At 40.3% G+C, this 56,999-nt stretch overlaps 2 protein-coding genes across 6 annotated transcripts; both read right to left on the bottom strand.

The window, feature by feature from the left end:
• Positions 1–1,750: 1,750 nt before the first annotated feature.
• On the bottom strand, positions 1,751–12,987 carry fan1 (FANCD2 and FANCI associated nuclease 1). 2 transcript variants are annotated; one of them, XM_036561734.1, is made up of 15 exons: positions 12,563–12,987; positions 9,373–9,466; positions 7,821–9,059; positions 7,596–7,736; positions 6,911–7,118; positions 6,546–6,779; positions 6,304–6,435; positions 6,110–6,218; positions 5,685–5,804; positions 4,653–4,817; positions 3,946–4,114; positions 3,690–3,793; positions 3,402–3,596; positions 3,083–3,211; positions 1,751–2,308 (listed from the first exon to the last, which is right to left on the bottom strand). In XM_036561734.1, exons 3-15 carry the CDS (start codon positions 8,962–8,964, stop codon positions 2,171–2,173), a joined length of 2,988 nt encoding a protein of 995 aa, XP_036417627.1. In that variant the 5' UTR covers positions 8,965–9,059; positions 9,373–9,466; positions 12,563–12,987; the 3' UTR covers positions 1,751–2,170. The 2 variants fall into 2 exon arrangements, with proteins under 2 accessions (XP_036417627.1, XP_036417628.1); XM_036561735.1 differs by having other exon boundaries at positions 12,543–12,987.
• Positions 12,988–16,880: 3,893 nt separating this feature from the next.
• cbfb (core-binding factor subunit beta) lies at positions 16,881–55,860 on the bottom strand. Of its 4 annotated transcripts, none has more exons than XM_036561718.1 (7): positions 55,377–55,860; positions 54,705–54,791; positions 52,270–52,386; positions 23,986–24,102; positions 23,413–23,508; positions 22,014–22,061; positions 16,881–17,071 (listed from the first exon to the last, which is right to left on the bottom strand). In XM_036561718.1, exons 1-6 carry the CDS (start codon positions 55,452–55,454, stop codon positions 22,032–22,034), a joined length of 525 nt encoding a protein of 174 aa, XP_036417611.1. In that variant the 5' UTR covers positions 55,455–55,860; the 3' UTR covers positions 16,881–17,071; positions 22,014–22,031. The 4 variants fall into 4 exon arrangements, with proteins under 4 accessions (XP_036417611.1, XP_036417610.1, XP_036417609.1 ...); XM_036561717.1 differs by having other exon boundaries at positions 16,881–17,076; XM_036561716.1 differs by lacking the exon at positions 22,014–22,061.
• Between the last annotated feature and the right edge of the window lie 1,139 nt (positions 55,861–56,999).

Here is a 56,999-nt window from a genome sequence, read left to right on the forward strand (position 1 = left end):
CACTGACGTCATGAACATACATGAGGACCCATTTAAAACTTCTATAACTTGAGTTCAAAAGCTCCTAAAAGTTAAAATACGTTTTATGCCGTTCTGTGTTCAGGAAATGAATATATTCTTTCACATTAAAAATGTTTGAGTATTTATAAACTATGATTTTGCTCAAATGCTCCATTTTAACCCATTCATTTTGGACTTGTTCAGGAGCACCTTTTAGCACTTCAGAAACCCAGAAGACATTACAGAATAATAATTCTCCTCACTACAAATTCTCTACCCTATTAATGTTCTTTTTGATTTCATACCAAGTAATACCAAGGCTAATATCCCAATATTAATCCTGGCACTTTTAAAAGGGCTCATTCTTTGTGATATATACAGTATAAATAAAAACAATGGATCTTGTTTTTAAAATATTAAAAGCCGTTCAATTAGTATTAAATAAACTGCCACAAATAGAGCATTCACTGTGTCTCATGTAACTGTGCGTGTAAGAAGCAGTCACATGGCAGAGGGAAAAGTAGTTCCTATCATACACAATAGCTATGATCTTTTCTCTTTTAACAGTTTAATAAAACTTATAACTTCAGTTTACTGCTTAAAGAAAACACCTAATACTGATAGTCATGTGAGAATCGATCCCCAAAAATAAATGGCAAAAGTATTGGTTTATCAAAAGTATTGACATTTTAGTATTGATCCGCTCATCCCTAGAGCAGTTGAGTAATGAAGAATGAATGAGACGAATCATTGTTGACTTTTATTAATAATACAGGGTGGGGAGGTTGGTAACTTACTTAAGTAGGAATTTTTCCTTCATCCCGCTCCTTCTACACTAAACCAAAACAGCTTGTCTTAATAGACTCATATTAATAGACTTAATAGACTAAAATTTAGCAGCATTTACAACATTAGATGGATCAGATGAGAGAAAAGACTAACTTAATCTGGACACCTATTCTTTCATCAACCTCTTGAACGTTCTCTCTTTCAAGATGCAAACATCTCCAGATAAATGTGTTTGGATTTCAGGCTTCTCCCTTTATATATCTCTGTTAGTGCAGACTTTGAGGTGATTCATGAGCTCCCTCAGGAAGGTCCTGGAGGCCAAGATCAAGCTGGACTGAAGCTCCTTGCACTTTGCCAGACCAAAGGAACCCAGGGAGAAGATGAGTAATCAAGACGGCAAAAATGAGTCAGTATTGAGAATGGAGCATCTCTTGAGCCTGTTGAAAACATCCACGCCAATGCGATGCTTTGTCTCTTTAGGCCTCAGACATGGTCCACCTCCAATCTGAAAATCAGTTCTTCTTCACGTACAGCGAGTCCAGTAGAGACATAGAGACCTGGAGAGTCAGGATTTACTGCTCTGTCAAAACCTTCTTCAGCCATGCAGAGCGAGCGCTACCCACTCAATTTTACTAAAACTACTGGAATGGAAATGAAAGGCCTCAAGGGCACAGTTATCAAGTACAGTGAACTGACTGTGGAGCAACAATAGAATGACTGCAAGTTTCATCACTGGAGTTCTGAAGTGATGGGAAAGTTATGAGTAGAGGTGTGTGATGTGGCTTTCATCATTATGTGATAAACACTATGCTTTGCTTTTCTGAGCATGTAGTGGATATTGTATCGGATAGTTTTCGATTCTAATATGATAATAGCATTTTTTCTGTAATGCTCACTCCTAGCTAAGGGTATGAAACCTTGACAAAATGGAAGTCAGTTCTCGTTTAGTAAAACCGCATGATCTGAAGCATCCTAACTTGATTTTATTTCCTTGCACAAAAGTATTAAACAATACTGCCTACTGCAATTAAGCACTAATTATTTAAATCTAACATCAAATGCATTGCTTTCAAAAAGAACAAAGACATAAAAACCAAACGGCCTAATTAGCAGCCATGAGAATGCAATTCAGACAATAGCAGTAATTTTTCACACTGTTCATTCTAATAGAAAGCATTTTCTTGGTACAGTATGTAGAAATGTAGTGCCTTATAAAGTGCCCCAAACAAGCACTGAAGAACTGTTCAGGAAAAAAGAAAAATCAGGAAAAAGCCACACTGCACATGAAGACCATCTCCATGTCCCTCAGAGACAATCCATCAGTGTGAATGATTTTTTTTCCCCTGGTTTTGAAGTTCGATTGTGAAGTTCTTTTCACGCTTTAATCCAGATGTGTGCCCCGAGCACCGATAGCTGTGACATGACACACTTCCACATCAGCCCCCAGCTTCTGCAACTCCTCCAGCCAGAGCTGCTGTTTCTGGGACAGGCGGTCATTAGGGCCCTTCACCTCCACCAGCTACGAGAACAGACCTCAAATCAGTAGAAGTTTATGGCAAGCCTATCCTTTGCAGTTTTTCTGTACTTCCTTAACCTATTCATTTTATTGTCTCAACAGAGAAATCCAGTGCTTCCCAAACCTGGTACTGCAGTACCGCCTGCCCTGCACATCTTAGGCCCGAAACACACTAAGCCAGCTGTCAGGCATGGGACGTCGTCAGCATTTTTTGACAGAATTTTTCAACAGCCGTGTAAATAGTGAGTTTTAGCACTAAACATGGGCATTTTAACTGTTTTCGCACTTTGAAAGTCCAAATATTTACATGAATAATATGTAATGGTGGTTTACTTTCATACAAGGTTTAGCTTAAACACAGACATTTGAAGGTTATAAGACATTCCAACAATTATTTCTATTGTACGCTGCAGTTTTATAGTTCAGACTACTGCCAACTCCTGCCATGTTGTGTCTATTCGAGCAGGCGCATTAGGTATGAGCGTGACGATTGTCAGCTGTAGTTTTTGGGGCGTGGCAACAGCCGGCAGAAAGCAATTCAGTCGGATATAGTTGGCGCTAGTTCTTAAAATGTGGCTTGGTGTGTCCTGGGTCTTTGCGTTTTCCAGTTCGACTCTGGATCAGTTGACTGGATCAGGTGTGTTGAAGCAGGAAAAACAGCGAAATGTGCAGAGCAGAGCTGTTAAACACTAGCATACCAAAATGACTACTAGTCGAATAACTGCTTATTGAAATTCCTGCACCAGCAAGTATCACCTGGCAATTTCCTATGCTCACCTTATAGCTGTTGGTTGAGGTGTTCCAGATTACCAGGTCCGGAAGCCCCCCTCTGCTGTGTCTGTAGTCCTTTGCCATTCTAATGACCACTCCACTTAAAAAGTGGCCTCCTAGACATGCCACTAAGCTCTGCACATAAAACAGAATAAACCATTAACCTCAATTACATTTCTATTCTGCTAATCAACACACATCAATATACACTGCTGCTTTCACTGGCTCTTTGCTGTAAAGATTTGGTATAAATCAATCACCACAGAGGCATTCTCTCCATGGAAAAACATGATAAATGTGATTAGGTTTCCCAATTCCAAGTCACCTGAGCTTGCTGAAGAGATGAAAAACGCTCCCAGTTGACTAATGCACAAACTCGTCCCTCCTGGGAATTCCACACCTCGGCCAGCAGCTCCTGCAGAGTCTCTGTGGATGCCTCACGCAACAGTTCTGCCCGAGCCTCAATAGCCTCCTGCCGGTTCCCATAGAAGGAGTCAGTGTGGAAGTCTAGAGGACATGTCTGGGAAAGTCAACAATATCAAGATCATTAATTTGCAAAAACAGCATATATATTTTCCACAATGAATGGGACTGAATCGTACTTTCAATTTACCTGATAAGGGGTTCGAAAGACATCAGGAACCCCCTCCATGAAAATGATGTCCCACATCAGAAGGCCAAACAGGGTGGAGAACGTAGAGCCTTCGCCATGAATGCCTGCAACATATGTATCTATCAGCAATGTGTTTCTTACAAAGTCGACTCTAAAGTAACACATACCAAACTGATGTGGTATCAAAATAATAATAATAATAATAATAATAATAAAATGTGAAAATGCAGTGCTAATTATATTCTTGTTTAAAAACCTTGATCAAAGCCGAGCTTTCTGTAGTGGGCTAAGGCCAGCTCTTCTACAGAGCATATAACCATGCCGTTATCTCCTTCCACAGAGCCCTCATCCCCAGCAGCAGGTCTGAGGAACACTGATTTGCCCATACCACCTTCGTGGGGAAATAGTTGCCCTCGAATTGTCACCTGTCAAGAGACACAAAAGCATTGTGTCAGCCGAATCCAAAAACAGCTGGATCTCCATAAACACAGTCTACCTCTGCTATTAGTCATCCAGTGTCTATAAAGAATGCTTCTTTGCTTAGACCTCAGACCCAGGAGAGGGCTGGATCCAGCACAGCTTGGTGATTTCACATCTATAAAACCTGGCAATATACTAACGAGTTAAACGAGTATGTTTGAAGAAAATCACCAAACTGTGCTTGACTCCAGCACTCCAGAACTGGAGTTAAAAACCAATGCCAGAGATTCAGTCCACAGCCAGATCAAGCAAATTAGTACTCAGGAGCCAGAACAGAATGAAAATACAGACTTTGATAACACCTATAAGATCACATTAACATAGTTAGCCTAGACAATGCACTGCAGTTCCTGCTGCTATATCCACACATCGTAGTACATAACACAGTCCATACAGTCTAAGCACATTTTCTAAGCCGCTTATCCTTCTGGGTCAGGGGGGTGGATTCAGATAGCTAAATCTAAAATAAAAAGTTAGACTCACGTGAGTAACATCCTGCACATGTAGAGAAGGGAGGTTGCGCAGCAGCAGGCGATACTTCTTAAAACTCGCTGACTCCTTCATTCTGGCAGCTCTCTGGTGCAGTGACAAGCGGTGACCTGTCCGTACTAATGGGTCCATCAGTCCATCCCGGATAGCACAGATAGCCTTTAATGGAGTAAAAAGTCCCCCAGACAGTCATAACATTCATTTTGGTCACTGAACCCAGCAATTACACGAGTTTCACAGTAAAGCCTTATTCTTAGGAGTTACTGAAATTACTTAAGTCAGTAATTATTACTGACACTAATGTTCCATACAGACACCATCTCTGTGAAATTATTAGGTTTGAATGAGAATGTGAGTGTGTTTTTAACAATTTGGCATCAGTTTTAACATATGTGCATTTAGGAGCTATGGGCTGACAAATATGTTCAAGGTTTACTGCTCAGCAGTATTTACAGAGGACACTTGTACAAATGATCCACAAAGAACTAACAACTCAAGATGTCACTAATAATAACTGAGGACTGCTGCGGTAATAATCCTGTTTGAATAGGGATTAAGGGTCTTAAAGAATTCTGAATACTGGTTCCCCCTCTAATGATTTTGCTGTGAGATCTATGTAACCTGACAGCTGCAGTTCAGTTCAAAAATCCACATATTCACTAATGGTAGATTAGGAGTATATCAATAGTGTGGCCTTTTTGTTACTTCTTAGCTACTGCAGCAATGTATATATGTATATATACACATATATACATCTGCATTCAGCTTGATTTCAAACTGTCTCAAGATAGTAGTAGAGGCTCCATGAATAAATGTGAAGTGAATATTCACACATTCATGCATGTCTGCTTCATTTCTGGTGTCTACCAACACCGTGCAACACACTTGAACACCAGCAAAAGCTTATAGCTTTTGCCCACCCAATGATGACAGCTCTTTAGGTGTCAAGAATTGCACATTTGGAAATTTTTAAGAAAAACCTCTTCACATAGGTTCAAAGCAGTTCTATCTGTGGATTTGCAGTACCTGCTCATGCTGTTTGAGGTGCTGATGAAGATTAAGAGCCAGTCTGTCCCACCAGCGCCCTCTGCTGTCTGGACAGAACACTGTCTGAGACAGAAGAGACCGCAGCTCCTCCACTGCATCCTATACAATTAACAAAGGATAAAAAGTACAAAGCAGTACATACATACAGTTCAACAGTTTAGGCTAAATTATTATAGAATAAGTTAAAATCTTATAAGGACAATTCCTCTGTATAACCAAAAAAAACTTTCAGGTTTTTTCAGCCACAACTTTTTGGTTGTCAGCTGTGCCAAATAAAGGATTTTACCTGAAGCCCTACTTAAGCCTCTAATATCTGGTTTTGTTATTTTAATTTTTAACTTTGTTATAACAAAGTATATAACAGCATCTTCCATCATTTTACGTGTTAATGTTTACATACGCACCTCATAGCGGCGCAGTCTCTGAAGTATCTCAACTCCACGAGATAATACCCGTGTGTACGTCCAGCCCACAGTAAAACAGCGCAGGAACACTGGTAGCGCCTCCTGACAACTGTGCACATATACAGATTTATGAACCACATCCATTAAGCCACCAAACAAATGGCTAAAAAAATAAGCAAATTTGCAGTTCTGACCTCCAATCACAAGTTTGCTTAAGGTCTTGCCAGGTGGCCTTTGCAGTACTGTAGAGCACAAGGGCATCCTCCCAGCTGCCAGCTTGCATTGCTGTAATCACTTCTTGAAGGGTGCGCATGGCAGCCTCGTATCTTACCAGAAGAGAACGACAACTGTCTGTCATACACTAATCTAATGTCAGTAGCCAGCACATTTACTGAAGTTAATAGACTTAAAAACACTAATACACTGTCAAACTTACCTGATAAGGTCGTCCCTGTCCCGAAACACTTGGGCAGAGCGCTGCACAGTGTAGGCTGGGAATGCCAAGCGTCCAGAGTTGACCAGCAGAATGGTGTAGAGCTGGCCCTGACCCCCTGCGGCCATCTCCTCCTCTTCTAGCGTGTCCGTAAGGGAGAAGAGAAGCAGGGCTCGGGAAAACACTGCACGAGGGCCCCGGGACAAACGCACACAGGAACCCGCTAGCTGCTTAGCCCTGCAGGAGATGTGAAACTACTACGTGAAGTAAGAACATGATTGAGAAATAACAAATGGTATAACAACATCACTCTGACGAGGGTGCCCACTGACTTAGCCACAAAAAAAAGAAAAACAAAAAAAACGCACCTCTTGAGAATAACAGCACCGGTGCTGTTTCGACCAGGTGCAAGAGCAAAGAGTGAGCGCTGCTTGGCCAAACGGAGAAGTCCTTCTACCAGCTGTTGTTTCTGGGTGCTGTTCCCTGGACCTCCAAGATGGAACGTCTTGGCCAGACCTCGAAGCTCTGGAGCTGGTAGAATATCAAGAACTTCTTGGACGTCCTTAAGTTCTGACTCTGAGAAACAAATTTAAACAATCTGGACGTGGCTGACCTGATTACTCCCTCAAGGAAGTGTTTATTAAAAAATTAAGCCATAAGATGATGTGCATTACAGTGATTTTACCATGGTTAAGGATGTCACTAGGTATGACATGAAGTGGTAAAACGCACCAATGTTCAAAAAATAATTCAGATGACTAAGAATAATAAATCAAAACATATGCACTGCATTTCATTAAGAATATATAGCCTATGGTTGCCATGCAACATAAAGAAGAAAGGTTATTCGATGAACAGGACTATTTTTAACAACTTTGTTCATTAATACAGACATTAACTGATGTGTGTGGTCATATGCAGGTATAACAAGATTGTACAATGCTTTGAAAGTGGCTCAGCTAATCAGATTTTTAAAACCGGACCCATCATTTTTCTAAAAGGAAATCCAAGCCATCTAAAGCCGATTAAATCAGACACATGCCAAACACCAACCTGTTTGTAGGAAGCCACCACAGAAAAGCTCCTGCACGACAGGCTTGAGGTCTGAGCCGATCTCAGAATAATCCAGTTTGTTTACTTGCAGCCATTTCAACTTCCTCTGGAACAAACGCACATAGAGCATCTGCCCAGGCACTAAAAAACAGGGACAACAATGATGAGTTTAACACCTTTAGAAAGCAGGTTTAGCAGTCATAAGTTCTGTGGTATGTTCTTTACCTGAGAGCTTCTTGAAACCGTGGACAGATGAGAGGTCCTCTTCATTAAAGAGCATCATATCATCCTTATTCTCCAGTACTGCTTCTAGAATGGTCAGGAAGTTCTGAAGGTAGTACGGTCGCTTGGGTAGACCAGGTTCCACAGAGACTTCACTAGGTTCCTGTGGGAGATCTCTACTCTTATCTGGTGGTGTGATCTGATCTCTTTCTACATCCTCAAGTTCAGATTTGCCGACTTCAAATGGTGCATCAACATGTGACGTCTGACTTTGGCTAACTACAGGAAAAGTGGCGTTTTTACTTTTATTTCCAGCATATCTACTTTTCTTCTTCAGGTTTGAAGCAGCACATGTTTCAGGAGACTCCTCCTTCCTCCTCTTCATTAATCTGAACATAGCAGCAGTTTTCACTGATTGAGAAGCCTCAGCGCTCAGTGATTCCACTTTTGGTGCAGTCTCCTCAAATCTGTGTGTGTTTTCCACTTGAGGTAGATTCACAGTAGCTACTTCAGAAGGAAACATTTGAGCTGATTTAATACTTACATTCTCATCACAGTTTTCTTTCTGTGAAGTACTTAATTCACTACAGTTTGGCTCTGCTTCACCATTGGGTTTTGAGTTCTCTGAAAACTTCAGCGCTCTTCTTGAGAGTTTTGAAGACAAGCTACCAAGACTGACCGTCTTGACAACCTTATCTTGGCAGTTGGCTTTTGGCGATTCTGACCTTGCAAAGCAATTCTTTTTAAAATATGGACTTGTTTTTGTATCTCGATTGTTCCTATCTAAGCTTGCATCTATTTTCTTATCCGGACTCCTAGGTACATTATTTGGAAGGGGACAGGTTGTTTTCTCTTGTTTATTGTGGCTGGCTGATGAACCTTCTAGGTCATTTTCCTCAAGGAAGTCCTGACACTGAGAGTCAATGTGTTCATTGATTTTGTAACGAGGTATGAGCTTGCCGCATAGCGGGCAGGCCAGTTTGGATGGTGGTGTGTTCTTGAAAAATGAAGTAATAGAAAGCCCTTTCTGCTTATTACTGGTATTTTCTTTTGCTTTGCCTCTCTGGCCATCTTTTTTTGCCAGTGAAAGTCTCTTGAGGGGCCTGGCGTGATCTTTGGTTTGGCTTCTGCCAGCCCTGGAATCCATATTAATTCACATTCCTTGGTTGACAAACTCTATAGACGTCTTGAGATACCTGGAGACGTTTAGGGGAACCTAACTCTACAGCCTGGTTTCTGAACCTATGAAAGCAGACATACAAATTCAATATGTTCCACAGTTAGTCATTGTACCAGCAGTTTACTGATTTCACATGTAATCAGAAAAAGATATTTCTTTAAATGAGTGTTCAAATAAGATGCCCACATTCTTTCTGACAGAGAAGAACATCATATGCACCAGTATTTTACAGTTGTATAGTTCATAACCATAGTCAAAAAGGTCAAGCAAGTATCTAATAATTTTTACACACAATGACAATACATTAAACTAATTCAATCAAAGACCCGTTGAAACCTTACTAGATTATATTGCCCAAAAGGATTCATGCATTACCTGCCCTCTCCTGACCTCTCCTGGGTGCATTTGTAAATTCGCTCCAACACTCATCTGAAACCGAGGGACTCTCCTTAGAGTGCTGCAGAGTGTCCTAATAAATACAAAATAAATGCACAAATCATTGTAGTTAGTTTTTAATCATATTCATTACAGTAAATTTTTAAAGCAGAGTTAATGTCACAAAAGTCATGTGAAAGTAAAATCTGTTACCATCCCCAGCATTTCTAAAGGCCAACAGCTTTGAAACTCTGGCACTCTGAGAGCACAATTTACAAACACACCCTAGTCTTTTCATACATCAGCCATGCTACAGCTTGTTTTGGAGTAATTAAACATTTAAGTCTTGCCTGTAGCAAAAACATAAAACTCACGTAATCTGAAAACACCTTTGATTTGAAGTACAGAAAGTAGCTACTGCGCTAATTAACAAGGAATGCAATCCATTTCCTACATAAAGTACTGCAATGAAATTCATTCTTCAAATATCAACCTAAAGAAAAGAGTCTAGGTTTGTTCAATCAAGTGATTTACTGATCTTACTCAAATCTATGCACAGATTGTTAGACTGAATGTATTGTTGGTTGTTTGGTTAAGCTAGCAGATAAAAATGTAACTGTGGGCTCCCAGCACTGGGACTGCAAACTGCTGGCACAATTGCCAAGCTATTTCAACAGTATTATTCTGCACCTAGGATCAACTGTAGTTTTGGTGTTCTCTTAAATCAAATGAATGAGAAACATTTTCATTTTTATTGTAATAGGATTTAAAAACTGCGTGACAGACTTCAGTTCTGGAGGTCCATAAACACGCCTCAAACACAAATTTGACAACGCTTGTGGCAAGAGTCCTGAAAAAAATTTAAATACAGAAAAAAAGTTTGACAATGTCCCTGACAAAAATCCAGTGCCTCCAATGGAACCACTGCATCAAGAACACCACCTTGAAGTCTACTTCAAAAAAGGCATTCCTTGCAAGTAAATGAACCATCATCATTGTTAACTGCACCAGTATCCTTTCCACAACTTTCATGAAACCAGTTGTGGCAAACAAAACACGCAATCCAGTTCTCCATGTGTTTTGAATCCCTGCTCTGACCATACATTCTCCTGCACACGGCACACTGGTCATCAGTTTTCTGTGCTTTCACTTGGCGCTCCTGCCGTTTCTTGTTTTTTGTCTTGGTTCTTTTGGTAACATGCCCCTTAGTAGCAGCATGAAAACAAGGAAGTACTGAATTCTTCCTGGTGTCTGGCTTTGCACCATCAGCAGCTGGAAGTACATCTGCAGAGCTGGTTCCTGCCTCATCCACTTCTACTTCACAGACTGGCGCATGTGACGTCAACATTTGGGCCAGGCTCAGTGAGGGGTATTCTAAAAAGCTTAAGGGAGTGCACTGAAGAGGGCTTGAAATAGAAGGCTCAAGAGAGCCTGGAGGAGTAGACTGTTGGATAGGGCTTGAAACAGCTTGCTGCTGCGCATTTGGGGGAAGGACACGTGGCCCCTGTTCCTGCACAATCTCTGCAGTAAAGAATAGGTTATCTAAGGAGCTGATGAGGAGGCTGGCATTAAGTGGATATATTCCGGTTTCACAGAAGCCAGCTCGAGCAGTCTGAGCTGTAGCTGATTTCAGCCAAACCTTCGTAAGCAAAGAAAAGAAATCTTTCCTCTGGGGTTTCTTGTGTCTGGATTGGCGAGTGAAGTCCTTGCTTTCCAGAGTCCAGTGATGTTTAAGGATTTTAAACAGTGTCCTCTGAGTTGGCTGCAAAACGTGTTTGGTGTGAACAGGAAAGCGCACAACATGCACATTGTGGCTCATCATTTCACTGAGGAAGTCAAGGTTGAAGACGTGACTGCTGTCACTATTTACAAGTAGTACATGCGGTCTGGGATCATCTTTCGGAAGTGCTGCCACAAACTGTTTGCTCCAGTCCAGGAAGAGGTCTGAGCTAATCTGTCCATTCTCTGACACTCGTACCGTTGTGTTGGACGAAAGCCATTCTGCTCTCAGCTGATTGCTTTTAAAAATGATTTGCAGCGGGCCATACTCGCCTGCCGCGTTCAGACTAGCAAAGACGGTAGCTGCTATCCCCTCATGACAAGGAGCTTCTGAGTTTGTGGAGATCAGATTTTCTTGGAGCTTCACTTGATCACAATTCCATATATGTGATGGGACGTCTCTGATGCCCAGACTGTTCAGTATTGACTCATAGTTCTCAAACCACTGCCTCACCACAGCAGGTTTCAAACAGGCAGCCCTGACAGCAGAAACTGCTTCAGTCTTCCTAAAACTGAGGCCTGGGTTTCTCTTCAGGAAACCCTCAAACCAGTAGTAGCCTGCTCTCTTTTTGGTTTCTGAAAAACCTCTGATTTTATTTGCTTTGGCAAACTCGAAAGCTAAATTCTGAACCTCTAGTTTGCTCATGGGAAACCCAGTCTTTGCCAGACTCCTAATAAGCTCAGCTAACTTTGCCTCACTTTCTTGTGAAATAATGGGGTTTCTTCCGATGGCATGTTCATAACCCTTAACCATTCCCTTCACTCGACGCTGCAGTGTTGACTTTGGTACATTCCATGCTCGCGCCAAAAGTCTTATTTGTGGCAGCTGTCCTGTCTCCACTTGCTCACTATACTGCTTGAGTGCTCCCTTCATTCTTTCCTCACTCCACTGGTTGAGCTTTCTCCTTTTCTCTGGCTGAGGGCAGGCTGTCTCAGGACTGGAGCTGTCTTCTCTCTCACTGCCCTCCATCATGAACTGAAGCATAATCTCAGCTTCTGTGAAGCTGAACTGAACAATGCACAGAGCAAACTGGCATCAAGAGGGCACAACATCCTAAACCAACATCCTGCCAATTAGACTATCGGAGCAAAAATCAGCATAACCTCACATTGTTCACACAGAGGGCACCAATATAATACACCTGACCTACTCATTAACTTGGTAAAGGATTAAAATCGTCTCTGTAACACTTAATCTGCGCTATTCCGCAACACATTTTAACACAGAGGAAACTAGGCCAGTTGTGCACTGTCCCACTTCTGCTGATGGCCCACTTTACCCGTTTTACTGAGTGGTTTTTTTTTTAGAATTATTTATTTCAGTCATATTTAAATGAGGACATCTGTAGATGCTCAGATGTCCAATTTACAGACACACGGAGTTCACGTACATGAAACGAATTCCACATACCGGCTCCATTCAGGAGGACGCTAGATGTTTAGGTTACATCCTAGTCATCTTCTAGTCTTGTCCGCTGTGAAAATGACTTCTTCCACAAAATGCACAGATCTAAACAGACGGACAGACGGTGGGCTGTGTATCCGTAGGTGAGCCGAGTGTCAGCGCTGAGATTAGACAGATCGAATCGTGGCAGTTTCACGAAAAGCACCAAAAGCTGGGGACCAAACCACTGAACCGCTTCTCCTCGTCGTCAAATCCTCCGGTACATAATCGCTGCCAGGCCCGCTTGTGCAGCACTGTAGCGGGAAATTGGTGCTGGTGTTGGTTCTCATCCATAAACGTTTTTAATTCTCACACGAGCAAATAAAGAGAAACGGGTGAACTTCAGTCGGTCTGTCCGCCAGCCCGAGTCTCCATTATCATCAGAGCTGGAGAACGCTGCGTCTGACGAAAGACGTTGGCGCCAAAAACAGCGTCATTACGTTGTTTTTTTTTCAAAATAAGAGTCTTATTTAGCAACTTTTATCCCACAGACCCTAGAAGTGAAAATTGCTAAACATTGCACATGATACTTTTATCACAGTATATGTACTTTTATGAAAACATTAATTAAACATATTTGAAATACTATATTATATTTAAATATATAAAGGGCACCTTATTTTTTATTTCTAAATTATAGATTGCCGCTGTAGGTGTTAAACCTCACATACAAGGAAAAAAATCTCAACTTGTAATGGATTATTGTAATTTTTTTAATTGTAAAAGAAACTTTTAAGTAATTTTGTATTGAATTATTCAACATAAAAAAATTTAACACAATGCAAGGGTAAGTGGAGTTTTCATAGTGTGCAAAACAAGTAAATAACTTTCTTTAAGTAAAAAATGTCTAGGTGATTTAACAGTTCATAAATTGTAACAGAGAACAGTCATTAAAAGTTTTTAGATTGACATATATATATATATATATATATATATATATATTCTTTAAAAAGAATAAATAAAAAGTGAAATTTTGTTTTAAAACAATTACTATTTGAATAAATGTCATAAAGAATTAAGCTGAATTAAAATGTAATATGTCAATGCTTCTAGTCTACTGATAGCTGCACACTCACACACACATATATATATATACATATATATATATATATATATATATATATATACATATAGATACAGACAGATATAGATATAAAAAGCCAAATAGGGTGGCATGATGGTGCAGTGGGTAGGCCCACTGCAGGGCCTGGGTTCGATTCCTGGCTAAGCGACCAGAGTCCATTCTGTGTGGAGTTTGCATGCTCTCCCCATGTTTATGTGGATTTCTTCCAGGTCCCACAGTCCAAAGACATACAGTCAGGTGAACTGGACATGGTAAATTGCCCCGAGGTGTGAATGTGTTTGAGTGTATATGTCTGTGTGTCTGCCCTGTGATCAACTGATGACCTGTCCAGTGACTGCTGGGCTAGACTCCTGCAACCTAGGAGGTGTGCATATATATATATAATGTTTTCTGAAGACTAGTGCCACTACAATAGAGTGAGGTTTGTTAAAAGTTTATTTAGAAACAAGTCAAACGTAACACTTCAGTTAACAGTCCTCCCCGCTTAAAATGCCAAAAAAAAACAAAACAAACAAAAACATAGAAAAAGCGTTCCTAATTCCTCAGGGAATTAAGGAAGAAGGTAAGCAATAAAAACACAGAAATACACGTTTCTTCATAGCGTGACCTGAAAATGAAAAGGCAATCCTGCATCAATAACTTAAAGATAATTAAGAAAATAAACCATTTATTAAAAAAAATGAAATGTGAAAATCCATTCCCTGGTGTGTATCTTGCCTTAATGCCAGCATTAAGTAAAAACATGACGCAGAATCTTATGGGACCAGTAAAGGTATTTTTGACACACAGCACAAGACACACCTGGAAAGGGGGAAGAGGGACCTGTGAGAAGGTTTCCTATTTTCTGCTGGATAGTACAACGAAAAATCGCGAAACATTAACATCGACTCTGATTAGGCCATTGATTTCTCTGTCTCTGAATTGTATGAAAAAATATTGGGCCTCCAAAGTGACCTCTTGCTCCTTGTCTCTGATCATTTGGTGGTAAAAATGTCCATTTTAGCAATAAATACCTTACACAGCACATTCTAATCAACAGCAGCTTTCTTAATGTAGAGACATTACTGACTTAATACATTATTCTTCTGTCTTTGCAAACATATATCTGCTACAAAATTATTTTTGGTTGTAGCTAGAGGTAGTCTATATTCATCAATAGGCTACATCTTAGACCAATTTAAGACACAAGTTGGGTACTACATTTTTAAACATGGTATGAGCTACTGATCATGTGCACTCAATGAGGTAATGCAGTTGCACTTAAAGTATTGATGGCTGAAAACCTTCTGAGGAAACCAAGACAACAGGGTTTTGTAATTCAGCTCCTGGTCTATGATATATAAGTAACAGACTCTAATCACATTTCATCTCCATCCTTACCATTTCGAACAGTATGTGAGAGCTCCGAACCTACACTGCTCCTTCTCACCAGCTTCTCTACTCAACTACTCTTCTCAACTACTTTCAGTTTTCTTCTATTCCTTTCAAAGGCCTGTTTGTTTTTCTCCAAAAGCACTGAAGTGGAGAGACTGGAGAGATACTATAATAAAAAAAAACTGACTAACAGTCAGAACTTACTTTGAGAACTTACTAACAGTTCCTGAGGCAGTTATTTGTACACTAAGTAATAATTATGATGGTAATTCCCATTGCTAGTGGCACTGCTGACTGTACAGAGTAGGAGTAGATCCAGAAATGAAATGGGTACTGGAAGTGCTGCTTTTATCGCCGTAGAACAGAAATGTACCTTCTGAGCTAAAGAAGCCCAATGAGCATGCACCTCTCAGTCAGTACGGACCACTCCATACCTGCGTACTTTCTCAAAAAGCATTCATGGTGCCTATTCACTTTAATGGAAAATTCTACTTAGTGTGTTTTAAAGCTACATCGATTTTGGGAAACTCACCAAGGCCATGCAGGAACACATTATTCACACTGTGGATGTGGTGAAAAGGCATAAACGTACCTATTAGAGTAAATTATTCTGCAATAACAGATTACAGTTACTGTGAATTGGAACTGCAACCTGCTTGAAATCCATTTACAACTGTCAGTAATCTCATCTTATTTGTATGTTGGAAAAAACAATACTGTGAACTTGACCCATTTCTCAACTCACTCACTGCATATCTCCTAGACTTGCTGCTTTTTCAACTTTCTCATGTCCATTCAACACAAGGGATACAAACGTCATCCTACTTTTCCTTGAGTAAACCATTCACCCTGTTTTCACACAGGTGTGACTTAGATCAAGTGCTTCTGAAACCCGAGGGGAAGAACCAGCGTATAGGACAGAACGATGAGGAGAGAGAGAAAACAGAAAACAACAACTAAAACTGAACTGTTATATTCGGCTGGCATGCAACTTTCCACTATGTTGCGACTGAACTTAACAGAAAGGTAATGCTGCATATTCAATCAAGTTGAGAGGCTGCAGCACCACAAGGTGGAATAGCTGGCCTATATTTTCTGTTGAGGCGTAGAAAGAAAAAAGATCCTGAAATCAGAACAAACATAAAAACAAGGTGACAAAAATTCAGATGATGAGGAAAAGAAGAGAAAATGAAAATCTCTTTGCTTCATTTCGCATGGAAGACACTATGAGCACAGCTGACCTGAAAACATGCTTCCTGCTGCTCGTTTCGCTTTTAAAGTGTGTTTTGACGCACGCTAACAGGAAAAGAATGGAAGACGTCGAGAGCACGGGAGATGAGACAACGAAAAGCCTTCCTTGTCAACAAGATCAGCAGCTTCTTTATCATTTTCCTTTTTTTCTACTCTAAAGCACAAATTTTGCTAGCAACATTTACTCCTACGAAAGCACGAAGACACACAAGTTTATATATATAGAAAATAAAAATACAAAAAAGGTAAACATCTTGACTTTCACTCAAACAAATATGAATAAAATAATAAGAATGCCATTTCATTACAATAGTGCCAAAAAAATAAAATAAGATATAGCTTGCATAGGGGGATGAAAGAAACGTAGGTAGAAACACTTTGTATACCAAAAGGCAATGTGGGGACTTTTTTTTTTTTGAAAGTATCACATAGTGCAAAACCCCAAGAAGGAACCAGGAAGGGTTCATTAAATAAAACTTCTCCCCCACACCCATGCTAATACCAGCCCTAAACAACCCACACCCTTCTGCACGTTTAATGAGGGACCGTTAACAAACCCTCTCCAACACCCCCCCCCAAAAAAACCCAGACAATGTGGACTTTGGTCTCTCGTGTGATCAGCGAATGGGGCGGGGTGTATGAGATTGCCGTGGTGATGGAGATCATGTGACCCTTCCCCTGCCCACTTGATTGTTGATTGCCGCTAGCGCATCTTGTGATCATCAGTGTTGCCCATGTTGGAGCCAGGGCTGGGGTCCTGCTGTCGCCTGGGCTGAGACACACACACACAAACACACAAACAGCACAGTTAAATGAGTGTTATTTGCCTGGTAATTTGAAGAAATTGCATCATCTCATTACAGACACAGTCTGTTTGTTGGGTGAAGGTTGGGCTGAGCAAGTTGTTGACGCTTTTTCACATTTCCCATGGATTGGACTGTGTAAAAGCAACTCTACAAATATTTTACTGGATCCTAAGCATAACCAAGGAATTTGAGCATGCTCTTAGGAGCTACACCTAAAATGAATAATCTACAAGTAGCTGACAGTAGGGGCAGCTCCTTTGCATTTTTACAACTTAGGGAGGGACAATATGGCAAAAATATATTATTGTGATATTTTCTCAATACATAACTTTTTACTGAAGTTTGATAAATTGAAAAAAAAAAACAGTAGAAAAAGATACTATAACAAATTATTAGTACAACGATTTTTATTCAGTGTTTCACACACTGCACTAAATCCAATTAAACAGGACTTATTTTGCACTCTTTTTAATGAAACATGCAGGTAGTGTTTTTAAAGTAATAAAATATTGATGATATGCTAAGAAAAGCATATTGGCATGTAATTTATCCCAACAACAATAAAAATATCCTCATACTGCCCGCCCTGACTACAATCTAATCTTATTAATCAGGAATTACGTGTAAAACAATGCAAAATAACTTACTATTAAGTTTTCTATTTCTATCAAAATATATTATTTCAAGGCTCAACTGAGCCTTCGAACTCCAAAACACACTGAAATTGCATTTTATGGCTACTGTGAAAAGGTACTTACACATAAACTTAGCTGACATCAGTCTATTCACATGTAGTTCTAAATTACAGCCTAACTGTATCTATCAGTAGTATTATATATAAAGTATTATTTATATAAAGTATTGTAAAAAATGTATAAAACAAACAAGCATTTAAATCCCAGACAAATATGCATTACATTTCAGAGAATTTCTCTCACAAATTGACATGCAGCATGTACAGCAGAGGGCAGCAGAGGCTAGCTCCAGTGCAGACTCTAAAATAAAAATTCAGCTGCTTTTTTTGGTTTGAGTGGCAAGTCTTCAAATCACTAGCTTTAAAAATAAAAAGATGACTGCTGCCTCCTGTCACAGATACATATGTTTATGTGCATATGCCTAAATCTCTCCCAACATAGACGTCTGGGCATGGCTGGGGCAGACAGACAGGCAGACAGCGAGGGAGAGACAGACAGAGAGGCAGACGTGGTCACAAATCGGCCATCTGACATAGCGTGAGCTCATCGTCCACCTGACTAACCATTTTAGCAGGTTCTAAGCCTGGAGCTGTTTTTTTCCTCAACCTTCACGTCTCCACGAATCCTCGAAACTTGCAGTATTGAACAATATCTATTAATCAAAGCGACTGCTGTAGTTTTCTTTGATGTGATTATAATGGCATATGAGGATGAATCAGCAGTCTGTAGTTCGAGTTTCTCATCGTGCCTTTTCCACTGCCTACCATTACTCACTCACATTGCATCAGTGTGGTTAGAAAGCAAGAAGAGAGGAGGTTTGTATTTCAAAGGGCCTTAGAGCCACTAAATGCAATAGCGCACACACATACATACAAATAATTACAATGTTTGTGCACTGTGAATAGACAAGTCATAGTTACATGTAGAAAAGCACGTTGCTTATTACGTTGGAGCCTTCGCAAGATGAAAAGCTCTTAATTAGCCCTCACACCTAACGCAATTTGACTCCGGGACTAGGTGTTAACAGAAAAGATAACGGGTTCGCAGTTCACAGGCCAAACCACACTACAGATGAGCAATCTAAAAAATCTCTATACAGTAGACATGTAGACTACAAACGACAGACAGATGTTACAGCTAAGCTCTGAGAAAAGCGTCTGTGCGTATATGTGTGTGTGTATAAGGATGAGAGGTAATATCGATCATATGGAGCCAAGCAGCAGTGTTTGCCTGTACCGCAAGTCAATAGAGCTTAGATTAGGCTGGGCGAGACAGCACTCCTAATGAAGATGATCAATACTAATGATATATTAATACATTCTGTGCCTGAGCATCAGTCATGCTCTAATCCCACCTGCAGTAAAGGCTTAAACTTGGATGAAAAATGGCCCATCTATTTTCCATCCATCAGAGAGAAGGCCATTAAAGTCTTGCCTCCCTCCCCAACCCCCACTGCCAACAGAGCCCCTCATACATGCAGTTCTGTGGTGGGACCACACACTCATGTGCTTACACAAACACAAAATGTTGAAAACATTGCATATACAGACAGAAAAGTAGACATACGCATTCACTCTGTTACACAGCTACGTATTCGATACAATTGGCAGATCTACACTCACCAAATCCTTGCTGACTCTTTATTCTACACAGTCAAAAATAGAAGGCTAATCTGCAAAAATACTTTTTGTGTAATCACTATTTTAATTCTTAAAAATCAATAAACCGGGACAAAATTATCAATAAATATACTTTTTTTGTTATTTAAAACTACAGGTATTTTACACTTACATTATCAGTAAATCTAGCTAGTTTTCACTTGCGCTGGTGACAAAGCTCTAAAGCCTTCTTACACCTTGTCCGTGTTTTACAGGCCAAAAAAAACAAAAAAAACAAACACACCGAGTTTTAAAAACTTTAAAGAGCCATGTCTATTTTTTTCTTATATTTCATTTTTTACTCTTACTTTAAGACTGATTCATGTAAACGATCTCTTTTCTGATTGGCTGGCCTCAATCAAATGTCTGTCAGGGCTGAAACATTCCTTACTGAAGTGAAGGGGCAGGGCTAAACTGCTATAGGCTGAACAGGAAGATACATATAAATGCACTGGTTTTTATAACATCACATCAATAATGAATTCAAAACTGGCTCTTAATTTCCATATATGGACCGTATGAACTAGGGAGTGAATGGAACATTTTAAAACTACAGCTATATTTATATACTACATTTACAACCTTTTTTTATTTTGAACAAAGCAAGGAAAATTGGATTTTCCATGATGTGGGCCCTTTAAACATTAACACTAATGCTGCCTTTCATATCAGAGCCCATGGTTGCTCATGGTATGTCCGCTCATTTTGACGTTTATTCCTGTGCTCTCAGTGTTGGGACTTGATGTGAAGGTGTTAATGTGTTAATTCTATAAAAATCAACCCACTGTAAAAAGACTTCACAATAACTAAACATTAAACTTTAAATAACTACAGAAAATATTTCTTACTCTGTTTTCCCTGTAGCAGCAGACCAGATGACTGCAAAATGAGCTGTTATTGACAATTATCAATAAATCAATAAGTGGTCTTAGTCGTAACTCCAATAAAGATTGTATGCACTAAATTAAGTTAAACAGGGCTAATTATGCTCTCTTTGTAATGAAACACGCAGGCAGTCAATGTTCTATAAGTATGGACAACATTCATGCTCAGAAAACAATACTGTTTATCACAATAACAAAATTTATCACAATAACAAATATTATCATATTTCCCATCTCCAATTAGAATGCATATTTATGTTACACTTGTGAGCACATTTTGTTAAATAAATAAATAATAATAAAATTAGATAATATAAATAAAACAAATAAGATCAAATGAGTAAGTTAAATAAGACTGTGTTAGAAGCAGGACAAAATGTGTTGTCCTTAACTGGACACACAGATATGTTTAAAGTCACATTATGTGTCAGTATCTGTTTTGAAAGTGTAGATAACAGACTTTCTCTCTTCCAAGGCTAAATCACTCTCTTCCTTAGAAAATGCATTGCTACTCTGTTGTATCTGCACAAAAAAACAGTTTCTCCTTCTTACGAAAACCTAGGACAGGGTCATCTCCTCTGCGGCAGACTCCTAGTGCACAGCTCTTTGTTTTCGATCGAGTTACGCTAGGCGGAGGACAGGCAGCGGCCAGCGAGACCACAGCTATGCGAGAGCTGCGTGTCGGACAAGGGCCAGGGAGCCCACAGGGTCCGACCAAACTCAACCATTACTCCCCTACTCAGAATAAAGCAGAGAGAGAGGTCTGGGGAGGAGCAGCAGCAAAGGGAAACGGAGTCCAGAGCTACAGTCTCATAAGGGCCCTCAAGGTCTGAAGACTCCACGCTGCTGGTGGGATGAGAAAGCATTTGTTAAAGAGTAATTACAGGGGTGCGGGTTTTTCCCCACAATTTGTTGTGATTCGCTGATGGAAGGGAAAAAAACCTCTCAGCCCTGGAGATTATGGATTGTCTTGACCGCCATGAATGAGAAATTTAGATTTTCATACTCGGTTAAAAATGTATTAAAAAAACAAGACCTTGGCATGATTGATTTTTGCAGGGTGGAGGCGGTGGAGGAAGAGGGGGAGGGTGGAATAAAAAGCTGGTGGTTCATCAGAAGGACGGCTGTGCTCATGTGCTGCCAAGCTGTGACTGGGAACTCCCAGAGGTATCTGCAGCCGGGGAGAGGAGTCCTGCGAGGAAAGTCTGGCCTCTATTAGCAGGACTATTACTGAGACAGAGACAGTGGACTTCTCTTTTAGTGATGAGACGTGGCCTCTCGTTTAAGTTTAACAGTCTGGATACTTAAAACTGTGTTACAGCACGTGTCTTACAAGGAAGCATCATTTAACTGATAGCAGCCTTACGAACATGGATCATGACTGAGGTTTCTTACAATAATATACAAACATACGGTGAAAGTACAGACACACATCCACATACACACACAGACACACACGTACACACAGATCAAGCTGCTCTCATGCACGCACATGCTCTTATGGAAAGTGTTTCATAATTCACAAAGGACATAAATTCATGCTCTCTCTCTCTCTCTCTCTCTCTCTCTCTCTCTCACAAACACACACACACACATACACACACTTACAGGCACAGACATGGTTTAGTGCATGACACAGGGATAGAGAGAAGCAGAAGAGACAGACCCTGGTCCGTGAATGCCATCAGTCCCAGATTTTTGATGCCACAGGGTCCTAAAAAACACAATTTGGTTTTCAACTTAGGAGCGCAGTTTGGATTGACTTCAGAATGATTCTGTAGTATTGCACAGATTCTTCATGCACTGAGCCACGAGTCAACAAGTAAAGCACATCACACACACACACACACACACACACACACACTCACAAACACACATTTTCAAGCACTCCCAAAGTTAGTTTTACATTTTAATTTTACATAGCTATGACTGAGTTCAGGCCTGTGCCGGTAACAGAGTCTTCCTATTTGGGATAAAAAATAACTGCAGTACACAGTTAAACCATGTCAGGGAGTTGATGTTTATGTTTAAAATGAACAAAATAATAATAATAGCTACAATTTTTTTGTCTGGTTATTTTGAGACTGGCACTGAAGCGGATATGAGAGAAAAACTGAAAGCACATGAGCTGACAATCTTTGTGACTTAAAAGAACATAATAAAGGCAGAATTCAGCTAAAGCTGTGGTTGTACTATACTGTCATTTTCGTTGGAACTGTAATCAATCTAGTAACAAAGTACTGAATCATGTGTTTCACACAAACTTTCATGTCTGAGGTCACTTAGTTAAGCCTAATGTCTTTTTCTCTAAAGCCATTTCACCTTGGCTATTTGATACAGCCTGTTTTGCCTGATCTCTGAGAGCAGAGACATGATTTTACTACTGTGTTTTTTCTCAGATATGAAGCTGTTTTCTGAAACCTGAGGCTGTGGTCTTAAAATGTACATTGTACCATACGGGCATCTTTTTTATAGACACAATATCTGCCTGTAGCACAGAGTGCCTTCAAGCTGTGCTTCTAGAACAATCTCATTTATGTTAGATACAATAAATGTGGTTGTAATGTAGGATATCGATTCACCCGACATGTTTAAAAGTTTCATTATGTTCACGTGTGGGAAAACTAGTGTCTTGCAATGTTTTGCATGAAATAAATAAATGACGGATTTTTAAACTGGGGGTAAACTAGTTTTGACAGTCACTGGAGGCTGTTACTGCAGTAACTCAGTTAACTGTCCCCTGGGAACAGGCCTATTTGAGTTTATAATGGAAAATATCAATTAGTTCTAAGCATGTTAGTGGCTGTAATGAAAAAGTTAGTAGAAAAATGAAAATGGGGATTATTGCACAACAAAAAAGAAAGGAACAGCACACACAGATTAAGTACAGAACACACAAACACTAATACACACACACTCACACACACACAAACACACACACACAGTGTTTGTCCCACCACAACTCTACTCTACAGATACAGAACAAACTGTTATTTTTCATGCACTAATCTAAACTTTATTAAATAAATACATACACACACAAACACTCTCCCTTGCGGTCTCACCTCCAGGTCCTCGCGGTGTGAACGATCCCTGTCCTCAAAATCACGAGCCCTTCTGCGAGCCTCCTCAAAGGCTGCCTGAGCCAGAGCATCCTCGTGCTTCTCACACACAAACACGCACACAAACGCACACAGAGTAGACAAAGAAGGCTCATTAGGCCAGCCAAATACTCATAGAACAGACATAATTAGAGATCAGCTGAAAATGCTGGATCGGATATTGGAGAAAAAAGAAGGAATCTGATTAAATTCTGTAACAAATCTAGCCTTAAATAACAAACTAATATTGTGTGATGTCATTTTATGATGTCACGGTTGTTGTCCATGTATTTCGTTTTTGTGTAGTTTGAGCATGATAGCCTACTTTTAGACACTCAAGTCCTCAAGTGAAGGACTTCAATTAAAAACTGTTCACTTAAAAGCCAAATATGAAGAATCGTATTTCTATCACATATGCAAGGTTTCAATACTGGTATTGAAACTAGTATCGTAAACAAACTGATATCTCTAATTATAACAGAGAGCTGCACTGTATAATGTAAGGGCTTCCAAAAAAGTTTTTTTTTCTGGCTATACCTGTGCTCTTTCATCATCATATTCCAAACAGCCCATCCCATCCAGACGCTGCAGGTCAATCCAGCCTCTCCAGATCACACATACTCCATTCAAGATCATAGGGGCCTTTAGGTACACCTGAATACAGGAACACATGAACAAAGAGATTATAGTAAATGTATTAACCATAATGACCAAAGTGATTTTGCAAAGTTGTAAGAGTTCTTTCTCATGCAATATTGTCATTTTGTTGTTGTAATGATTACAAAAGTCTTGAACATAAAAATGCACGTAAACAAGTATGAAAGCATCACTTATGCCAAAATCATCTACTGCAATCATCTCTGTGATCAAAAAAAACCCTTGCTACGTCACGCCTGGCTGTATAATAGGACATTTGAATTGTAAAGCATGTTGCAGGCCTCAACAATACAAAGAGCTCAGTGCTCCCACATGGAGGCCCACTGTACGATGTGTATACATTCCACTGTTATTTTTTTTTTTTTATTTCCTCCAGTACCGCGCTCCGCTGTTCACTTCCTATGATGAGGGCGTTTATTTATAGAGGATAGCGTAGTGCTGAGAAAGGCAACACCGACACACTCTTAGCAGAGACGAGTAAAGTTCGTCTGAATTTATTTATACTGAGCCGGGGCAACGGGGACGACGGGCACATGATTACATCCGTGTGTGTGTGTCTGTGAGTGTGTGTGTGTGTGTGTATGTGGTTGTTGCGGGGGGGCGTGTTGTGGATGAGGGCAAGACACGGGGTGGAGTGGAGGTAGGTGAGGGACACAGAGAGAGAGAGACAGGGGTCTAAACTGGCACTGTGCCACAGGACTATCACATCTCGGCTGCTGAAGAATCCAGGCTGAGACAAAAGCGTGCAGTCTAACAGTCTGTGGCTGCTGTTTATTTCTGCAGCAACACGGCGCAGGAGAGGAGAGCCCAAAAATACACATACATACACAAAATAGTATATATAAATGAATGGATATGTGTAATATACACTGTCAGTTTTTAAAAATGAAACATAAAAAACCTGTAAAAATCAACCATTTTGTTTAATTTGTCGAATGACCATTTTATTACTGCTTGTCTCAAGCATGAAATAAACCCACATCTGCATGTCTACTGCCATGTGTTTGTCAAAAATTGGGTCATGATATTGGTATTCTCGCTTGTCGATACAGATAGTGTGTTTCAGCACCAGTATTGGGGGCGATACCCAAATAGTATCGGTACTGGTGCAACACTAACACATTTTATAGACACAAAGCAGCCACTAAAACCACACAGGCACCTAAATACCAAAATTAGAGCGCTCTGCTCCAAAACTGTATAAAAGCACACAGACGCTAAAACCCAAATCACACTGCAGTGTGTGGATGGCTGCTGAACGGCCCACGCTAGGCAGTGCTGACTGCCCTCACAACCTGCCAGCCAACACTCTGTGCCTACACAGACACAACATGGGCTTTGTCTGCTTTTACTGCACTGCCTTAACTGTCTCTGTGTGTGAGTGTATAAAGAGGAAGAAGCCTCCTGTTTTTCCACTGACTGAATACACTGACAAAGTATCAAACACTTAAACTCAGATATACCATCATTTAATTTCCATTAAGTTATTTCTGTCTAATTTAACATTTATATCTGTTGACTACCTTTGTGGAAACAATCGTATTATTTGTCACTTCCAGATCAATTACAGAGCCTTTAATTACAAAAATGTATGCAACGGCAAAGTTTTTTATTATTATTACTACTATTGAGCTGTTTTGTAGAAGGAAAAAAGTAATTTGTCTGGAAGCTGTAATAAAGGCAAAAGGTGGACACAATAAATACTGAAAATTAAATAAATGAAAAGGTAGTTACTTTTTGCACAGTATTGCATATTTAATGAAGGCTGTCAAATGATCAAACAAATAAAATCAATTAGTTTTAACTGCTGACTATTTTTGCGAGGGTTGAAACACATCATTAGCCACAAAACAGAGCACAATTTCACTGGACTTAAGAAAAAATCATATTATAAAAAAATAGGGCACATTTTTGCATGCTTGACTTGAAAGCAGTTCTTGTGCATTTCCAACCAAAGCACTCTACTAGTCCAATCAGAGACATGTTTGTTTTAAGAGCTCATTTAATATTTTTACACCTTTCTAGCATTAAGGGACATGTAAATTCTGATGGAAAACATGCTGTCTGTTGGGAAAACAACAAAGTAAAACATTTTCTCATAATGTAATAGAAGGAGGGTCAGTGTTTTCAAATCTGACGCTAAGAGCAGTTTCTCTTTCTCTCCTTCTCTGGCTCACTATATACTTTCTGACTTGTTATCTTTAAATATATGTGTATCTTATTTTCTATTTGTCTCTTTTTCACTGCATCTCCTTTCACTCCTCCTTTTTCCATACTTCCTCAAACACAGCTCCTTCACTCCTTCTCCACCTCGTTTTCTCACAGTAAACACCCCCAGCACACCCCCAACAAACACACTCACGTGTAAACCAACTCCAATATGCAAAGTAAAGGCTGGGCAGCATGACAGGAGTTTAACTAAATATCAATGAGACCAAGGCGACAACAGCCCAACTGAAATCATATCCTCATTTCAGAGAGATAAATCACCCAAAACATTTAGGTCAGTGCTTCAAAAGACGCCAGGCACACACAACCACAGTCATACACACATGCACACACGGCTGAGAGAAATCATACTGTATAATTAAAGAGGAAATTTATGACAAACTGCTGAAGAATTATAAAAACACGTGGCTCAAAAGACAGCAGTAATGTAATATTTCCACGGCCTGAAAAGAAAGTCACCAGCAGTCCGGAGGAGCACGGCACAAAGAGCAATACATCTCAAATAAATGCTGAATATGGACATTAGCATACATATATTTTTTATCATTTTGGAATCTTTTTCTCCCGCTTTCGTCCAACTCAAACAGTTACTTCTCCCAACCAATACAGGCCTTTTGGCCATTAATAACACATTTAAAAAGTCTTCCTGGGTTCTGTCCAGAGAGAACATTCATAACTCCATCAGCCTAAACACACAGTTTTCATTGGGGGCACGCCAGCAACACAGACAAATGAGGAAAGAAGTCTCTCTCTCTCTTGCTATAACTTACTGAAGTGATAGGTAAGCTGTAGTCATGCAACCTAGCTCTTTTATCCTCACCTAAATCCACTTTTGGCATTTTTCTTGTAGGAATAAAGTTTAATTCTAATAAATCTACAGTTGTTTTTGTCATTTTGCTATACTATTTAAATGTAATATTAGTGTAATAATTCACATTTTCAACAAATTTAAATCCTCCTTTTCTACATACAAATACAGATGTGTTATCGACTGAAAGAGTCTGCAATTTCAACAGAATTTCTCTGCTTGTTTGAATGAGCCACAAGTGAGAAATAATTAATATCAAATTACATTATCAGAGACGGCACATGATCCAATTCCAGGCATCAATATTGAGCTGCTAGCAGCAGGAAATGCTGGACTGGATATCAGTGGAAAAAAAGAACCAATCCCATAAACGTATTTCATTCTTCGGGGAAACAAAGAACAAGTTTTTGAGTAGTTTTAGCATGATGGCCTACTTTTAGATTTTCATCTTAAGCGAAGTGATATTGTATCAGTACTGGGTGATAATAAAGGTCTCAATATCAGTGTCAGGAAAGAAAAAATGGTATTGTGCCATCTCTACACAATATGCTTTTGCCATCACTGTCAAAAACAGCTGCTTAGCAAGACAAAGCTGCTTTCAGGTCAGCATGAAAGGGCGTTCATGTCAGCTGCAAAAGGAACCAAAAACAATGGTTATAAAACACAGAGACTTGGAAGATTCCAACCTTTATTCACTGGATGAGCCTAAGTGGCTGCTGGAGCGGTTTCAGTAGTTTCTGGGTAATGTAGTATCTGAGGATGGAATCTTACACTGGTACAAGTCCTGGCTTGCCTTGCATTGGTTTATAGTAACAATACAAAGCTTGAGGATGAAAAGAACAAAAGAGGCAGAGGAGGGAGAAAAATGAAGGGGAAAAACAGAGAGAAAGAAAGGCACACAGCATTCATCATGCTTTCAGTAAACATGAATAAAGGCTTGCTGAATTTAGAACGGGATTTTGCAGACCCTTTAAAAAAACATAGGGATGATCAAAGGGTGGAGCAGAAGAAAGGTTAGAGTTGAGGGTCTTAGCTGGGCTGGAGGGGCTGTAGAAGCAGGCGACAGGGCTGGGTGGGGCAGCTTCAGGGATAAGACACAGTGGATCTGTGTGTGTTTGTGAAGCGGAGAGGTGGGTGGGGGTGGCGAGTAAACAGAGGGATTCAGTTCTGCCAGGCTTTTGATTCAGGCAGCCAAAACAATCCGCTCCTCTACTCTCCTCCTCTCTCCTCTCCATTTGTTCAGCCATGCCTACAAGACCAGGGAACAGACAGACGCATCTGCACATCTACGTCTCTCTCTATCTCTTTTGAATAAGCGCAAAGTTCTCTGATTGCACAGTTCCGTCCTCATGTCAATCTGCAGCTTCTCCACCAAAGGCCTTTGTGCACATTTGCATGTATGTGTGTGTGTGAGACAGAGACGCTGCTGAGTCATGTTTTCAAAGTGTATCTCTCACACACACACACACACCAACACACACAGAATAAATGAGTAGTGAGCACAGTCTGAACATGTCTGGGGATAAGATGTATGTCCTACAGTGTTGAGAGATGAAGGAGATATGAAGACTTAATGAAGAACATAAACTCCCTCTGAAAATCTTGAATCTGTGTGTCGCATGAGTTTAAGTGATATGCCTATGTAACTCCTGCTGTGGAAGGAAATATAACAGACCTGTGTGTTCCACTTATATGCACCTGACAGTGATATTTATGAGGTGTTACCTCTTCAACAGTATGATTCTGCAGGTAACTGAATTATGCTCTTTCCCTTTCTATGTTGAGTTAGAAATCAGCAGATATTTGATAAGAGTGAATGACAAAATACTCAGTGGAGTCAAACCAAGTCATTCCACTGTGAAGAGTCAGCGGTGCTCTAACAAAGCATGTGCAACTCAGAAACTTCACAGTGATGAGCAGGACACAGTATGAGACAAACAGTGGTAGTTTTCATGATTCCAAAATGCCATTCTGATTGCCTCTTTCACTGTGGTATATCCACACATGCTAGAAGCAGAATAGCTGATCTGATTCGCTGGTTGACTCTTAACTGATTTAACACACTTCTGCAAACCAGAGGTCAGAAATGGGATAAAGAAATTAATCAATTCAGAACTAGTATTGTAACTAACCAATGTTAGTTTCTGTTCTAGTTCTCCAACCGTAACATAACATTCCTGAATCAGGTAGAACAAAATGAAAGATAATTTTGTTTCTTTTACACAGAATATATACAGGCCTAATATAAGAAAATGTTTGGAAAGCTTCTCTGCTACATCTGTGCCAGCAGAGTGTGTTTTCTCCACAACAGGCTTTGTGGTCACTAAAAAGAAAAGCTCTGACCAGAGCATGTCAACACGCATGTCTCTCTAAACAAAAACTTGTAATATCCTATAAGCCTTAACAACTTGAATGGCACTCATGGCTCCAGCCTACTTTTAGAAAGTTACAAAAAACTGTTGTTTTGTGTCCTATTATTTAAATATTATCTCTTTCAATTGTTTAATTAGGGCTGTGAAGTGAAGTGAAAAAACTGCACGTCTAACTGTTCAGCTGCTTTTTGTGTACTTGACTACAAAATTAGCCATTTAATTAGTTAGTCAGTTAATGCCCATCCCTACTCCAGATTAGGTTTATCTCTCATCCATATGAACACTACAGCCTGTGCTGCCTAACTGCATTTATAGTCATTTAACTTAAATATTACAAACCCAATTCCAAAAAAGTTGGGACAGTATCCAAAATGCTGATAAAAACAGAAAGCAGTGATTGGTAATTTCTCTCCAACCTGTATTAAATAAAAAACACAATATATTTGAGGCACAATATTTACCTCATGAACTTCATTGCTTTTTGAAAATATATATGCTGATTTCAAATTTGATGCCTACAACACATTCTAAAATTCTTGGGACAAGAGCATGTTTACCACTGTGTTACATCACCTTTCCTTTTAAGAGCACTTAATAATCATTTGGGGGGCTGAAGACACAAATTGATCCAGTTTTGAAAGCAGAATTTTTTTGCCATCCATCTGTTACACAAGTCTTTAGCTATGCAACTGTGCAGGGCCTTGGTTGTCATAATTCAAGCTTAATGAGATACACGTCTTCAATGGGAGACAGTTCTGGACTGCAGGAAGGCCAATCTAGTCACCGCACTCACCGATTATGCAGCCAAGCTGTTGTAACATGGTAGACCCTGGCATCTGAATTATGTTTCTTCTTTTGTCCAGAGAACACAACATCCATTATTTCTGTAAATAATCTGAAAGTTTAACTTCTCAGACCACAGTACACGTTTCCACTGTCCATCAGTCCATTTCAGATGAGCTCAAGCTCAGAGAAGTCAGCAGCTTTTTTGGACAATGTTAACGTACGACTTCTGCTGTGCATAATACAGTCTTAACTTGCATTTGTGGATGCAGCGATGGACTATGTTTATTAATAATGGTTTTTGAAGTAATCTTGAGCACATGTAGTGAAATAAATCACAGAAACATGCTGGTTTTTAATGGAGTGCCATCTGAGGGGTTGGAAGTCCTGCGCATTCAGTTGTGGTTTCGGCCTTTTCCTTCATGCATTTCAGCTTTTTCCTTCCTCCAGAGATTTCTCTGGATTGATGATGATATTATGCAACGAAGAGGGAGAAATATGTAATATCCTTGCAATTCCTGGCTAATGAACATATTTTTAAACTGGTGGATTTTTCTGCTGATGCATTTTTGGTAAAGTGATGAGCCTCCACCAACCCTTCCTCATAAAGGACTGGGCCTTTCCTGGATGCTCCTTTTATATCCAAGCATGATTGCATCACCTGTTCAGGATGGTTTTTGAACATTTCAAAATGTTTCTAGTCCTAACCTGCCCCCGTCCCAACATGTTTAGAATATGTTGCAGGCATCAAATTCAGAATGAGTGTATATTTACAAAAAATAATATAGCTGACAAAATAAAACATTACATATGATGTTTTGTACTGTTTTGTGCAAATACATGTTAAAGTAGATTTTTAAATCACCGTTTTTGGTTTTAAATTGCATTTTACCTACTGTCTCAACTTTTCTGGAACTGGATTTGTATTAATGTTATTATACGTGGATAGAAATGTTTTCCTGTTCCATTAAGAGCATTAGCAGTGCCAATAGAATCAAATAATTTAAATGCCAGATCTTATTTTTTCTTTCAGAATCAAATATGGCACAATTTAAAATACAGAAAGGATGATAATAAAGTTGTTTATTCACCACGTTGTGTACAGTAGATTTTGTTTTGATAACTATGATAACTGTTTTGAGAACCTTAGTTTACAGAAACGTGTTAATTCCACTGACAAAGCCATGACAAATTCTGAAGCTAAATTTTCCCACAGTTCACTGCAAATGTGCAATAATGCCTTTTAATGCCAATCATGTCTTCACATAAAATCACCCTTAAATTATCAAAATGAACCAAAATCAAAAGAAAGCAAAATGCTGGAAAAACTTAGAAAGCACATTACTTAAAAAACCCAGGATGCAGGAAGCACAAGGCTTAGGCCTGCCACCTAGAGGGTGACTGACATCCTGATTCCCACCATGCACTTCTCCAATGAGTTGGGAGGGACACACATCGGTGGCAGATGGAGCTGCCAGCAGCCATGTGGAAGTGATCAGAGGAACCAATTAGAGGCAGAGCAGTCAGAGATACACACAACACCTCCTCAATCTATTGTGTGTTTGTGTGTGTGTGTGTGTGTGTGTGTGTGTGTGTGTGTGTGGATGCATGTGCGAAACTCAGACAACATCCTACATACCCTGACAGCCAGCAGCCAGTCATTCTAGCTTTATGGCTTGGGAGGGAAGAAGTATTTTTATTAATGTAAACAAATAATCAAGAATAAATTTGAAAATGAAAACAGGGGCTGAAAGGCGGTGTCAGATGTGGAGTGGGCAGAGTTTGTTTTTCTGTTAGAACACGGGCAGTCCTGCGTTCTTGCATTTTTTCGAGAGCTATTTTGAGCCCGACGAGCACAGGGGTTTCATTTACGAGCGGGCCAAACCCGAGAACCTTCCCAGGGTGCACTAGGGCGAGGGGAGTCTTCGGCGCTCTCGCAGAAGGGCCTGCTTCAATCCCACGCTTCACAAAGTCAGGCCGGCCCTACCCCCCACACAAAAACACACAAAACTGTTTTTATACAATGTTAGGATGCGGTGTTATACTAATGTAAGTACCTTTGTGATACGTTTTTAATCCTAAACCTTATGATCAATAATCAAAAAAAATGTTTTACCCTTTTATGTTTTAAATAGAACGTAAAGCTTTTGCGAAGGAAAGCAATTCACAAAGTCAGCATCGTTTTAATGACAGTGACACTATATCGTCACTGTCGGAACAAAACCTTGTATCTTCATTTTGGTCATTATTTGAAAACACCAGCTGCCGTTTATACTCTGTTAAAATTCCAAGACAAACAGACCAATAAAAATGGTCCAAAATTACTTGGAATAAAATCTAAATACATTACCTTAATTAAAAGGTAAGTCTTTAGTAGAAGTTTTTACCTTCTCCAGTAAAGTCAGTTTTAGAGAAGTTTTTGATCTGACACTGATGATATGTTACCCCTGTTCTTCCATTTTTCCTACAAAGTCAGGACATTTTGTCCTGAAAATATATGAAAACAAACACAAAAACACACACACATACACATTTGCTCTCCTGAAATGGCTTCCACATCTGTAAGGACAGCCAGGCTTTTTTCAGTGCTGCTACATGGAGAGGGGAGCGTAGAAAACGGCTTAACCACAGACTTCCTCTTCAGAGCCAACCGACAGCTCCCACATCCCCCACACCCCAGTGAGTGACACTCAATCAAGCTCACACACACACTACAGGGACATACACCAATTCCTACACACTCCTGCATTCTTAGGAACACAAAGGGTAAGCGAGACCGTGAGCGAGCACACGATCTACACAAAGTTATGCTGGAAACTCAAGATTTAAATTGCTTCTGCTCTAGCTGAACAAATGAACCCAATAACCCTAACATGTAATTTAAATGTCGTTATGTCTATGTCATGGAACGTTCACACACACACACACATGCACACACACATATGGGCTCAGGCCTACTGAGTCAGGCTGCCCATTGTCCACGCATCTATACAGGAAATGAGATGAAACCAGCAGAACGTTACTTGCACAGCAGCCAATAGAGGCCGCCAAGCACCTCCATGAAGCTCACAGAGAATACACAGCAAGAGTGTAATGTGATTGTGTATTTCAGAAAGAGAAAGAGGAGAAAGAGATGGGGGTGTGACATACAGACAAACACATACAGAAAGAGCACCCAAACAGTTATAAAGGGAATATCTGAGGATATGCTTTGTTTCTGGAAAAAACTCAGACACACTAATTGGCAGAAAGTCTGAAATAATTATGAAGGTGCAGCTTTCGAGCGGGTGGTCGCAAACAAGAAGAAGTCAGTTTGAGAATCTAAAGCATCGTAGCCTGGATTTCCACACCTGCAGACAGTTTCTCTCTATGGGTCGCTCTTTAACTCTGGTCTACTTCCCCATTATTCAGAATTACACATTAGACAGACGCATGACGTCTCAAAATGCTAACAAATTGTTCAAACAAGGAGAAGAGGATGCTAATGATGATGAGGATGAAAAGAAAGGGGAATACCAGATTCTTTGTATAGCAGCAAGGAGAGTACAATCAACCCTCAGAAGTCTTCAGTTATTGCTGTTGAAATTACACAACAACGCTGAAAAATGTAAAAACTTTTCATCAAATTCAAATCAGAGCAAAATGTATCCCCTTCTACACAGAAACAAAAATGTGGTATCAATTAAAAGTTCAGAATCCCTCTGCCTGTGAATAGGGCCCTACGATTTTGGACATAAAAAACAGATTCAGATTTAATAGAAATGCCTGGAATAGGGATGCACTGATACCAGTTTTTTCAGACCGAGTACGAGTTTGAGTAAATACACTATATGGAAAGCACTGGGACACACCTCACTGAATTCAAGTGTTTCATTCAGTCCCATTGCCACAGGTATATAAAATCAAGCACCTAGCCATGCAGTCTGCCTTTACAAACATTTGTGAAAGTTCTAAAGAGTTCACTGAAATCGAGCCTGGTACTGTAATAGGATGCCACCATTGCAACAAGACAGTTTACAAAATTTCTTCCCTCCAAGATATTCCACGATCAACTGTGAGTGGTATTCTTGAAAAGTGGAAGCGTTTAGGAACCACAGCTACTCAGCCACGAAGTGACAGACCACGTAAAGTTGCACAGCGAGTCGCAGAGTGCTGAGGCGCATAGTGCATAAAAGTCGCCAAAGCTCTGCTGACACAATAACAGAGTTAGCAGAGTTCCAAACCTCGTCTGGCTTTAACATCAGCCCAAAACTGTGCGCCAGGAGCTTCATGGCATGGGTTTCCATGGCCAAGTAGCTGCATGCCAATGCCAAGTGTTGGATGGAGTAGTCTGACGTACGCTGCCACTGGACTCTGGAGCAGTGGAAATGTATTTTGTGGAGTGACGAACCACGCCTCTCTATTTGGCAGTCTGATGGACAAGTCTGGGTTTGGTGAATGCCAGGAAAACCAGCCTGACTGCATTGTGCCAACTGTAAAGTTTGGTGGAGGAGGGATGGTGCTATGGGGTTGTTTTTCAGGGGTTGGCCTAGGCCCCTTTGTTCCAGCTGATACCAAGTCAGATAGACATTCGTTTACAGACCATTTGAATAGACCATCGTGTATAGACAAAGTCTACGATTTATATGTGAAATGCAGCCTCTGCAGCGGACACTGTCTATGAACACTTTCAAATAAAGCTGGTTCATTCAAAATAACACACTGCGCACTGAGTATTGAGCTAACACACTGAGAAACTGAGCAGCGCTGCTAACACTGAGCACTGAAACTAAAAGCCAGACGGTGATGTACACGGTAGGGCAATAGGGTCTCTACAGCCTATTTTACAATTAAAAAATCACTGTATTAACATTTATAACTCGCTATTCTATTCAGTAAAATAAAGCCGGCATAGAGGGACTGGCAGCAAATGTCCACTTTTTTCTCTCCTCCATTTAGCTGACCTGCGTGTCTCCACCCATATTGGGGTAGCGCCTGTCTTTGTGTGTGTTTAAAATTAGCTAAAATCACACAGTGTATTCCTGGAGAGAATCTGCCAAGGCAGATTGTTTAAAGACAGCTTTGTGTCTGACTATGACGAAGTCAGTAACACTTCTCTGTGTGAGCAGAGCCTCCTCACTGCATTTGTTCATTAGCGTGGTGGTGTATACACTTAATGTTACACGTCACAGCTGGTATCAGAAACTTGGTATGCATTATTACAAGTACGGGTACCAGTATCAGTATCGGTGTATCCCTAGCCTGAAATATTCTCGTTTACAATTGTGTACTTACACAGGGTGTGTTTTGGGGTCTTTTACTTCACAGACTCCTAAAATGAGACTAAAACTGACTATGTGTATTTTTAAGACCCTGCTGGTGTGGGATCAGTGGGTTCCCAGTTTCCTTTCTTTCACTGAAGCTCACAAAACTATCAGAGTGCTAACAGTGCACTCTGGTGGAGAATCTTTAGTCTGCTAAACAGGAGCAAGAAGGGTTTGAGTTGAATTAATAAATAATTAATTCATTAATTATTTCACTCTTGTAGCACTTTAACTATGAAATCTCACCTGAGAATGAATTATTATGAAATTACACCATTCTTTTATTGTCAGCAATGATGAGGTTCTGAGGGTTAACCTGTAATTTATGTGTTAATTTACAAACAATGGAATGGAAACAAGCTGCAGCGAGTAGACTCGAGTTGATTTGAGTTGAGCTGATGTGAGCTGAGTCGAGTAGATTTGAGCAGAACTTGAACAGACTGTAGGAGACTATGCCCAGCGCCTGTTGCCGTAGTAACCTCATGGTGGGCGGCTGGCAGGCTGCCCTTCCTCCGGTCGCGTGCCAGTCCCTCGTCAGCAGATCTGAAGTGCGCGGGGAAAAAGAAAAACACTGTCGGAGCCTCTGAAGCCCAGAGAGGAGGAGGCCAATACTGCAGGGGGCGAAGAGCGACAAGACACACACTCACACACATATACGCGCGCTGACAGAGGGGCATTGTGTCCACACACCTCGTGAGTGGAGCTTTTTGTTAGCAAAAAGAGTGAGTGTTTATGTGTGTGTGTGCGTATGGCTGATTTAACACAAGTACTAATTATGCTGCAGTTGCTGATCACAGACTTATTCACAGAGCAGCAAAATGTCTCTTGCTGTGTGTGTTACTCAGACATGTCTATGTATGTGAGTCAGGGCTCCCATGGCCTTTTTTGGATTTTCCCTCTCCACAGGAAAACACTGGGAGAAAGAGAGAGAGAAAATGGTAAAAGTGGTAAAAGTGGTAAAAGTGGTATTGATCCCAGTGTGCTGCATCAGCTCTCTGATTCACTTCTCTGAGCTACCACCACAGGGCCAACGCTTCACCAACACTCAGCCCACATCCAGTGCCTGAAAACATCCCACATTAGGCTTTAAAGAACAATTCAAATAAACCTTCATATGCGTCTATGTGTGGGCACACACTAACATACCCACACAGACGCAGCTGTTCCTCTGCCAGTGTGATGACTAAGACAGTTTCAGCAGAAGTGACTGGACACTATCATTTCCCCAACATCATACTCATAACCTTCGCCCTGAATGACTTAATATGAGTGCAGCTCCACAAACTCATGCACAATTCAGCCTGACCCCAGACAAGTCCACCCCTTCAAAAAAAACGCACATCAAGTTTTGAAAAAACAAACACACGGCATCTTTCACATTGAGTCCGAAATGGACAGACTGAGAAGCTGCATAAATATTTTAATCAAAGTCAGCTAGATTTGTCTGGGTTGTATGAATACCTTAAAATTCAGGCTGACCAATCAGATGAACAAAAAAATTTTAATCTATTTCTACCTTTTAATTAATTTTTTTTGTTTAATGATGTAAGTTCTCAAAGCTGTTTTTTTTATTTTTATTTTCTAGGCCCAGGGTGGACATGGATGTGTCCTACATACACTGGGAAAAGAATTAATGAGTTAAAGGGGACATCATCAAAGTAAGACAGGTTTAAGTAAAGAAAAACAAAAGCTTTGCATCTCTGACTGGAGACAACAATATAAACAGAAAAAGAGACTATTTGCATCCTTGCTGACTTTACAAACACCCACACAGATCTATAAAGCCTTGCCTATTAGAAGTAGGTTCCCATGATGAGACTCATTCCATAACCACTATTACCTCTTCTATGCATGCAATAACTAGTGAGCTACTTATCAGTTTATTGATAGGGACGCGTCAATCAAAAATTCGTCCAATTCTGATTTACCTACCGCCAAATTTGCCAGTGGCCAATTTCTTTACTGATTTTCTGACTTTAGTACATTAGTTAACGGCACAATATAAACAACATTATTTGCTTTTTAATGGGCCAAACTAGCATTTTACATTCTTAAATGAAAAATCAGTTGCCTATTTTACCCACATGAATCAAAAAAATTGTTCCAGAAGAAACTTCTAATTTAGCACAATGAGTCATACATAATTATGCTACAACATTTTGTTATAGGTGTAGTAGAGCACACTTATTTACATCATGCATGAGTTATGCATGAGTCCTCACATCATGTATGTCTTAAAATGGTAACACAGTTAAAATAAAAAATACATAATAATGTATAGGCCTAATGCTGATCGCATTTGGAGCACAAATATGTTGATTCTTTTCCCTCTTATTAGCTACTATTAACTACATGATTCTAACTGCACTATGCTAAAGAAGCTATTAGCGTTTACTTTATCGATCGTCTAGCACAAGCACTACAATAATGCAGCACCAGTGTTGGTGTTGTATGACCTACACCAAAAGAGGGTATGATCATGTGTATGTGTGTGTGTTCATGGTGATTATGCTGCTGACTAAGAGAAAAAGGCAGCTGCTTTCTCAGAACAGTGGTATTAACAGCAGCCGAGGGACACGTACATGCACACTCACAGTCAGTATCGGGGCAATGGAGTGGGTGGAGTAAAGTGAGGCTACACTGCTGAACTCCTTTAGAGTGAGGAAAATGATACACAGCTCTCAGTCTCTCTTTCTTACTCTTTTTTTCTTTCTTTCTTACTCTCTCTCTTTCTCTTTCTTACTCTATCTCCCCTCCTTTCTCTCTCTCTCTCTCTCTCTCTCTCTCTCTCTCTCTCTGCAATGGCTGACTCAGAGGAAAACACTGATAGCAAAGCTGTTGCTGTCACTAACACAAATTCCTTAGGTATGAGTGAAAATATCATGATGAAGACTTTAATTCTCTCTTACTCTCTCTCTTTCTCTCTCTCCCACACACACACATACGCACAAAAACAGGTGCGGCCAGGTACAGGTGCGGAGCACGTCTAGGCAAAGTAGCGTTGCACAGATAGAGCATGCCCCTCTGTGTAATCAGAGACAGGCACAACCTTAACGTTTGCACTATTGTTTCACATACACACTCACACACACACACACACACACACACACACACACACACACTCCCACCAGATATGCCCAGGACCACATATCCAAATGACCCAACAGACACACTCCTTCATAAAAACACCCACACTCACACGCGTACACACACACACACTCACAAACATCTACAGAACTCAATAAGCTTAAAGTCCACACCACCTGTCACACGCACAAAAACAGAGGGACATTAGGGTGGTCCCGCCCCATGTGTGTACCCCTCTCTTCCCAAACCTATAATTACACCTCGCACCATCAGGCTCAACACCCTCCAGCCAGACACACACACACACACACACACACACACAGACGCACAGTGGAAGCCACTGGGAAGCTCCTCAACTGACCCAACTGAACAGATGTGTGCCATTTTGAGAAAATGAGATGAAATGATTTGCCCTTAGGCAAACCTGACTACTAATAATTCATGTTGCTTTGAAGTGGGACAAATAATGTTCGTTATGCCAAATAGGCAAAATATGACACACTGTCACCTGAGCTGTTGAGCAATTCTCCTTGGAAATAGGAGCAATTACAGCAAAACGATTTTTTTATCAGGTTTAATTAAGACCATTAATTTACCTACAAAGCCCATGACAGATACCGGGCCAATGTATTAGTAATAACTTTATAATGTGTCACACGCAATGTAAAAAAAGCCTTTTCAAAAATCCAATCAAAAATCAATAATTTTAGATGTCTACAGTTACTGTTGTTTTGTTAGACTTACTTTACATCACGTTATCGTAATTACATAAGCACATAATGAGTTGGGAAACAGAATACAATTACATTTGATTTCTATTCAACATTTCAAGTCTAAAAGGAAGAGAAAGAAAAAAAAAACAACACCTTTTCATCAAATCCACACATGAATATAGTGCTAGAATCTGCACTTCGGAAAGAATTTCTCTGCTTGTTTTAATAAGCTACATATGATAAATAATTAATAACGTATTTATTGTAGTTTGCAATAACTGTGTCTTCTGAGGGCTAAACAAGGACATGGTATTTTTGATGCAAAGCACCACTCATATTAAGCTCCAAAAGCTACATGAGTGCTAATAGCACCTTCTTGTGGAGAACATTCAGTGTGCTAAACATGAGTGAATGTGTGACTTACAAGCCAGGTCCATGACACATTTTGCATCTAAAAATAGTGTCTTAAAAGCAAATAAGGACAGTAAACTAGCAGTTAGTACAAAAGGACATGTTTGGTGGACAGTGTCCTCTTAACAATATGAAATGACAGTGGGAATATATTCCCACATATTCCATTGTGGTGGTGGCTAGGCAGCTCTGTTTAGGAGAACTGGATGAGATTTTTTGTTTGTAGAAACGGCTGAGGATGCGACAGTTGTGTAGAATTTGGTGGAAAGGAGAGATCTGAGTTTGGATCTAAAGCACCAATCACAGCCCTGGCTGAGGCAACTTCACTAAAGTCTATAACAAGGATAACAATATAATCTATAACAATTCACCCAAACAGTCTCCAAAACAGCTTTGAAACAGTATGTGAACTCTGATTTTAACAAATATTGAATGTGACAGATATAAATGTAACTATATCCTAAAATACATATGCAAGAAGGTTTACAGTAAGTTGGCCCTAGACATCATAGGCAAAGCAAAAAGCTGCTGGATTACTTGGCAAAGATGTAGAAGGCTCACTCCTAACAGCAGAACCCATAAGCCAAACAGAGACTGCTGAGGGAAACTGACATCTTGCAGACAGAAACATACTTTGCATTTAGATATTAGACATAATGTGGAGATTTAATAGCTTCTTAGCAGTTACATCGCCATCATAACAGAAGCTCTGAACCGGTAACTTTATAGGAGAAGGAAAAAACATTCTTAATTCTTAACTGTAATACAAGCCAATGTAACAAGTCATTTGCAACATTTTACTTGTTCATTTGTTATAAATTATTCACGCAATGTAATGGGCAAATGAATAAGATTTTGATATGACAGAAACAAAATACGAGTGCAATTTCAAACTAATACACATCAGGGTTGGGCAACCTGGCAAAATCTAATATCCCGATACTTCAAGGACATTTTCAAAACAATCAAAAACTATAAGTAGAATAATTTATATTCAGTATTTCACATAATGCATTGCACTAAATCCAGTTAAACAGGACTACTTATGATCTCTTTATAACAAAACATGCAGTTGGTCTGTTTTCTTTAAACAGTAACGATATCCGCAACCTGCTCAGAAAAGCATATTTTGATGTAATGCAATGCAATTTATCATGATAACGATACATATAGTCATCCTGTCCACCCCTAAAACATGTGCACATACACACAAATTACCAAAAAGGTCACTGGCCAGTCCAAGCCAGGTGGCCGCAGTGGTCCCCTCCTGTGGCGAGCGAGGAGGCACTTTCCTGGAAAAAGGCAGCAGGAATGCAGGCCGCAGCAAGCTGTCATATTTCTCACCTGCATCCTGAGAGTAAAGTAACCCCAAACCCAAACAGTCTGCCGTGTCAATGACACTGTGTGTTTCTCCAGTGTCTTGGGAGCAAAGGGCACTCACAAACCTATGAGACACTACCAGCACCCTGGTTAAAGCCAAGTACTTGCCATCTCAGACCGCATACTATAACTGTACACAATGACCAGTTGCAATGTGTGGAGCAATATTTCTGCATTGTGCTTTTTAGTAAATAAGGGATACTTGGTTAATGAGTGGCTAATGAATGGAAATTAGTACGGAATTTGTTGCTCGCATTGGAAATTAACTTCAACAAATATTAGCAATTCGTCAGCAGCAAATTGGGGTTCAGCTTTATATGAAAAGCTCAGAGCACAATGTAATTTACAATACAGCAAGCCAGGCAGTGTCAGAGGAAAAGAAACCTTTCGAATGGCAAGAGACTGGCAAAAAAACAGTCTGCAGCATCATCAGGAAAAGAGTGCACTTGGAATTACAGCCAAAAAACAGGGTAATCTCTCTCTCTCTCTTTCTCTCTCTCGCTCTCTCTCTCTCTCTCTCTCTCTCTCATCCAAACATAACAGCAGTGCTGTGCTCCTGAGCAGACCTCCATGTTTCTGAGAGAGCGGAGATGAAGCGTGCTCGAACAATAACAGAACAGGGTCTGCCTATTGTGGAGCCACCTAGACACTGCAATAGCAGTAATACATAAGACTGTGCTGAAGATCACATTGCAGTTTAGTGTCATACAAGTTAGAGATAACACTTTGTAAAAGCAGTCACACAAAACTAATAAAGGAAAGTCAACAGTTTGTGATACCTTTAATTTACAGTCCTAATGGGGTTACAAGTTCTGTCGTTTAAACTGGAAAAACCTTTTAGCTGTTTTCAGGATCTTTTGCTGCTTCACGAGTCGTTCCATTACAGTTATAGGCATAATATTTAGGCTGTGGTGGAGGCTAAGACAGTTCTGTAGCAGTAAATTATCTCACAGCCTTATTTAAATAAAATGCAGTGCTGTGTTTGATGTTTTCATGGGTCATGTCTGTGATTTCAGGTTTGTTGGTTAGTGGTCAAAAGAATTGCCAAAATCTGGATCCCTAAATATAACCATTTTAGAGATTTTTTCTCTGACAACCACCATATATAGGTATTAACTGAGTCTGCAAAGTTTATGTTTCGCTGCTTGTATGTGTGTCTTGTACACATTATCTGGACTTTAAGGGTCAGTGTACTAGACAAGGATTAAGCCTAGCTCTGGACTACAGAGCATTTTAAAAGGAGATTCTCCAGTGAAAGAGAAATTTTGTCCAAGACCATGCTTAATCCCTGTCTGGGAAACCAACCCTAACAGTTTAACACAACTTACAGCAAACAGATATTTACAAAATCACATTTAAAATTCTGAACATAGTACTGGAGTACATACTGTAGATACTGGAACACTGGTGTATCAGTTTTGACTTGCCAGTTAAAAAGGCAGAGATAAAAGGATTTACTTTGTCCTGTGTACTTGTGTATGTTTAACTTACTATACTGTGTTACTACAAACTTATCAACAGATGAAAGAAAACATCAAAAGAAAATGACAAAGACTCAGGAGTCTTGCCGAAAATCGACAAGCAAAGCATAAGAGCACTTGGACTACCTACAATGGCACAGAGGAGGATGAGATGGTGAGATATGTTCCTGCATCTCTGCTGGTGCATGAGAGAGGTCATCGATTGGAATGGTGTGACTGGAAGGCTGACAGACAGGATGGGGAAACTTGAGCATAGCCCTATAATTGAAACCCAATGGGAAAAGGCAAGAGGACGATAGACAAAGCGTCCTCTCTCTTTTTCTTTTTATGCTTCTTTCTTCCTCTCTCTTAACAAGGCAGAAGTGAGCTCTTTGTTCTTATACAATCCCCACTTCGTAGAATACAACATAATAGAATACACAAAGAAGCCATTTTTCCCCAATGAATCAAAAAACGTTTATATCAGGGAACAAAGGGTGGGGGGAATGGGGTACTGAGGTTCAATCCAGTACTGGACGCAGCAGGAATCAATTAACAGGCTCGCTTTGATGATGTCACTGACAAGTCCTCTATGAGCCGAGTGGCTTCCGTTCGTGCAGGCCGGAAACATGGGCCCCGCCACAGCCCCAGCACGTCTCCACGGAAACTGCCATGCATCACTCCGCCCAGCCCCAGAGTAGCGCTGCCTTACTGATCGGAGAACTGAGTGCCACTGTTTACACATATACATATACATCCTGATCGGCATCAGCACTATGCCAGTTATTAGGAACAGCAATCAAGTACTTTTATATTATACTAGCCACTAATAGTGCAAACAGCTCACACAGGAAATGTAATACAACGTATTGTACTGTTAATACCCAAATGATTTACCAGAATCTCTGAATATCACATAATGGAAAGGGAGGAGTCATCAGAAGCCGCTGCAGTCTGAATTTTCTGAGACTTCCACTACACTGTGAGTTTGGTGCTTTTGATTAAGACTATTTAAGGCACAATTCAATGACCTGAAATACTACCAGGGCTTAATATTTGCCAATACGGCACCTCGTTCACATTAAATACATTCATGCAGTGATCTTAAGAGATGTATTAAGAGAAATGATAACAATATTTTCTACAAACCTGATATATACAGTACTGTGCAAAAATCAAAGACCACCCTTCATTTATTTAATTTTTAGACAAAATTTTTAGTTAATTTTTCTGAGGAGATTAGATAAGTCATAAGAAATTAACAAAAGCTTCCAAAACGAGGCCACAAAAAAATTTTTAGAGAAAATGAGAGTCCCAACAAATGTGCAAGACTTGGTAAATCACCAAAACTGTCACAAAAAATTCATAAAAAGTAATTAAAGCTTTTATCTTAGAAATAACAGAGAAAATTACGCTCTGAAAAAAATTCACAGGTGTTTCTGTCCATCCTTCTACTCTGAGAAGACACCTCAATGCTATGAGTCTGAAAGGATGTGTAGCTGTCAAGAAGCCATTACTGAGAAAAGGAAATAGAAAAATGTAAAAAAAAATGTACTTAATGTACTTAATGGCCATTGTGACTGGAAATAAATAAATAAATAAATGAAGCATGGTCATTTTTGCACAGTACGATATATAGCATAAGAAAATGTGGAAACTTAACTAAAAAGCAGCATGCTGTTCCACCTCGTGCCATGGCCCACACGCACTTTCACTTTCACCTCCTGTGTGGGTGTGTGGTGACAGAAACGGTAACAAAAACAGCACTATCGCTGTTTATCACTCGCAAATGCAAGCAATGCTGTGATTGTTCATCACTTAAGAAAGCTTAGTAACACTGAGCAAAATTACTGGCTTGTGATCTTGATTTGACTATTACTAGTACTCACACATTAGAATCTTTTTGTTTAGTTTTGGGAAACCTACGTACGACAGAATGGTCGATGCTTAAGAACCTCATTAACACACCTGTTGTAAGATCCAACAAAATGGGAAAAGCTCAAACTGAACTGCATGTCTAATGCACTTTTTTTGTTCTGGGACCTCCCTCACCCCATCAACCTGCCAGATCCATCACTTCCCAGTGGTCTGAGACTTCATCATTTACAAATTACGCCCTGGATACCGCACCATTTAGTGCAAAACACTACTGTTTGATTTGAGACAATACCATCTTACAGAAATACTGGCATTAGATAGTGAAGTACATAGAGCAGGGTGTAAGAACATAGTGATTAAGTTGAGCCACAGAAAATAAAGCCGGCACTGGTCCAGAAAACAGTAAACCAGCCCCTGACTTCCTGCTCCTGGTTAACTGCAGTGGGGAGGAGATGAGAGGCATTCATCTGCTCCTTGTTTGATTTCCTCCAGTGAGCTGCACAGGCCCAGCAAAGGCCCCCCTCCGCCTCCCTGCTCACATGCTCCGTCTTGGGGTTAACTGTCAAACTGGCGCCACGCTGCTCCACAACATGTTCTGTGGCACATGAGCAGTCATGAATATGGAGATGTGCTTAGTAAGTGTAGAGTAGGAGCTGGCTGGGATACACACAAACCCACTTATGCATACACACAATAATGTATGGAAAGCAGACATGATAGCGTGTACAGACAAATGCGCAGTCACAAACACAGGCGCAAACAAATGCCGATACACATGCGCACGCAAAGCTTGGGAACAAGCTTTAACACAAAACTATTAAAACTCCAATTCCTGTGGCGAGCCTCAGACTGCAGCCCCTTTTATAATGGAGTCATTTAGGCCGACTCTTCCCAGTGCTATCTGCCCCCGAGCGAACATTCTTACGCACACAGACACAGCAAAGATTTATAGAGTCTAAGAGAGAGTAACACCACGCCCCGGTGTGGCTTCATAACACAGGCCCGCACACTAGGCCCTAGCTCCGTCACCAGCAGAAGTGTAGCAAGTATAGCATGCTTAGACTTACTGTATTGTTATTAATTAACTCAGATCCTTTCTGAAATAAGTCTTCTAGTCATATTTAACTTATTAAGTGGTCAATCTATGGCCCTGTACCAGTGGCCCGCTTCACACTGTGGAGGGTCTCATACACAAATTGGCTGCAACAAGGAGCTCTCCGCCAGTTTACAGCCCTACTGATGCTTTCATTCTGCAACGAGGGCGACACAGCCTCAGCTCTCTTAGCATGGCCCAAGCAGACGGACCCAATTTCTGCTTTGCATGAACCCAAAAAAAAAAAGAGCAAACCACACACGAACGCTATGAGGGAAAAAAGAGGAGAGGAGAAGAGGGGGCCAAGCATCAGATCTCTTAAAGTCTCCCAGCCGAAGCACAGCTCCTACATCTCCAAGGAGATCACATTTCAACAAGATTGGGTTTAAGTGGTGGAGATGGGCTATATGGAAGAGACTTATTCTGCCTGTGTGACTCTCACTTTGAACATGCCTCAGTAGTACCAGTTACAGTGAAGAGCAAATAATATGTAACTACAGATACCAGGTAGACAATGTTTAGTGAAGTTACTCAGCCAATAACCAACATTAAAAAATACAATTAAAGTTTCTCTAAAGGTAGGCTGGGCTACACATTGTACAAGCTGTCCCTTGAAAAATGCACAAACTCTCAACTTTCACATACTTTACATTCTTGCCCTGGAGTATTTCTAAACTTGATATGTATTTCTGAATAACAAACAGTGCTGGGCCATATGACAATATTTATCTTTATTGTGATAAAATTGTGCCTTTATGAACAATTGTGGATATCATCAGTACTCAGAGAACACTGACCACCTGCATGTTTGATTACAGAGAGAGCATATTTAGTCCTGTTTAGCTAGAATTTGTGCAGGCACTACTTCGTCAGAAAAATTGTGTATCGTGAAAATTTATTGAAGTATCATGATATAACATTTTTACCATATCACCCAGCTCTACTCAAAAGCAAAAAATGCTGCAAGACAAATAATAATAAAATACATGATTTTTCCAACATCTGAAAAGAAATGATCATGTGCAACCACTGCACTGGAATTTCTGGTAGTCAAGCATAGTCCTCTACCCTTTTGTTGTAATTTTGCTTTTTGAATATGACCATTTTTCAGGATGAAATACGATATTAGTCATCTACAGGCGGTTACTATGAAGATAGATATTTAGATAATCATTTTTGTCACACTGCATCACAATCAAGTATTTCTAGCTACAAAGCACTACCAATAAGTGACTTCACTACCAAATCAAAGCAGTTTTTCATTTGACTGAATCCCAAATATCACTGTTGAGTGTTCTTCCCAAACCCAGGTCTTCACACAGCCTACCAAAGAGGCATTAACAGAGACTGGAGTGTATGGATTGTACTGGGACAGAAATTAAGAATGGTAACCATAATACTACTCAACCACAATTATTATATTTGTCAGAAACATATGGTCCTAATTACAGAAAAAAGGAGCAGGGCTTCACAGAGAGCATGGGGTATATGTAACTTTTAAAAAAAGGAAAGGGGAGGAAATACTCAGTACAAATCAATCCATGTACCAACTTTTTGTTTATAAGAAAATAAATTCATGAATGACAGTGATCCAGTTTAAATTACACTGTTATCTGTTCATTTCTCTGAGAGTTTTTCTTTTATTTTGTTTCATAATAAAAAAATCTGAATAAAGTCTTTTTTACAGTATTTGAATTTGTTATTTCTCCCATTATATTCTATGGTCAAAAACAATACATTCCAACAACTGTAAAAGTGCACAGAGTTACAGAGTTACAGAGTTTTCATGAAATGTTTTTCCTCCATATCATCATTCACAGAGACGTGGCTATTGAGCTAAAACATGCCCACCCAGTGTTTGAACTAAGGAAGTCAGAGAGGCCGTAACATGCTCCTGCCTCACTCCACGTCCCTCATTAGAAGCACACTGTACAGGGATAAGGAGCTAACTGTAGCAGGCTTGTAGCAGAGCTCCTGGCTGGGACAGGGTTAACATCTCCTCCCTAGGCCATGCTAGCTACCGCTAAAATTAACCTCCCCCACAGCTGGTTCCCATTAGCCTGCAGTGACACTGGGAGCCTGTACTTAAGCTGTGCTGCGGGGGCTCTGCCGCCCCACTCAGATAATACTACTGTCCCCCGCCACAGGCCAAGTTTAAACTGGCCCAGCTCCGCTTCTGCTGGCAACGCCTGTGTTTTCAGACTGGGAGAAAAGGGGAGGAGGACGAGGGGAGCACAAGGGTAGGAGGAGGGGGTTGCCGAAGAAGAATATTATAGACGAGAGCCTCCCCCAAGCCCAAAGAGAACGAGAAACTAAGAGGCAGAACTAGAGAGAGAAAGTTTGCAAACCTGTCTGTCTGAGTTCAAATGAGGAAAACACGGAAGTGAAAAGCAGGGTAGAAGCAGGAGCACAGAGTTCATACGTGCCTTTCTATACTGTATTCTTAGGCAAATAACTATTAGAGTTGTGAAGTTTGTAAACGTCTGGCAATTCTGGCCTTAATCGACAGTTTAACATGAATTTAGAGAAATATGTCAGTTCAAAGTTAAAAAACATAACTTAAATATCCTAAATAAACTTAAACATAACATCTCAACTCTCCACCTTGACTTTACGTTTTATCAAGTTTCTGAAACTGCTTAAGCATGTATATTTAAGTATATTCTTTGACTATGGAAACAGTTAAGAAATTTAATGCCATGCACTTATATCGTCCCGCAGCATAGGTTAAAACCATCTCTAAAGCATTAAAACTTAAGATAAATATTTAAAACATTTTACGCAAGCACCCCCTGGCCTTCAAATATTCCAGGGTAGGTATGCCAAGCCACTAGACAAAAGTGTTAAACTCTGGAACATTATGAAATAGAAATAGTACCATAAAAGTGAGAACTTTTAAAACCTGCATTTATAAATGCACAAAAAAGTGCACATTTTAAAATTCTGCATTCTTTTTGTACTTTTTAAACACACTTCTTGAAAAGCCTTTCATTCTGTGGCTACTGTGATATTATAGTATTCATCATCAAATGGTTGTGTGTCAGAGCTACATAATTATGCTTCATTAAGGTGTTCCCTGCCTTACTATAGCCCGCTCACGTTTTATGACTTGACTCACCTTTTATCACAGAGTGGGCTTTTTAGTAGTGGTAGTCTAGTAGTGAAAAACAGCCATTAGAGTGCCCACCATGAGTGACGAATGAGTCGTTGATGACTGATTTACGATTAGAGGCTCAGCCAATACACAGCTTTACTGGCATACTTAGCCAATAAGCAGCCAGAGATCACAAGCTCCTGGTGACAAGCTTCGAATGCCTCAGTCAGTTTAGCACGTCTGGATCGACCGTGACTTTGTGTACTTTTCAGCTAAGGTACTATTTATTTGGGTTTTTTAGCTTCAGTCTATTAAAACTTTGGTGCAGAGGAAGGAACTGTTTGTGCAAAAGGTTACCAATCAGTTTAATTAGGAGCAGAGGTTGGAGAATACGCATGAACTCTCCTGGCTTGACAGCTGTGTTCTACTGGGAATTTAGTGCAGCAAACAGCGCACATATTTAAGTACGCTACAAGTAAGAGCAGTTGATAGAAATCAATAGAGAAAATGTGAAAAAGAGTGGCACACAGAAGGAGAGAAAAAGAGAAAGAGAGAAAGAGAGACCTTATCAGTGCAGTTGGTCTTGCAGGGTTTCATTTTGAACAAAGGGGAAAGGAAACCCACACTCTAAAACTTGATTCTTGGGTATAAACCTGTCAGGACCTATTGTTTGGGGCATTATCTCCAATAACACAGTCCCTATGTCTTCAAGGATGACTCTTACCAGAGGCAACACAGCAATATTTCATTTGTGTTGTGCAATAACGTCCAAATAAAGATAAGGTTATTTTGCCATTGTTCTGATCACTGCTGCTCCAAAACGGAAATTATCCACTCTAGGGTCTACATTAAAAAAAACTAAAGTCCTCAGTGCTTCCTTGAGCTCACTCTGCCACAAGCCTCACTTGAAACTAATAACAAAAAGTGAAAGACACTAGTTATAAGGCACACGTGACACTCAGTCTGACTTTTTCAGCATACTTTAAGGCTGGATTCGGCAGTGGCAGGAACATAACATAATGCTGTTTAGCATAAGGCAGGGGAATCTGCTTTGTGAGATCCAGTGGGGATGTTTTAGAAGCAGACAGTGTGAGGCTCATTAAAGCTGCATGGCTCCGAGTTCTGCCGGAGGTGACGGACAGGGATATAAGGTTACCAGCAAGCTTGACCTCGCAAACACACATACACACATCCTCAGCTAGTCATCAGCACAGCACTACACACACATGCACAACCTGTCACGCCTTTTTAAATAATTAACAGCCAAAGATTAGTCCGTCAGCTTGGGGGCCGAAAGGTCCATCGATTTCTCACGGATGCATTTTTAATGAGTGCATCTCAGCGAGGCACTGCCCGTGAAGAGAGCTCCAAGCCCTCCACAGCGGAAAAGCCAACAACACCAAGACTGCCCGAGCGTGAAGTAAAAAAACACAAACAAAAGCCTAGAAGTGCCCTGCTAATGCATTTCAAACAAACACCATTACGCGCCAAAGCCAGAGGAGGAATTCTACAGGGGCTGGTCATCAGAGAATCTCTCTGCATGTGTATTAAATGGTCTTCATTTACACCAAAAGCTGCCAACTGGGCTCAAGTTTTTGTTTGAATGTATGATAATTCGTTATTGGGCTATACAGCAACATTCAGAGAATTCACTCTGCCAAATTTATTGAGCACTGCCTTGAAATCAGTGCTTAATAAACTGTTCCTCGGTTATGATTTGATTCGCACTGGACAGTATGGTGAACATAGACAGGCTGTTTAGAAAACAGCATGTTATTAACTGTAGGCGGAGCAGGGCGAAGTGACAAACATAGCACATTTTCAGGCTTTTTACAGGGCCTGAAAGCACATCCATATCAGAGAAGGAACAGGGCTCATATGACACTGAGATGACTCACTGATTTCTGGATGACTCGAGCCTTTGTACTGATGGGAACAATGTGGAGGAGCTTACTGTCTGTTTTAACACATTCTCGGTACAGTACAGAAAAAGTGCTGATTGTTTTTTTCTTTTGTGTTTGAGTACAGTTACAGGGCAGCAGATCCTAAGTCAGTATTTATAATGCCCTAAAGGATATTAGTAAAATAGTCAGATTTATAAAAAAAATAAGTACAGAAAACCAAAGACTTAAAAACCAACTTAAATAACAGAAATGACATGGTTTTAAGGGGAGAACAAGGGCATTATTGTATAGGTTTATTTTACATTCGTCTGGCTTTTGAGAGTCTGTGCTAGACTACACATCCCACATGAATGCATAAAGAGAAGGGGAGGTGGAGGGACCAGTTGAAAAATATAAAAGCGGTGGGCATGTCTAAAATAATAACACAGCTGAAATGAAATACTACAGCTAAAGTATAAAATGGAAAACGGTGACATGCTTCATTCAAGAGAGGGTGTTTTTCTTGCAGGGAGCTCAAGCGTAATAGTGTGAGTTTTCATTTTTCCCTAAGATGTGTGAAACAGAAACATATCATTACGGAAAACCAAGGCCTTTGCCCATCAAAACCGGAGACCCGACAGAATCAAGAGTCTCCACACAATCCCTCTGCAGAGCGATGTGGGAGTATAAAAGACACAATCTCTCTAGCCAGTTCACGTTTCATCTAGGTTGTGCATTTCGTTGTGCTTTAGCATGACAAAAACGCTTTAATTAAAGGTCATTTAAAAGAGAGTCAGAATAAACTGTGTGGAGCGCAGAGGACAAAAAAGAAAGAGAGCATTACAATTTTGAGAAGCAGGTGACTTTGAGATTTGCATATTTGAAGATATATAAAGAAGATCAGAATGAGGACAAATGATTTATTAGCCAACAGAACCACAGAATTATTATTCAGTTATTAATCTTAAAGATTCTAATTCAGTAACTACTATAAATGATTCAGTAACTACTATAAAACTCATATCTAAGCTACAGTGACCCCAAAAATATTTGGACACTAATTGTTGGTAACCTTCAAAGAAGTAATTTATGTTATTTCATAAAATGTTACTTGTTTCAGAGAAGAACACTCTTTGTTTGGAGAAGAATTCCAATCAGACTGCAGTAAGAGCACTGTAAAGCACAGAGGTGGAAATGCCAAGTCTGGGGCTGTTTTTCTTACAGTGGTGTTAATGAGTTAGTGTACATTGATGGGATTCATGAACTCAGAGGTGTACAAAGGCATTGTGAATGCACACCTACAGATGTCTGCAAAAAACTGCTTTCTTTCTGAAATGATAGCGATTTGAAATACACTACTCGCCTTTTGAAAAAACACTGTGCTAAAAAATGACAGTCTTGGAATGCTTTATTCAAAAATAGCACTTGGTTTGATATTTTGTTGTCTAACACTTTTTTAATCATGGCAAAAATGTCCAAACACTTTTTGGGGTCACTGTATGTACTTGAGCTGGACTGAACCGTGGGCCCAAATACAGGCTCTAGGAGTTTAAAGGGTTAAAGATTAGAGAGTGAGAGAATGGTAAAGCTGTTAACCTGAGACAGACAGACAGACAGGCAAACAGTCAGACAGTCAGACAAACACTCAGACCGACATTAATGGGGATTACCTTTCCTGGCTCCCGCTCAAAGTCCACGTACTCTCGGGTGGGCATCTGCCTCTGCTCTCCGTGCAGGTTAGCAGGGAAGAACTGCAGCGAGAGATTGGTGCCAGTCGCCACAAAAGCCTTTTAGAGGGAAATCAATACAAACAGGATCAGAAAGCCCGGCCTGAGCATTAATTATGCAGCCCGTCATTTCTTTTGCACATCAGAAAGGGGTAGGAGGAAAACAGCCTGGAGCCAGGGCCAGGGGAAGAAAGAGAGAGAGAGAGAGAGAGAGAGAGACAGAGAGAGAGAGAGAGAGAGAGAGAGAGAGAGACAGAGAGAGAGAGAGAGAGAGAGAAAGAGAGAGAGAGAGAGCAAAAGAGCGAGAGAGAGAGAAAAAAACACAAGTCATCATTTTCTCTATTTGAAGTATCGAGTTACACACATCTGATTTTACTTTACCAACTCTTACTGCTGGCAAGCTGGGCTGCGGCACACTGGATTTTAAAGAGCCAGTGAAGGATGGAAAGAAAGAGAGAACGATGGAGTGAGTGTCTGATGGACACGGCAAAGATAACAGACAGAGAAAGAGAGGTAGAAAATCAATAAATTGTTTTAAATGCAGCCCTTCACTTACATTAATAGCAGCAGGACTGATACACTGGTTTAGTCATGGCGCAGTAATTCAATAACACTGCGAGTGTATGAACTGCTAAAGGAGAACAGCCAGTGCAAATCTGGACTTTAGAGCAGGATATAAAATGTGTGTTAACCGTTCAGGAGATACTGGTATAAAAATATCTCAATAGACAAAATAAGGAGGTTATTTTCTCACTGTGCATACATGCACATAAAAGGCCATAAAAGGTCTAAACATGGACTTCAATTCTAACTTCAGCAAAATCAGGAGGACGGTAAACATGTATTTCACTTCATTAAGCAATTTCATCATCTTGGCCCACAAAGGGGTTTGGGGCAAGAAATATATTTCTTTGCAAAATGCTCTAAAGACAAAACAGAATTTTAATCTTATGATATGGATCAGTGTAGATACATCTGATCGACAGAATCACGCAGCCTTTAAAATAAACATCAATCAGACCTGTTGTTATAACACCCTGATTGGCTTTGTGCACATGCACACACTAATATGCAAATTACAGCATTTATACAGCTGGTAAAGTATGTGTATTAGGAAGTAAATCAAAGCCTTCTTTTCAGTTATGCCAGTTAAGTTACTGATAATTTTGCATCTTAATGTAAATAAGCTTTAAGTCTTGTTGTTAATTATACCTGACACACTATCCTACAACAGGCATTTACATTCTGTAATATATGATTTATACACAAAAGACTGAGCACCATGAAGTATGTATGCTAATCATTACTGTTATCAGCTTTCAGATGATGTGCAGACCACTTTTTTTTCATCTAAAAATAAGCTTGCTCTTATAAATACATTAAATCTGACCAAGGACGAAGGAGGGGTTTTTTTCCTTGGGTTGTTTTACCGGAATCTACAAATCTGTGATCTGCTCACGTCAGCGACAGTTTAACAGTAAAAATTCTCTCTCTTTCTCTTGTCTCTCATCTATTAAGCTTTATTAAACATTTATTATCATCTTTGCTCCCAAAGCAAAGGGGGGAACAAGAAATACATTTCTTTACAAAACGTTCTGAAGACAAAGAATCAGCTCTCTCATTCCCTCCACTGTATAAAAAACCAGCAGTTTTTGTTGTTGGAAATGTAACGGCGTCATACTGTTAACAAGCACAGGCTAGAGGTATTTATAAGAGTCTTTAAAATTAGACACATCCGAGTTCATCACGGCGAGCAGCGAGAGAACCTTTTGAAGATGATGAAAAGAAAAGTGCAGACAGAATCCAGTGGCTGAGGGGCAAATCCTTGACAGACACACAATTCATCAGCATACCTAAAACCATTAAACTCTACTTTTAACAGGACTAGCGCTCATTTTGTACAGACACTGTAAATAATACGTAACAGCATTTCATAAAATCAGGGTCCTTTCTGTGCTTGTCTGACACATAAAGAAAATGAGGAAGTGTTGGACACAGCCAGTTCCGGGTGTCTAATAGCTAATGTTTGTGAAAGATGCTGACACTGACACGAGTTTAATCAACTGACTGGTTCAAATTCAGCTGTTCATTAGATCCTGTGTCACTGTAATAAAACTAGAAGCCAGTTATTTCTGAAAAGGTGAAATGAACTGCCACTCTCCATTTCTGAAACTTCCTAAAGCAGCTCCTCACCAAATGTGCAGCAGTGCAGGAGTGAGGCACACTGAGTCTAAACAGATAAAAAGGTGCAGCGGTTTGTAAACAGGTGAAGGAGCTGCACCCTGAAAAGTTAAAGGAGCTGCACATCATTTCAGGAAAGAGGCAGAACAGCAGAGAGAGGCTCTCTTTATTGGTGAAAAGGTGAGAGTGATACTCACTATCTCTGATCGGCCGTCTCTGCAGGCATTCTGAAAGCGGGCTTGTCTCTCCTCGTGCGGTCGGTCTCGGAAACCGGTGTATTTGATCTGTGATCACAAACGGAGACACAGTAACACTGTTTAACTCATGAAGGATGGGACGTTTTAGCTATTCTGAGAGGCCAGCGGCGTTCACGCTTTTCTGAGAAAACAAACTCCCTAAGTAACTCTATAATTCACAGCTTTAGCTTCAAAACCCACAAAAATAATAACTGTCTGTAAGTTAAGTTCGTGTTTTCCATTTTAAGGTGGACGCTAATGAGTGTGAAGGGAGCCGAAGTGTGGTGCTTGGCGAAGAAAGATGCGGTGAAGGTGACACGAGTCGAGGCTGCTCAGGTTAGCACAGTTTTACTGTTACAGCTCAGAAAGAGAGAACAGATGAGAAGAAAGGAGAGAAGAGGAGAGGAGAACTTTCTGAGTAAGTGTGAGTTTGGGTCACGTTTAATCTCAGAGAAAACGAACGCAGGAGAGAAGTGGAGTGAGCCGCAGAGTAACTTCTCTCTGAGGCTAACAGTGAGGAGCTCTTTAAGACTGAGAGCAGCATCGCTCTGCTCTGCTGTTGTGCTGCCTTTGCCGTGTGACTCTGCTCGGTTTCCGCCACTCGCTGAAGCGTCTCCGGCGGCTCGAGCTTACCTCGCACTCTCGGCTCAGCTTTCTGAAGAACTCCTCGTTTTCAAACTTGCTTCTCTGGTCCGGCACCACCCGCGGCATCCTGAGCGCTGAGTTCGGTCTGTTCCGCCGACTTTTCTGACGAGCCTTACGAGAGAAACGTCGCCTCGAAAAGTCTCTCTCTCTGTCTGTCTGCGTCTCTCTCTCTCCTCTGATTCCCGCTCTTATTTCCTTCCGTCTTTTGCTCGCGGTGACTGAGGCGCGCGGAGCAGCGTGCTCGCCGTAAATATTCGCCTTATTTTGGCACAAAAGGCTGTGAGTGCGCGTCTCTCTCTCTCTCTCTCCTCCCTCCTCCTCACTTTTCCTCCTCAGTATGGACTCCTGAACTGCTCGCTCTCTCTCTCTCTCTCTTTCTCTCTCTCTCTTTCTCTAGCGCTCGCTTCACTTTTTTATCCCTCGCGCTGCATGGCTCACGGTTACTTCCTGGCTCCTCGGAGTCCGACTTATGACTGTACACCCAAAATACTCCCCCCACCTCCCTCCTCTCCTCCTCCTCCTCCTCTCCTCCTCTTCCCCTCCCATTCACAACTACTCTTCACTACAGAGCCACAGTGCGCAAGCGTTCAACAAGGTAAAAGTTGGCGGAGCTACTGGGCCGCGCCGTGTCACCTCGGTCTGAAACAGTTTGTCTACATCGGGCAGCTCTGCATGAGTTTGTCTGTCAAACAGTACCGCATACAGGTGACCGGAAAAAGGTTCTTTAGTAAAGGCTATGGTTCTCTTTAGCCTATAGAGTTCTATAGAACCAGAGTTTTGTATAGAACCATGTCATGGTTATATGGTTATTTGCTTGGTGAAATGGTCCTTCAAATTGAAGGAGAATGTGTTGTGGATGGTTCCATATAGAACCTTTTTGAAAATGGTTCGGTATAGCAACAAAAGGGTTCATCACTTATTACAAACGTGACACATAATAATAGAAAAATCCTTTTTGGCGCTATGTAGGACCATTTTCAAAAAAGGTTCTATATACAACCATATACAACACATTCTCCTTCCATCTGAAGAACCATTTCATCATGCAAAAAACCATATAACCATGACATGGTTCTATATAGCACTCATGGTTCAAAATAAAACCCTTGAACACTTAAAGGAGCAACTTTTTAAACTATGTATCTTTAACTGTATGTTGTCCTTTTGCGTTAGCCAGCTAGCAGGAAAGAAAAAATCAAACATTCCGCCCCAAAGTGTTTGTAGTTCTTGAGAAGTTCCTTCTACCTTTAAGATACGTCATTATAAGGGGGGTTTCTTAGTCTGTAAACTGAGTTAAGAGTACTTAACTGTGAAGTAGAGGTCAAAACACCTCTGTTTTGACCTCTGGGGCTGTTCCTCTTACAGTTTCCCCATAGGCGCTTACTGCAGCAAGCTCCATATTAATACCTTCGATTTTCAAGAAATGATGGATGAACAGCTGTCTTCAAACTTCTGGACAAATAGTTTGTGTCCAAGGTTTCAAGGAAGTAGGACTCTAGCAGTTCAGCACAGGTATATAACAAATATATTACACTGCCTGTCCAAAGGTATCCAGACACCCCCTCCCATTACTGACACAGGCATTCAACTGTGCACACGCAGCTTGTATAA

Source organism: Colossoma macropomum, unplaced genomic scaffold, assembly GCF_904425465.1.
Source record: "Colossoma macropomum unplaced genomic scaffold, Colossoma_macropomum, whole genome shotgun sequence".
NCBI lineage: Eukaryota > Metazoa > Chordata > Actinopteri > Characiformes > Serrasalmidae > Colossoma > Colossoma macropomum.

Bases quoted from the DNA above. Each gene is read 5' to 3' on its own strand.
- fan1 (XM_036561734.1), bottom strand. From the start codon at position 8,964: ATGGATTCCAGGGCTGGCAGAAGCCAAACCAAAGATCACGCCAGGCCC. The intron at 7,119-7,595 runs GTTGGTGTTTGG...TTTGTTTCTCAG, and splicing joins TGGTGGCTTCCTACAAACAG to AGTCAGAACTTAAGGACGTC. The intron at 4,115-4,652 runs GTGAGTCTAACT...GTCTCTTGACAG, and splicing joins ATGTGCAGGATGTTACTCAC to GTGACAATTCGAGGGCAACT.
- cbfb (XM_036561715.1), bottom strand. From the start codon at position 55,454: ATGCCGCGGGTGGTGCCGGACCAGAGAAGCAAGTTTGAAAACGAGGAG. The intron at 52,387-54,704 runs GTGAGTATCACT...TCCCTCTAAAAG, and splicing joins GAGACGGCCGATCAGAGATA to GCTTTTGTGGCGACTGGCAC. The intron at 24,103-52,269 runs GTAATCCCCATT...TCCTGTATTCAG, and splicing joins TTGAGCGGGAGCCAGGAAAG to GTGTACCTAAAGGCCCCTAT.